The sequence below is a fragment of the Biomphalaria glabrata genome, chromosome 6, assembly GCF_947242115.1.
Source record: "Biomphalaria glabrata chromosome 6, xgBioGlab47.1, whole genome shotgun sequence".
NCBI classification, from domain to species: domain Eukaryota; kingdom Metazoa; phylum Mollusca; class Gastropoda; family Planorbidae; genus Biomphalaria; species Biomphalaria glabrata.
The window spans coordinates 34480003-34550305 of record NC_074716.1 but is presented as its reverse complement, the minus strand read 5'-3'; the positions used below and the strand labels follow the sequence as shown (position 1 = coordinate 34550305).

General features: G+C 34.9%; 2 protein-coding genes across 12 annotated transcripts; one reads left to right on the top strand and one right to left on the bottom strand.

Moving 5' to 3' along the window:
- The first annotated feature begins 18759 nt into the window (after nucleotides 1-18759).
- Nucleotides 18760-44429, top strand: LOC106067369 (monocarboxylate transporter 10-like). 6 transcript variants are annotated; one of them, XM_056031510.1, is made up of 10 exons: nucleotides 18760-18893; nucleotides 19308-19365; nucleotides 20707-20833; nucleotides 28665-28835; nucleotides 29104-29366; nucleotides 29713-30332; nucleotides 38530-38896; nucleotides 39320-39426; nucleotides 40271-40349; nucleotides 41094-44429. In XM_056031510.1, exons 5-10 carry the CDS (start codon nucleotides 29105-29107, stop codon nucleotides 41345-41347), a joined length of 1689 nt encoding a protein of 562 aa, XP_055887485.1. In that variant the 5' UTR covers nucleotides 18760-18893; nucleotides 19308-19365; nucleotides 20707-20833; nucleotides 28665-28835; nucleotide 29104; the 3' UTR covers nucleotides 41348-44429. The 6 variants fall into 6 exon arrangements, with proteins under 6 accessions (XP_055887485.1, XP_055887482.1, XP_055887486.1 ...); XM_056031507.1 differs by having other exon boundaries at nucleotides 29100-29366; XM_056031511.1 differs by lacking the exons at nucleotides 40271-40349; nucleotides 41094-44429 and adding an exon at nucleotides 39523-39626 and having other exon boundaries at nucleotides 29100-29366.
- A 4084-nt stretch (nucleotides 44430-48513) lies between these two features.
- LOC106067370 (sex comb on midleg-like protein 2) lies at nucleotides 48514-68774 on the bottom strand. 6 transcript variants are annotated; one of them, XM_056031506.1, is made up of 13 exons: nucleotides 68372-68573; nucleotides 66244-66358; nucleotides 64137-64198; nucleotides 62083-62150; nucleotides 60823-61057; nucleotides 60622-60710; nucleotides 60241-60484; nucleotides 59148-59342; nucleotides 57075-57287; nucleotides 56770-56958; nucleotides 55612-55776; nucleotides 55181-55338; nucleotides 48514-51807 (listed from the first exon to the last, which is right to left on the bottom strand). In XM_056031506.1, exons 3-13 carry the CDS (start codon nucleotides 64180-64182, stop codon nucleotides 51679-51681), a joined length of 1731 nt encoding a protein of 576 aa, XP_055887481.1. In that variant the 5' UTR covers nucleotides 64183-64198; nucleotides 66244-66358; nucleotides 68372-68573; the 3' UTR covers nucleotides 48514-51678. The 6 variants fall into 6 exon arrangements, with proteins under 6 accessions (XP_055887481.1, XP_055887480.1, XP_013081997.2 ...); XM_056031505.1 differs by having other exon boundaries at nucleotides 68391-68573; XM_013226543.2 differs by lacking the exon at nucleotides 66244-66358 and adding an exon at nucleotides 65188-65332 and having other exon boundaries at nucleotides 68391-68573.
- Nucleotides 68775-70303: the final 1529 nt, after the last annotated feature.

Genomic DNA, 70303 nt, shown 5'->3' with positions numbered 1-70303 from the left:
TATTCTGAAGATAATTATTTCAATTTACATCCAGCAGGACGACGGGGGATGGCAACGGACAGTGTTCGAACCCATCTGGCTGCATGGGCCTTATATCGAGACCACTGAATGACTGTCTGTATATAGCGCATACCATGTACAACCAGTCAGTCTCAGTCATAACATTTGTTATCAGGCTGTATATTGTTATATTTTTCCATGGAGTCATCCCTTTTTTTTTTTTTTTTTTTTGTATTACCAAGCTATAATTACATCAACTCACTCTGGTAAAAAGTTTGTAGGCTTACACGTTATTTCTACCACAGCCAAATCTCGGATCAAGCTCAAATTTCGCACAATTATTTCTTTCACCTGACAACACAAGAATCAATATAAAAAATTAACCAATTAGTTAATTAACTATTGGTAATTATTTATTTTGTTTGGTATCTCGAACAAGGGAAAGAAATTTTACTTGACTTACTAAGTGGTTTATAAGCTTTTTAAGTCGCCGTCTGAGGCTTAATATCGTGAACACAAACATGAAATAGGACAATCTTTCGTATGCTCACAAGCTCTTCTCTAGCAGAGTAGTTATTGTGTTGGCTTGATAAGACTGAGAAGGCTTTAGCCCACTAGTTCGAATTTAGGTCGTTCACCTATTTAAAAATATAAATATACTTATTAAAAAAAAAAGCGATCACCCAGATATCCCGTGCACCTCCTCCCCCAATCTTCCTTTCTTTTCCAGACAAATGATAGGATCATAACGTAGTAAGAAATTAAAGCATGAAGTAGCGCTAAACAAAAACAATAAGTCAAGATATTTCTAGTCGCACAGCGCTTTATTATTGTTAGTCTAGAGCAGGGGTCTCAAACTCATATCAGCATGTGGGCCGCAGTGGAAAGTAACAACCAGTCAGCGGTCAGAATTGTTTTTTCATTAAATTTTACGAGCACTACTGTCACTGCAGTTAAATGCTAAAATAAAGTTTTTATAGTTATTAATTACATTTAGTGTAGTTTATTACATGCACAGGCAGTTTAGTTTACTAAAATAAGTTGACGTTGTCTCTGTCACTAATAAAAAAGCAGAAACTGTAGTTCCCCCCACCAAAAAAAAAAACAAAAAAAACTAGGCCTATTGCAGAAGGCTCGTCACTCATGTTTCTGTCCACTCAGCTGAGAGCGTTTGACCAGATCATCGACGTTAGGCCTGAAGTCGCGTGTAGTGGCAAGCCTCAAGGTTGCTCTCAGATGCTCACCAGTCAGTCTTGATCGTAATGCTGTTTTGTTGATCTTCATTCTGGAGAAAACTGTTCGCAAACGTACGTACTCCCAAACATCGCTAGAATTCTAGCAGCTGCGCAGAATAAGTTTGGAAACTTCTCTCTGGGAAGAAACTGGTAGAAATATGCGTATTTTTGCTTCAGAACAGTGTCACACTGCAGGTCGAGTAGTTCCTTCTGGACTTCCTCTGAAACGTTTTTCACGTAAATGGATGGCCAGACAAACATAATAGTTTACCTGAACTCAAACAATATTTTTCACTAAGAGACATGTTAACATACGAAGACGGACTCTTGTTGAAAGGAGAACAAATAATCATACCAATATCACTTCGCAAGGAAATAGAAGAAAAACTCCATGCAGCACATCTGGGAGTAGACTAAATGGAAAGAAGAGCAAAAGAAACAGTTTTCTTGCCTGAATTATCAGCTCGAATACAGGAAATAGCCAACTCATGTTACATTTGTCAGAAAAATAAACCAGCAAATCAGAGAGAATAATTAATACAGCACGAAATAGGTTCTAATCCGTGGGACCAGATTGGAATTGATTTATTCCAAATGTGTAACCAACAATATCTAGCTATAGTGGACTATTATTCAAATTTCACAGAGGTAGAAAACATGCAGTTGACAACAACACACACAATTATAAAGAAACTGAAAGTTTTATTTGCAAGATATGGGGTGCCCAAAGTCTGTATATCTGATAGCGGACCTCAGTTCACATCGGACTATTTTTCCAAGTTTATGATGGAATGGGGAGTGACTCATTTGAAATCTTCTCCAGGACACCACCAATGCAATGGAAAGGCTGAGTCAGCAGTTAAAATTTTGAAGAACATAATGAAGAAATCTAGAGAATCAAAGTCAGATGCTTATGAAGCTCTTCTGGAATTTAGAAATACTCCAAGGCAAGACACAAATCTAAGCCCAGTTCAGATGTTTTTTTGGTCGGATGACTCGAACACTGATACCAAACAAAAGGAGTAGCATTAAGATTTCTACATGTCAAGAGAACATTATGAGAAGGAAAGAAAAACGTCAGATGAGTGTAAACACATCTTATGATAAGAGGTCAAGAAATTTAAGTCAGCTGAGAACTGGACAGATGGTCTATTTCCAATCTCCTAATGACCCTACATGGAGACGTGGAAGAATCCAGTCTCAAGTCAACCAGAGAGCTTACATTATTCGAGGTGACAATGGTGCAGTGTACCAAAGAAACAGAGTGCATATCAACCTGAACAGAGAAACAGAAGAAGATATATTCCCCGATACTGATGACAATATACAGGACAATAGAACTCATGATCAACACATTCGCCACTCATCAACTCATCATTCCCTGCGACCAAGGGATCAGTTGAAGAAACCGACAAGATTCAATGACTATGTGTCTTAATGAACAATTGAATGTTGATTTTTAAATGTGATATGTTTCATATTCATTGAAGCGTATATATGTATGTTATGTTTAGTTGTTTATGTTATGGTTTTGTTTTATTTTTTTCTATGATACTCCCCGAAATGTTTTATTTTTTTAATTTTTTTTTTAAAGAAAAGGGGATGTTGATATGGTGCGCAAAGGTGCACGCGTTCAATATAATAAAGTATCATTCTCCGCCATGACACTAATGGTTGTTGTTTGTTTATTGCTGACTGTGAACCTAGATCATAATTAACAGTTGCTGTTGAACATTTGTCGCTGCCTCGGTGATCCTGCTTGTAACTGTGTTCGCAGACAAACTTATGCCTTCGAAGAGCTTGTTTTTCTCGGGGCAGATAATTTCACACGCCTGTAGCATACACTCTATTACAAACTGGCCTTCAGTGAATGGTCGTGATGCCTTTGGTATCATCTCGCTAACAACAAAGCTTGCCTTCACAGAATCTTCGCTTGCAGTGTTGATGCGTGCAAAAAAGTTTCGGCAATATCCGCATTTAGCGTCGGTATTTACACTCCTTTAAGTCTTATCTACATCTATCTGAAACTATTGATTGTTGTGCCATGCAGTAACTGTTGGCGCAAGTCTTCTATACTGTACTCTTGTAAAGAAAAAAAACATCCAATTTTAATAATAAACATAGGCCTACCAGTACCAGTGTACCATACACACGTTCACGTGCTAATGAAATAATGCCTCAACATATAACAGAAATAAGAAAAACAAAACACAAAGTCAGATCCATAACATTTTATTAAGACATATTAATTCTTAAGAGTAAAGACAAAAAAATCATTACAAAAAAAAGTTAGATCTAGAAATAATCTACATTTGCTCTATAATTTGCACTAGATCTAGTAAATGTATGGGTTGTTTAAATAAAATACATCTACATTTTCAAACGCTATCGAACTTTATCAGAACTATATTTTATAGTTGGCAACAAAAGAGAACTCATTTTATTTTATTTTTTGGTTTGAGTGGTATATCTATTTATCGGTAACCAACCAAGCCAATCTGGCAACAGTTGCAGTTTGTAAATATTGAGGCTCATTGCGGAAATTGCCAAAGTTTCTTTGTTTGCTGAAAGATGCCTTCGATGCAATGTTTCATAATGTCTACGTACGTTGTATTCCTTGAGCACAGAGATGCACTGCAAGCAAATCATACAGCGGAGTTTCTCGCCCACTTGTGTGACAAAATATACATTTTCCCACTTCTCCTGGAACAGCCTTTTTTCATCCACAATCTTTCGCTTTTTGGACGACGATGACATTTTTAGGGCCACAACACTACTTCAGTAAAGTGGAGTAAACAATGAACACTCCTCCGCAACTGACAAACCTGATGACAAGAAACAAGAATATTATATGTATCTTTAATCACCAAGCACAACATACATGTACACTGTTCTAGCCGCCCACCTGAGCGATGCCTGCCTGACACATGTACCCCATCCCTCCTCGGCTTATATGTGGTCATTGTAAATTTTATCTAATTTTTTTGAATTCGCGGACGTGGCCGCGGGCCGCACAAAATAGTATCATGCGGCCCGCGTGTTTCAGACCCCTGGTCCTGAGTCTAGATCTATTAGGCTACAAATGTAATTACATGACTGATACAAACTAATCAATACAACTATCCTTTTTGTTTTTAAAGTTTTTTTTTTTTGCTTGTTTCTGACTAAAACAATAATAACAAGGTTACAAAGACAGTTTGTGTGTTAAGTTCATCTGTTTTTGTGGCCTACGGTTAACGTAACGGTGTCATGTAGCACAGCACAACGACCAACAGCATTTACATTTCCCCAACAAATGTTAGGTACCCATTAGAGCTGGGTGGACTCAGAGGCGCCAAGGATTCCGAAGTTGAAAATCCCAATCTTCACCAGGATTCGAACCCGGGACCCACGGTTCGGGAGCCAGGCTCTTTACCGCTCAGCTACCGCGCCTCCCCTGGACTAACTAAAGTCTCATTATTTATATGGTTGCGATGTTAATTATAGTGTTCAAGAAAATGCAGTTTATAAGATAACTATTCGTTTTAAATTAGGTCTAACTTATAATGCATACTAAATAGCTTTTTCTCTTTAAAAAACTGCTTGCATAAGTGATTTTAAAAATGAGATTTTTGGCTTTCAGAAAAAAAAAAGTAGCCGTTGCATCAGAACTTTGAATGGTCTAAAATATTGTGATGTTGGATTTTCATTATCTTTTATAGTTTACGAGATCTAAACGGGATGAACGGACAGACATTTCACACAAAACTAATAGCGTCTTTTCCCCTTTCGGGGGCCGCTAAAAAGACCTATGAGTACCCCCCCAGCTCTAATGGGTACCTAACATTAGTTACGCCCATGATAACAACTCCAGATATATATTAATTTAAAACCCCCCAACAGATGATTTTGACGATAAAACTTCACTTTTCGATATAAAATCTAAAGCAAACTACAGTCATCTAATTCCAAGAGCTTATTCAAGAGAGTTTACACATTTCTACCAGTGGCGGGGCTCCATTAATAAAGTGCAGTAAATAGTCATCTGCCGAAATTGAAAAACACTAAGTGTGGCTCAACAAAGATGGCTAAAACAGAATTTTAGGAGCCAGTTATAGAGATCGGGTCTAAATCAAGGAAATCCTATGCCGAACTGGAAGTCGACCCCTTAGTAAGATTGTGACAGAGCATCGCATGAGGTTTGCGGGGCATGTTCTCCGACAAAATGAATTACGCATAATAAAAGAGTTGCGATGATATCCTAGTACAACTTGGCGCCACACTTTCATGGAGTCCTCAGAGCAGGTGGGAAGAGGCTTCAAGCATTACCAGTGACATATTTTGTGGAAGCAGCTTGACGGCAAATGCGCTAACGGCGCGGGGGGGGGGGGGGGGGGGAGGCGGTCTAAGTCTGTAAGAATACCACATTAGGTTTTTGAAATAAAACTTTTTAATAGCAGAAAAATGCACTGTAGATACCTCAGAATATGCATTTTGTTGGCTTTCAATACCAGAAATAGTGCTTGGCTCCTAGCACTCCCCCAGACCCCCTCGATGTCAATGGCGGGGAGTCTAGAATTTTCCCACTAACTCTAGGAATAACCTAGGGCACAATAAACGTCTTCCGAAAGAATGAAGGGTCAGAATGTAATAAAGATTATATACACACACACACATAAAAAAATTTTTCGCGCGGGGGGGGGGGCGGGAGGGGGAGAAAAAATCCCCCCCCCTCCAAAAAAAAATCCTGGCTACGCCAATGATATATATATATATATATGTAAGTTACCAATCACTGATTCATTGATCACGAGATCTCTTAAACTATTGTACATATCCCCTTGAAATTTCGTACACAGGTCCCTTTAGCTCTTATATATATATATATATATATATATATATATATATATATATATATATATATATATATATTGTTATAAACTTGGTGGTGGCACAGAGAGGGGTAGTGGTGTGTGTGTGTAGTCAGCCGACGCAAATCGCCCCAGGCCAGCGCTAGACGAGCGGTCAACCGTGACGAGCTACGACGGTCAGCCGAGTCGAGTGTCGTGAACAAGAGCTCAGGAGCGTCACGAGAGTTGTAGTCATCGGACCACCTAGAAACGTCGAGCGGCGTTCTGTCCGGTTCGAGAAGGCCAGTAGGGACCCTATATAAGAGCGGAGGTGTCGCAGTCAAGACGGTTCACGGCAGGGGTTCAGAGCCCGGTTCACTACAGTCCGGTCGACTACAGCACAGTTCAGCGGTGTGGTTCTGTACGGAGCATTACGACGGTTCAGTGCGGAGTACTGTCAAGTACAGTTGAGACGGCTGGCGTCTTGATCTTGGTCTGCGATCGAGTCCGACACAACGAGCCTAGTGTGTGAAGTCAGTCCTGAACTGTTGAACCCAGTGCAAGCCCGGAACGAGACGGAGAGGCCAGTGCAAGAGTTGATACTGCGGAACGGTGTTATCGGAGAGATATTTGTACAGTGTACGTGTTGCCAATTGTACAGTATTGGCTGTTATTTATTCAACTATTAAAGTGTTACGTTACTTTGGAGCCCTGAGTTGTCAAGTTCTTTAGGTTGGTGGTGTATGGTGCAGTTTGCAGAGAGCCTGGATAGTGAGATTCGTAACAATATATATATATATAGCCTATATACGTATGTGTGTGTATATATTTATAGCCCAGATGTGTGCATACGTAATTAATCTTCATTAAATTCTGACCCTTCATTCTTTCGGCCGTTTTTTGTATCTTAGTAAAGGCTCTTCCTTTCTTCAGTTGAATGAGAGTTAAGGGGTCGGGGGAGCGGAGCGCCAAGCATTATTTCCGGTATTTAAAACTAAAACTAGGTAACAAAGACACTTTGACAGTTTTTGTGGAAACACAAACTCAAAATCGGCCTCTGAAGTGGTCCGCTCAGGCAGGCTTTAATATTTTCAGAAAGAATATCAGAAACTTATGAAGAACAAATTATCAACTACTACAACCCAATCTGCGTCGATACAAAAAGAAGAGACGTGCGCGTAACAAATTCATCTCAGTGGGAAAAAAAAATTACATAATAGTATTATTATATTATTATAATTACATATAATATGTCCAATAGTTGACTCTCTCTGTGGAAAAGGGGAGAGGACGGTAGATTGTATACAGTGAATCAGATACTGGCCTTCTCTCTATTTATATTGTTATAAACCTGGTGGTGGCACAGATGGGGGTAGTGCCCCACCGCCCCAGGCCAGCGCTAGACGAGCGGTCAACCGTGACGAGTTACGACGGTCAGCCGAGTCGAGTGTCAACATGACGGTTCGGGAAGGATCGACGTCGTGAACAGAGCTCAGGAGCGTCACGAGAGTTGTAGTCATCTGACCACCCAGAAACGTCGAGCGGCGTTCTGTCCGGTTCGAGAAGGCCAGTAGGGACCCCATATAAGAGCGGAGGTGTCGCAGTCAAGACGGTTGAGAAAAGGGGCTCAATACAGCGAGGTTCGCGACAGAAGGTTCACGACAGGGGCTCAGTCAACTACAGCACAGTTCAACGGTGTGGTTCTGTACGGAGCATTACGACGGTTCAGTGCGGAGTACTGTCAAGTACAGTTGAGACGACTGGCGTCTTGATCTTGGTCTGCGATCGAGTCCGACACAACGAGCCTAGTGTGTGAAGTCAGTCCTGAACTGTTGAACCCAGTGCTAGCCCGGTGTGACGATACGAAACTTGCATGCAAAAGTTCATTCGAGTTTTTCCCAGCAAACCGTGAGAAACTTTAATTTTTAACTTAAAACAATTATTTTCTTGTCCACCCACAGCTAATTTCTTTTAGGATTTATCTCCCCTCGCACGGTTTCTCACGGGACGAATCTCGACGTGAAACATTAACTAGCTTCTCTAGGGCTAACTTTTAATTATTGACCGCTGGACAGGTGACCAACACACAATAAGTCGCTCCGCGGCCTAATAACTTTTCACACCTACCCCCCCCCCCCCGCAGGATACACATCGCTCTAAGAATAGCATTGCACTCGGGCTGGACAGATACATATTCGCTTAAGACTTTACTCTCACGGTAGGCAACGAATATTGACCATAAATCTGACCTGACGCCTGACATCTCCGGTACATCGATACATGTGAGAAAATCAGCTAGCTTTCTTCCCCACCCGTTAAACGAAAAGTCCCATCTATATATAGAGAGAGACCCAAACATTCTAAGTTAGGCCCGCTAGGATTCATACAGTCTCCTCTGTTAGGAAGTTCAGTTGTGAGGTTTCATTAGGGACAAACGGGTAAGTGTAAACATTTTACTATGCTTATTTTATATTATAGGAATGTGTGAGTACAGATTAGTACACAACCACGTTCCCCGTCATTACATTATGACTTTATTATGTATGTATCTTGTACTATTTTATGTCAATGCTATATCTTCACATAGTATTATTAATGCCGCTATGGTTGTCTACATTTGAAACTATAGTCATTATATTTAATTTGTTATGTTTCATCCATTCCTGTATTTTAGTGATTGATGTAAACAATACCCTTTAGTGAATCTAAGTACTGTCTAAGAACTTAGATCGCAGTGCTCTAAACTTACAGAGCCCATGTGAAATTAGTTATTTCACATTTCTGTTCTATATCCCTCATACATGTTATTATGTCTCCCACCCTTGTGAACTTATAGTTCCTTGGATGAATGTAATTTTGATTAACTATATCAAACCCTTATTACTGTAGCCATATCCCTAATATTTTATTTTCATCTTATCCTTTAGTATATAATATGCTCATTCCCCATTTTACTGTAACTGATTACTTATCGTCGTAATCAAATTTAATGGATGAATCTTGACTAGTATCATCCTACATTGTATGATAACACGTTTATTGTCGTTATCTTACTTGAATTTTGTTTGTTATTGAGTTATATGGATGCTTTAAGATTTTATACTTAATTGTCTTAAATGCCTATTGGGATTGATACCAATGCCTACATCTGATTGATTGCAAGGCATATGGGAATCCCTGCTCAATGCCTTTAGGAGGTTCCTAATTGTCTGTCTTATCCCCAGCCTGGTTGCTACCCCTGATTGCTACCCCTGGTTGCTACACCCGACTGCTATAACTACCAGATCTCCATAGAAAGCTGTAACCGGAGCAGACCACACCAGATACCCCCCCCCTTCCAATTACATACCTGTTAGCAAGAAGGCATTGCCTACTGTCCTTGGCCTTAACATATTGCCCAGTGTCCACAGTGCCAAAAACTGCCCAGTATCATCTACCCAGTGCCCGGCCCAAACTGTCCACTGCCTAATAGCTATTTCCTAATGCCGACAGATCAGAGCAACCTTCGCAACAGAAGATAAACTGGTGTTGAGTAGGCACGGCTCTCTACGAGCTAGAGATCACAGCTGAGAGATCGTCCAACTTAGTCTACAGCACCAACCCTCTCTACTGCTAAACAGGCAGTGGCGTCACCCTAGAGCCAGCTTGCCTACCGCATAGAGAATACCCCGAGCCGACGTCCTAAGACAGAGCCGGATGACTCATCCTTCTGAGTGCCAGTCCTACGACCGCCAGAAGACGACCCACGGGCTAACAGCTAAGAAAAATAAGTAGCAGACATAGGAACATTCTTCTCCTCCAATCACTCAATAATTAGCAATCCATGATGAGCAGTTATTTTAGATATTAGCACCTTCATTTCATTTCTTAATTATAATTTTATTTGATCATTTATCTTGTGTAATTTTTCATTTATTAAATTATATTTATTTATAAACGTATAATATTGGTCTGTTCTTACTGTTAGTTGCGGTGTGCCTGTACAAAATCTTATATGTGAGCGGGATAAAATTAATCAAATTTCCCCTAGACCTAAACAAACAAGCCATATATTAACTAATTAACATCTCGTCACACCCGGGACGAGACGGAGAGGCCAGTGCAAGAGTTGATACGGTGGTACGGTGTTATCGGAGAGATATTTGTACAGTGTACGTGTTGCCAATTTACAGTATTGGCTGTTATTTATTCAACTATTAAAGTGTTACGGTACTTTGGAGCCCTGAGTTGTCAAGTTCTTTAAGTTGGTGGTGTATGGTGCAGTTTGCAGAGAGCTTGGATAGTGAGATTCGTAACAATATTTACTAATTACTATTTCTTTTATTTGACATTAGCATGGGAAGGGGCGCTCGATATAACAAGGTAATGCATAGCTTATATAACATAGTAGTGACAGTTTTGTTGTTTATTAAACTATGTAATTTCTTCATTAAAATACGCCATCCTCAGGCTATCGTTCCTCCTGCGGTCCAACCTGGTCACAACAAACCGACATAATATACGGGTTAAAATATTAATAAGTAGCACATTTAGATAATAAACTAATATTGTTCACAAACTATTATTTCTGCACTAAAATCAAACCGCCCCCACCCGAAGGATTAGGGACGGCAGAAGGGGGGCGGGAGATGCAATAGCCCCCCTACCCCAAAGATTCTGCCACATACTATAGGGAAGGGGGCGACATAAAAGAAATGGGTTTTGGGTGGGGGTGGTAGATGAATCGCCCCTCCCACACCTCACAGGGGGGAGCGCACAAAATATATTGAAATGAATATAAGGCATACGTAAGGAATTGAATATCAGATGTTGTATTTATTAACAGTTACAATACACACAAACATTGACTTCAACCATCAATACACAAGGGAGTCTGGTCTTTAGTTCAACCAGTCCTTTCCTAGACCTTAATACTGACCATCGACACACTTCCCAGTGTCGCTCCAGGTCCTTAATCCTGTTCTCTGGTAGCATGAAGGACGGCTATTAGTTCCAGGCAGCTTAGACTCCTATAGTCCAGTGATACCCTAAATACGGCCCGCGTGCACAATATAGCTCGCGACATGGTCCCATCCAGCCCGCCGAAACGTCAGCACAAAGTATGGAAATAGACCTCTCCACAAAATTGTTCTGCAAAGGGCCAATCTCTCTTTCAAAGCCTCAACAAATAAAACTTTCCTTAGAAAAACAACAACAACTTTCCCCTGTGGTCAAGTGTTTCAATTCTCCTTTGCACAATGTAGATGTAGACCTAGTAGAGAAATCGAAAAATAAATAGATTTAGGCTAGAGTCAAGAGTAGGCCTAGATCTGGCAAGAGTATACTGATCAATCTAATCTAGAGATAGATCTAGTGAATTTTTAAAAACTTATTCAAGTTAATTCGTGAACTAGTAGAGTTGCATTGAAATGGCTGTTTGATATCGCTTTTCCAATGCATAGGTCTATATAACAATTATTTTTCTTGCTAAAACGTTGCAAAAACTCATTATCGAAAATTGGCTATTCTCGATATTTTTATGAAAAACTCTAAATAATTGTTTAAAATCACTATTCTAGCTTATACTGCATTTAATTTTCTTGCTAAAAGGTCACAAAATCTCATTATCCTCAATATGATGTTCCGGATTTTTCAGGAAAACAAGTTAAGAAGTTATTAATTTAAAATTGAAATAACTTGTAGGCCTATTACAGGAAACACTTAATTTATTAATACAAATATTTTTATAATATTATTTAAGAAAAAAAGAACTTTTGCATAAATGTTGTAAAGTTATGCAAGTGCTTACCGGACGTTCCGACCTTATTAAAATATTATCCCCAGTTGTTTTTTTTTACTATTAATAAGAAATAGTTGTAAAAATGGTGTATTTGAAAAAATTGCATATTTAACAAGGTTACAAAAACTCAAAATCGGCCCCCAAAAAGGTTCCGATCAGGCAGTTAAAAAGGCATGATACGGAGATTGATTAATGTTATTATTATTGCGTTGTTAATATTCCTATGTATTCAATGAACTGATGGTTATGAAGATATAGTTAAATCCTAGGTGTCACAAAGAACGCGCATCACGAATAAAGAAATTAGAAACAGGATTAATACAGCAATTTAACCCCACAATGAGTTGCTAACCATTGTCAAAAAACGTAAACTCAAACTCTATAGCCACATCACAAGGTCCTCAGGGCTCGCAAGGATCTTCCTTCGGGGAACTGTACCAGGAAGAAGATGACAAAAAATCGTAGTTAGGGTGCCCTGGGCGCCACCCTAAGGAGGCGCCACGGTCAGAAAGGCGCAAAAATAAATATAAAAACAAATATGATTTTCTAGAATTTTTTTTTTAACTAACAAACATTTTTACAAAGAACTAATTACTTTTTTGCATGACTGTCTTATATATTAACGTTAGTTTTTTTTTTTTTTTTTTCAATTCTACGAGAGACTTCAACTCGCGTTAAATCTTAGGTAGGCCTATTCACCGTGTTGGATACACGGCGCTGTATTTATGACACTATGTCAATTGGCATCTACAAGGATAATCGTGTTTTCTATAGAAAAAAAAATCTGATTCTAGATTCTAATACAGTCAACAGTAGATAGTAAAGTAATTAGATAGACAACAAGCACAATATAAAAAATCCTTAAAACTATATCTACCAATAATGTACAAGCTATTTCCCTTATATGCTATATAATGCTATCAAACAAAATAATTACTAATAATTAATTGACTTATTGTTATTTTTTTGTTTATTATTCATGTTTTTTTAGCTACAATAAATAATTGTTTAAAGTCTCAACTTGATCGGAGAATGCATGAGGGAGAAATAGCGTTAACAATTATTGAAGGGGCCTAAACCAAACAAATTTAGCCATATCTGTGAATACTGGAGGAACAGTTTCCCTTGCTGCTATCAAACAAACAAAAAAAATAATTAGGCCTACATCTCTTGTCTATGCCATTGAATAATTGTGTGAAGTTTCAACTTGATTCGAGAATGGGTGTGGGAGAAATAACGTGTATACACATTTTACCAGACAGACCGTCAGAGTGAGTTGCTATAAGCTTTGTAATAAAAAGACAATTCTTTGCTACATCTAGATCAACAATGAATGTTTTTCCAGTCTAGAATATTGTTGGCTCTTTTTTTGTGAGTTGTTCTAATTCTGAGGCCAGCGTTTCTCAAACTGTGCCCCCTTCCCACCTTCTAGGGTGCTGACAAAGGGGTGTAAAGTTGGTTTTATTTTTATAAATATTTTTTCAAGAACAAACTGTTGTAGTTATAATCCAGATTTGAGTATTAGTCAAGAAAAATCATTTTTTTTTAATCAATGCTTAAAAAATTACATTAATTGAAGTCATTTCATGTACCGGAACTAATTAGGACCTTTCATACTGTTTTTGTGAGAAGCGACAGCAACAGGATCAATGCATAAAGATCTTTTAAAGAAAACGTGAGATTCTAGCGAATAGGCCAACGTTCTCAGGTGTCACTTACGTCAGGACGAATACGTTTCTTCCGAGTGATGTATCATCATTCTGTTGGCACTATTTACGCAATCAAATAGACACGACATAAGACATCTTTCTGAACACCGGTATGATCTTTCTATCCAACCCATTACGAACGTACGTCCTCTAGAATGCCTAGAATATATCTCACAATTCATTATCAACCTGCCCGTCTTTCCAAGAGTGCAGTGGGGTATAGACGAGAACATAATGAAGTTCGGAAGCTTACAATGTAGGAAAATTCTTGATCCCGATGCTTACAGACCTATTAGCTGAATAAGAGGGGAGGTGCGAGAATATTTTTTTTTAGGGTGAGGGAAGTTTGGGGAAAGTCATTATTAAAAGTATGAGAACCATTGATTTAGGTCTGTGCTCTTCTTACTTACTTTTCATAATTGTGCAGTAATTGCAAAAAATGCTTTTTTTTTTTCATTATTCTTTATTGAACGCAGGTCTGACATCAGAACGGTATCACCATACTAGTGTGATCCAGTGGCGTAGCATCAATGGCGCGAAGGGGTTCAATGAGCCCGGGCCCACGACCATCAGTGCCCCCCCCCGGTCTTTGACGTAGCAGCAGTGGTGCGAAGGGGTTCATTGCAACTTGGGCCCATGACTCAACACCAGTAGGGACCCACAAAAGAATTTGGGGGAGGACAACAAAGTGGAAAAAAAAAACGCACTTTTGTTAAAACCGATTTAAAAATATAGAATTTAAAAATATCCTCAAAATGTCCTAAATCTATTTCTGTGGCCAACGGTTAACGAGGGTGTCATGTGGCCAGCACAATGACCAACCGCCTTTACCCCATTAGTGCTGGGTGGACTGACTCAGAGGCACCCTAAAGATCTCGAAATTCTAAATTTTCAGTTTTGTAAGAAGAATTGGCTGAACGACTGCTCCAAGTAATGAATAAATCCACAATTATCCTTAAATAAACTGCGAGGCTAAAACTATGATGGTGCTTCCAATGAGTGGATATTAAAATGGCCTTCTGGTAGTGTTTCATCAAAATCAGCCGCTCGGACATTAGGTTCACTGTACTAAACGTTAAGAAATAGGCTTCGGACTCTGCTACTTAAAAGGCCAGAAAAACTTGGTGTAAATAAATGTTACATCCATTTACTGTTAAATAATTGACATAGAACTAGATACTAGTTTTTTCAGTGTTTAATAGTTTTACACCTAGAAGTATTTTGTTTTAAATTAAATTCGTATAATGCGAAATATAACTCATAAAACATTTGTCTGTTCATTTGAAACACATTTTGTCGTTTAATTCTGTTAAGAAGTTGTACAAACATTGACAATATTACTTGTATAGAGTCCTAACTAAATCAAACGTAATGGCATTATTACTTATATTGAAAAAAAAAACTCTACTTGCATTGGAATTTCTTTTGGTGAGCGGGGGGGGGGGCACCAAGATATTCTTGAACCGGGTCCACTGGTACCTTGCTACGCCACTGGTGTGATCTACAGTTTATTGTTGAAATATGATTGGAAATTACGAAGGTTTAGTGAAATACTGTTAGACATCCAGTTGCCTAGGTAGTTTTATAATGGAATGTGGATTGTTCTGGCCGAAGCCATTCTTTAGTCGTAATACAGACACCACCTTTAAGCGCTATAAAGATCAACTAAGGCACCATTTTGCTCTCACTGGCATAGAGGAAGGTAGCTGGCAGCAGATGGTCTCTGAAAGAGTTGGAAAGCTCTCACGAAAGTGCTGGAATATGCATTTAAGGCACAGAAGAAAGTCCTTGTAAAAGACTGGCGCAGATGACCTAAAGAAAACTTAAATAGCTTTGCCTGCATCAGATGCAAGAAAACGTGCAGGCTGCGACTGGGTCTTCGTAACTCTGTGAAACACTACACTCAGAATTAATCTGAAACGTAGACATTGCCATTGTGACCTTAAATTATTTTTGTCTAAAATTGAGGATACATCTTAAGCGTGTATTTCTATAAGTCCCCCAAATTGATTCCTTGATTAAAAAGCAATATCTTAAAGTTAACAACGATATAGACCTCATATCAAGTTCAATCTGAGAATATTGTACCAAAAGTTACATTGAGTTGTATTGACAAGAGAAGTTTAAGTTATTTATAGTTTCTTAATAAAAGGATATTTTTATATTTTAAATGTTTGTTATTCTTTTCAAAATTTAGAAATACTTTTCAAAGAGAAATAACTTTGTTTCTATACATTAACTTTAAATAAACGTAATGCATCCCCTTTGAATTTTATAAGGGAAGTGGTAACACGTCTTTTTTGGATCTTAATTCATCACACTCAAATAAATCATGAGTTGAAATGTAGATTACATGTAATGTTATCTTTAGGCTTATTTGTCTTGTCATTAGAATAGCTTTTTTTTCAGCTATGGGACGATTTGGTTCGGTAATGAGTTAATATAGATCTGTAAAGGTCAAGGTAATTTAGACAGAGTCGTCTGCGCTAACTTTTGTGAACGTTATTTTTCCAATACCCATTCTCGTAACAAGTTAAAACCTTACACACGTATTGTACCTAACAAAACATGAATCAGTTAAAAAATAATACTCAATTAATTATTGTTTTATACCAACACAAATATTTGGGATTTTGGCCCCTTACAAAATTTCGGTATTGAAAATGTTATTTCTCCCATACCTATTAATAATTCAAATTGAAACTCTACAGTTATTTAATGTACATAATAAAAAATGAATCATTCAAAGATGAGCAAATTTGGTTTTATATTTATTAAGGAGGATGCGAAATAATACAAATAATAAATGTATAAGCCACAGACCTATATATATTATATCTAGACTGGACATGAAGATCTTTTAAGAGTACAAACATTGTCGTGAAAAACTTTTAAAACAGATGAAACAAGGCGTTCTTTTGTAAAGTAAATAAGAAGTAAAGTTGTTTTTTTCAACCCTAAACTTTGTAACACATAATTTAATGTTTAGATCTAGATCTAGTTATTAAACATCGAAAATAAGAGCACTATCGTCTCATAATTATTATTTTGCAATGTTTAGATAAATAAAAACAAAATCAATCTATTTAAATGTTCATTAGATGACTAAAATCAATAGACGTGAATTATTTCGATCTAGGATTTCGAAACACCATCATAATGCCAATAATGGAAACTAAAAGGAAATGGATTTCTTTCATGAATTTTCGTGAATATATAGTTCAGTGATTAATACATAACAATAAATATATATATATATATATATTTATAGGTCTGTGAGTTGATCAATCGGCCTTCGTGAGTGACCTCCAGCTGTCTCGTTCTGAGGCCGCATGCAACCAGGTGCTCTCTTCCACTGGAGCAGGGCGTGCCGCAAGGGTCGGCACTCAGTTGTTCTCTCTTTCTTGTGTTCATCAACGACTTACCAGCCCTCTTACAATGCCAGAAGCTTCTGTTTGCAGACGACATCGTGTTGTGGGAGTCGGGGAGAGATCGCCAGCAGCTCAATGGCACTCTCCAGCAAGCATTGATGACGGTGTCTTGCTACCCCAGGTTGTGGGGTCTCGAGGTGAACCACTCGAAGTCGTTTTACTCGTGGTAGGGCGTGATATAGTGAAGGAACCAGTTGAGCTACAGATGGACGGCAAGATTCTGGCATGGGACAAAAGCCCAAGTACCTCGGGGTTATCCTCGATCAGAAATTGACCTTGTGCGACCATATCCAGCTTGTACGCGAAACAGCCTCCGAAAGGATGAACATCGTAAAAAAGCTAGCTGTAACGAAATGGGGAGCGAAGGCGGGTGTGCTGAGAGCACTGTACAGTTCGGTCTCATATGGATTACAGTCTACCTGTTCAGGTCTGGGCGTTGCAAGCGTCTCTAGCGAAGCTAGACGCTGTTCAGAATCAAGCCATCCGACTGTGGTACATTTCGCACAATGCCAATTGCCGCCATTAAAGTTGCGCAGAGAGCGCGCCGTCCTGTTAGCTCATGAGAGATACAGGCGGCTGGAGGAGGGATGTCCGCTCAGAAGTCTGGTCGACCTGACAAAGCTTTCGGCATGCCGACGGTACAGAAGAGCCTACTTGACCCTGAGGTGACAAAGCGGTGCGATCCTACATGGCTACTACATGCAGCCAGAGAGACTATCGCTTCGTATCCGGCTGGAGTATACACCATCTACACAGACGGTTCTGTGCAGACGCTCGGAGGCACTGTGAGAGCTGGGTATGGGGCGGTGGTCCGACTCTCTGGCAACCCCGAAAGTGTGAAGCTGAGTGGACCCTGCCATGGGAAAAGCAGCACGGAAGCTGAGCGTTGGTGGAGCGCCTTCTACAGCTCAATGTAAATAGTTTTATACAGTGGGTTCCATCCCATTGTGGTCTGGTCAGTCATCAGAGAGCTGACTTTTTTTTTAGCAAAGTCCGCTGCCGCAGCGAGCACCCTAGATGATGAAGCGTGCACTCTCGCGAGTGTACGATCCCTAGCGGACACCCGTTTGTTGGCACTTTGGTACGATAAGGGCCGAAAGCTACACAGGCAGATGAGTAGACCAGTCCAGGTTTTATTGGGTTTGATTGGGTGACTTCTAGAACATGACTTCTGTCTTCCCGAGGTTTATAGATCAATCATCGGCATACAGAAGCTCCGTTATGACCATCTCCTTTGTTTTTTGTATGAGATAGTAGACGTCAAAGATTGAACACATTGCTGTCCGAACAAAACCTGATATAAGTCTGTGCTATAAGCTTTTTTTTTTAAATTATATTTTTAATTTATAAGTTCCGGTTAATGCCCTCTAGGCAATAGAAAAGAAATATTGCCTATTGGAGCTATACAACTTATTATAATGGTTTTAATGAGTATTCCAAAATATAAATTATCAAGTAATATTAAAAAACATTATCTATTTGTATTTTTACTAATTTGACGAAACATAGCCCATAAAAGCCAATTTGAGCATATCTAACATACTAAAATCTTAAAATAAAAACTATAAATTCATCTACAAGAGTTTTAGGTTGTAATTGTAAGATGGGCTATATCGCCATTAAATTATATACCATTCATACTTCCATGAATATTTAAAATGAGGTCTTATAAATATACCTTATAAGTGACCCACTTATTACTCGACATGCGGTACACACCTTCTAGGTCTAGTGAACTATATTGTGTTGGAGGCAAAGTTCAAGATTCTAAATTGAGAAGAATACATTGCCTTCTCTTGGGTCGCTACACTTATGTACATATGCGTAGTTTTAAAGTGACTAGATCAACGGTATATAAAAATAAACCGAAACATAGCAAATAGCTGACACTCATGTGCTGGCTTTTCTGTGTAAGTCTTTTGTTGATTATTTCATCAAACTTATTTTTTAAAAGGATAAATGGTTTCAATAGTGTACTACTGTAAGCCACATCACTAGGTCTACAGTCTACATATTTGATACTGTAGGCCTAAACATCATCGTACGCCATTTGCTCTGTCATTATACTGCCTGAATTTTTGTTTCTAAGTAGCTCGTTTTAGTCAACACAGTAGACTTGAACACTTGACCCATATAAGCATTAGCAACGACGAGGAGTAGTCCTATATCTTAATCTAAGTTTATTGCAATAACAGATTAATACGTAGCAAACGAATAGGCTTTTTTTTTTTGCTTTTACATTTATTTTCAGCAGACGATATCTATCCATACTAAAGATTAGCATGTATAACAAAAAAAAAAAAGAAATCTTTATTTTCTTTCAGGTGATGCTACGTTTAAATGTAGACTTCCTCGTGGTATACTTGAGCTGCGTCGGATTAAGTAAGTAGAGGCACTGGGAGGGGGGGGGCAATAGCCCCTCTTTTACCCCACTTAACCGAGTATGCGGATGAATTTTTATAGAGAAATAAGCAATTTATGTGACAACTATTTAGTTATCTTATCATATACTAGTTGTTTAAAATTTTTTTTTTTTTACGCTAAAAATCCCCCTCTTCAATATAAAACTGAAGCAAATAAGTCACCAAATTCTATGAGCGTAGCCAAGAGGGGTTTTGAGTTAACCCCCCCCATAGGGTTTTTGACTTTAAAATCCACTCCAGCGGGTTTTACGGTTAAACCCCCCTTCTTCAATGTAAAACTAAAGCCAACAACAGTTACCAAATTGTATGAACGTAGCCAGACGGTTTTGAGTTTAAAACCCCCTCAGAGTGTTTTGAGTTTAAAACCCTTTCCAGTGGGTTTTGAGTTTAAAAACTAAAGTAAACTACAGTCGCCAAAGTCTATGAGCGTAGCCAATGGGGATTTACTCAGATGGTTTTGAGTAAAAAAAAATCCTAGCCGGTGTGTACTTGTAGTAACTTACATGATTGACAGAATTTTTTTTAAAAAAAGTGTGTAATTTTTTCGCTAAAATACAAAAGAAAAAGTATTTGCCTGTCTGGTGAGGGGGTTGGGCGATTGCATCTATCGCCCCTCCCACGGTCCCACCTGCGACCGACCACCTCCTTTTCATTTTATATTTACTAATGATTGAATTGGAGATTAGAGTGTGGTACGACTTAATATACTAATGGGCTCAAATATCTAAATGTATTATATAAATATTCTACTAATTTTGTTCACAAACTTTGATGTCTGCATGAAAATGTCACCGCCCTCCCCTCAAATGGTTAGGGTGGGGAGAGCAGTAAATGCAATCGCCCCCACCCCCACAAATTGGCCAACATACCAGAGGGGAGCGACATAATAGAAAACAAATATAGATATTCGACTAATTTTGTTCACAAACCATGAATTCTGCATAAAAACTTGGTTGGGGGGGGGGAGGGCAGCAGAATGTAATCGCCACCACCATCACCGAATCAGTCAACTTTCCTAAAAAGGGGGGTGGGTGAAGTAATAAAAAAAATGTAAAAAAAGATGTATAATATCGATAAGAATTTTTTATTATTTCTATATGTAACTTATTCTGTTAACGAACTGTGATTTCTTCGAAAACATTGGACTGCCCCCTCCCACTAGAATATTAGCGGGTAATGCTAGTCTTAGAATAATTAATGACTTTCCTTCCCCTATTTAGTTTTGTTTTGTTGTATTTGTCTCTTTTTTCCTTTTTTTAATTTTTTTTGTTAAATCCCTTCCCCATTTTTCTCTGCACAGAGTAGCGGAAGTTAAAGCGCTTCTAACAATTGAGAATGTCCAGACTCACGTTTTATGACATTGCCTCCCCATCCCAGAAGATCGCTAGCATTTGTTCTGTTTTGGAGGATTATGTTCAGCGATGCAGGTTTGAATCATGTTCACTTGTTTATTTGCATCATGACATTGATTTATAAGGAAAAATAGAAACACTGAAACAAATCAAATGTCTTTACTCTAGATCTATATAAACAATGTATCTACTGCATTTAATGGTCAAAGTTGCTCTTCCAGTTCACTTTGAAAACTTTCCAGATTCCTAAACTGTATTCTTCCAGTTCACTTTGAAAACTTTCCAGATTCCTAAACTGTATTCTTCCAGTTCACTTTGAAAACTTTCCAGATTCCTAAACTGTATTCTTCCAGTTCACTTTGAAAACTTTCCAGATTCCTAAACTGTATTCTTCCAGTTCACTTTGAAAACTTTCCAGATTCCTAAACTGTATTCTTTCAATTTGTATGCTGCTCGTTTTGTGCTGCACTATGGACCTCATTCACCAATCCTAAACAAACAACATTTAGTCACGTGATAATATTGATAAAACAACGAAAAAAACTGCCACGTGATAGCCATTGTGTATTACAAATTAGATCGTAATTTGTATAGAAGAGATAGAGAATCACGTGGCTAAATGTTTGTTTGTTTACAATTGGTGAATGAGGTCCATTAACATTAATTGTTGTATTATGAGTAACTATATATATTTAAAGTATAAATTTGTCAAATCAGAGAACTATGTTAATTTTACTACGTACAGAGTTATATAATATAATTACGTGATAAGGTTATGATCAAAACTTATTGTAAGCTGAACAGAAAAGGAGCATATCACCAAATGAATGGATTGGCTTCATTTTAATATTTGACACGTTTGATCCTTGTTATAAACATTTTTTAAAATTTTTATTTGTAATGAACATGTCTCAAATAAATAATTGGAGTACTTTTTTATATTTCATACTTGCTAAAACCGAACCATATTTTATATAGAATAATTTATTTCTAAGCAAAAAACTAACCAAAAAAAAAATCTTAATGACTCTAATGATTGAAAGGAAAAAGGGGGGGGGATGATTTGGGGCTTATCAAAGTGCCTATCTGTTATATTATATACCTTAGTCAATAAAGTGAGTTGAATTCTAACGAAGCAGGACTTTTTGGCGCAGCCGTTTTGGCGCGACCGTTTTGGGCATAGCCGTTTTGGCGCGATGGTTGTTTTGGCGCATCCGTTTTGGCTCGAAATGTTTTAATTTCATTGTTTAGTTTTTTTGTATTATTTCTTTAAACAAGAATGATACATATCTATGTTTTGTGATGTGTTTTTGTGTCTAACGTATTTGTCATGTAGAGAACATACTTTGTATGTTTTGTAAATTACGAATGTTCCTAAGAATTATGGAATATAACATCCTAACACAAAACTATCACATGAATGCGTGGGATTGTGGTGGAAGGGGTTTGAACCAGGGACTTTCGAGACCACATATTCTGAGATAATACTGCACTACTAGGTAGCCATCCATAGTTCACTTTAAATAGTGAAAGTTATTCAAACTTATTTTTCGTGAAGTGGTTAAGAGGGAGAGAATGTATAAATCATGTATAGTCAAAAATAAAGTCTACGGTGATATAGTCAAAAATAAAGTCTACGGTGATATAGTCAAAAATAAAGTCTACGGTGATATAGTCAAAAATAAAGTCTACGGTGATATAGTAAAAACAACAACTAAGTTTATAATACATTTTTATGTCAACAAATTTTTTTCCATTACATTTGGAAATAAACTATATGAATAAATATTGTTATGTCTCCTAACAACATAATTTTGTGTGGATTATAGCAATGACCATTAACCAATGTGATTATCATTTATAGCGGGTTTGTGTTTCACATTTTCTTTGGAAGAAATCACATATAATTTGGGGGGTGGGGGGAGAAGCATGTTATTATGATGGTCTCAGGTAGGGCTTAGAAATCAAAACATTTATCAAAAAAAAAATCGGTATATGGGGGGTAGAACTTTTCTTATACATACAATAATATAGTATAGTGAAATAAACTATCTTATAAAAGCTACGTGTTTCTTATATTATAATCAGAATATCTCGTGCCAAAAAAAACCCTGCGCCAAAATGTCTCGCGCCAAAACGACTACTCCAAAACGTCACGTACCGGGAATTCAAATAGCTGGTGTTGCGGCGCTGTGGCTCTAAATGCTCTTACTGATGGGCCATAGAAGTGTGTGTCTGTTAACAAGTTACTGTTCTGTTCTGACATACCTAAGTTTGTGGTGAAGTCAATGTTTTAATATGCATCTTACACATTATACATACATAAACATCTTACACATTATACATACATAAACATCTTACACATTACACATACATAAATATCTTACCCATTATACATACATAAACATCTTACACATTATACATACATAAATATCTTACCCATTATACATACATAAACATCTTATACATTACACATACATAAATATCTTACCCATTATACAGACATAAACATCTTACACATTATACATACATAAATATCTTACCCATTATACATACATAAACATCTTATACATTACACATACATAAATATCTTACCCATACATAAAAGTTCTACACACTATACATACATAAACATCTTACACATTATACATACATAAACATCGTACACATTATACACACATAAACATCGTATGCATTGCATATACATACAGATCATATACACATGACACTTCTTCGCTCTGATCTGACTAACCTTGCATGTGGGCTACCCTCGTACTATTGACGTCTTTGGCGTGAACAGATCCGCTAGTAGAAAAACGTATGATCCTAGCTCGATCAAACCCTTTCCATAAGTACATGCATTGCCGGATCTGAGGCATTATGGCAATGAGCGAAGACCACTAATTATTTTCCGAATAAAAGTTTCGTCGAGTCTTTCAAAAATGTATTGCCAACAAATATCATTATTTCAACAAAGAAAGTAGAAATGTGTTCAAGTCAAATAGAATTATTTCAACAAAGAAAGTAGAAATGTGTTCAAGTCAAATAGAATTATTTCAACAAAGAAAGTAGAAATGTGTTCAAGTCAAATAGAATTATTTCAACAAAGAAAGTAGAAATGTGTTCAAGTCAAATAGAATTATTTCAACAAAGAAAGTAGAAATGTGTTCAAGTCAAATAGAATTATTTCAACAAAGAAAGTAGAAATGTGTTCAAGTCAAATAGAATCTATTAAAAATTAATTGACCGTGTTAACGAATGAAACTTTGCAGCTTTTTCGTCGAAAATTCCTTGATGATTTCGCACAAATCTCTGTTGTGGGGGCCACTCTCGTGTAGAGTTCCGGGGCAGTAGCCCTTCTTCAAATCCGGCCCTACACTACTTGGAATGTCTCTCCCACTAAAGTAGCAGCATGTCATATTTGTTCTTCATTTTTACTTTATTTCATTTGTGCTCTTCTTATAAATAGTGCGTTGTAGACGGGAGGAGAACATTTCTAAAGGAAAACACTTGGTGCTGGGGATTCGTCTCGGGCCCCTTGAAGGAACTGATGATCTCAACATTGTTTATTTGCAAGCAGCTTTTATCGTCGAGGTTTTGTATTATAGCGCTTGGCTTGATTAGTTTTTGCGCGGATGTTTTATTTGAATTTACACTTGTGTACCAATCAATGAAAGAAGTTGATAGGCTTCTTGAATTCTAGTTAAACGAAAAAAAACAACAACAATCCAACGTTAGATTTTATAGGGATAATTATATTGGGCGGGGGGGGGGGGGTAAGTGATGTTTGGGATTACATAGTGAGCTTACCACACCGATTAATATCCACCCTAGAGACACCTATAATAACAAACATTATTAACTATGACTTCATTAGTAGTTTAGAGTAAGTCATGTGGTCGATACACATTGTGGCCATCACATTGACTCACGAGGCTGACCTATTTAGGTCATTTGACAAACTCTTCTTCTTGACACTTCATTGTTTCATTAGAGTGAGGCGGTAAGCCTGATAGACACCACTTAGACCACTAGTAACAAACCAAGGAGAGTTTATGCACTGTTTATTTAACTTGTGTGTGTGTCAAGGTTGAGCCAGTAGGAACAGATCTAGATCGAATGAAAAATGCGCTGACCAAACTACCAGCCTTGTGCTGTTGACAACGTCCCCTTCATTCTACTCATTGAGATCAAGAGTTATTTACTTTGCGGCCAGTGGCGGCGCAAGATCTAAAATTAATGTGGGCGTAGAATATCTTGCAAGCCTCCCTCCCCCACCCCAGGGCCTACTATAAAATAATGGACACGAAACAGTCAAATTTATATTTAAAAAAATGCCATTTAATAAAATTAATTTAAAAAAAAAGTCCTTTTTCTTTTTAGGCCTAACTGAAATCCTTTATTTGAGCATTGTAATTCATCTTAGAGAGATAGAGCTTGTATCGCCTTTAACGATCTGCTAAACTTTCCTGACTCACTCATATTTCTTAAATAATATTGTTTTCATTTTACTTTCGAAAAGCTCCTTTCATCGGTAGATGTAATTAACTGTTTTATTAAGAGAATTTGAAAGACGGTATAAAGTTTTGGGTAAATTTCTTCAATTTTATTTTTCTCCTATATATTAGAGTAACTGCTTAACATCCTGAATGGCATTCTGAAAAGAAGTGACAAGTCTTTGTAATTGTTCTGAAGATTCGACAGGTTGGAAGTTACTGCTCTCATCCACTTGTAGCACTAGTTCCTCTATTGAATTAATTTGAACTTGGGATTCATCTACGATATATGAACTTTAACTCCACTTTTAACGCCCACCATTTTGTCGTTTATGTGGACACAAAAGTTTTCAATATTTAACACATTTTTAAAGTGTTGTGTTCAATATTTAACACATTTTTAAAGTGTTGTGTTCAATATTTAACACATTTTTAAAGTGTTGTGTTCAATATTTAACACATTTTTAAAGTGTTGTGTTCAATATTTAACACATTTTTAAAGTGTTGTGTTCAATATTTTCCGATAAAACTTTCTAAAATCTTGTGCCGGTTGATGTTGGATAAAATCTAAGATAACTGACATCTGTTGAAATTTAGTTTCTCTTGAATTTGAGCAAAAAAGGATGGATTATATTTTGCCTCTTTTAATCACTTCATCTGTAACTGTTGTTGACATCTCTGTGGTGTGGTTAATTATTTTGAATAGAAGTTGAATTTGTGGATTAAAGTGATTATGCACTTATTTTATAATGGATAAACCTTCGAGGCGAAACTATCCTCGACCCGGTGGTCGCCCACTTCGCCAATACCTTGGCCACCTCTGTTTGTGGCATAGGCATGGAGGGTTCAAAGGGCAAATTTTTTGATGACACTTTTTTTCCTTTTAGGGTTGGGGGGTGAATCTTTCCCTCGAATAGTAAAAATGTGCAATGATATACAAAATCATCAACGATTCCTAGATTTTCATACATAGCTGAAGAAACTATAAAAAGCTTTTTCGGTGTATCCTGTGTAAACAATAAAGGAAGCGTAGATACGCTTTGTTTTTTAAAAAGTATATCATAAATTGTGTGCAGTTTAGAACTGCCCAATCTAATTGTCTAAACTCTTCTGTTTATAGCACACAATCATTTCAATCTGAAGGAAGCATTCGACTTCACTCAATGACTACAAACTTTAAAAACTATGAGCATCTAATTATCGTAATGATGGAGATTCGATAGAAAAATGAACTGACACGTATTGATAGGGTTACAAATTATAGGTCAGTTGTTTATTTGGTTGACAACAGTGAAATTCAATTATTTAGCGTCCTTAACATTGTTGAATTGTAGGGCCTAAACATCTCAAATTGAAACGGAACTAATTTGTGAGGGCGTTTCTTTAAACAAAAACAAACATGTGTGGGCGTTTCTTTTGGCAAAACAATTTTCTATGGCATTTCTATAAAGAAAACAATTTTCTATGGCATTTCTATAAAGAAAACAATTTTCTATGGGCATTTTTTATAAACAAAACAATTAGATTGGGCGCTTCTTTAAACAAACCAAAAAAAAAGATATACGCTTTTGGAAGATCGTAAATAGTCTTCACACTTATTCCGAACAGCATGAAAGCGAAGGTGAAGATCTTTTAGCTCGAAACATACAGACAGACAACACTATCATCTATTTGTATGCATTGTGGATCTCAGAATTGTGTAGAAACTTAATATGAAGCTTCCCTAGGTTTTGCACCAATGGGCTGAAAATGAGCGAAACTAATAGAATGCTATTGTTATTATCAGTTCCAGTGGTTATGGAGAGGCGAGAAAGGAGACAAGAGAGAGAGAGAGAGAGAGAGAGAGAGTGTGTGTGTACATAGATTGTGGTTCGCAGCGATCTCGAAATGTTCAAAGCTTCTCCCTGCTACATCATTGGAAATTGTTTGATATTTCAATGGACTGTGATTAGGCCAATGGACTGTGATTGTGTTTGATATTTCAATGGACTGTGATAGCTTTCTGATTGTGATTTCTGTCATAGACTCGACCTGTGGTCAGCAAACTCTTCATCCAAAAAAGTCAAATATAAAGTATACGAAATTGAAGCTATTCATTTAACCTCAAGTTTTGCTTTAGAGGAGACATTTTTATTGGAATAATTAAGACAAAAAAAAAACAACACTCTCGAGTGCTCTCTTTGTTAACGCGTGAAATATAAAAAAAATACTTTATAAAAGCTCGCTTATACTGACTGAAACTACATATATTAATTCTAAAGCTAGTGCTACTGTTTACTAATATATGATATATACATTTCTATTCCTGCTTATAAAGTATAAAATCGAGTATAATTTAGTAAATAAAACCTTAAATAATATAAACCGTATCGATAAAAAAAAATACCCCACTAATGTATCAGATTGCATATATTATTTTGAATAATTGAAATACCAGTTCATTATAGATCTATCTATATATCTGTCTTTTTGTCTGACTGGTTCTAAAAAATCAATGCAATTATTTTAGCCGAAACAGTCAGACCAGCAGGTCACGATACCTAAAAGGTCAATTAGATTAGTAATAGATGTATATCTCGTTACAGAATAGTTGATCAAAGCTAACCCACTCAAACAAATCTTTCATTGATATCAAATCGAACTGTTCGTTTGAGACAATTTAAGCAATGGGACTATGCGTGTGAACCTAGTGTCGTGAACCAGTTTATGTCAATCAGTTGTTTGTCAACTACATCTAGTAGTATGTTAACTAATTATTCGATAACATTTTGTCGGCAAACTTGTTTGCAATGACCCTATGTTAGTGTTGTTTTGTTGTTTTGTTTGGGCGAAGAGTCAATTCTGTCCTCCGTGAGAAAGTCTTTTCATTAGCTATAGGTTTTCACGGGGCCTTGCATTAGCTCCAAGTCTAAACGGAATCTCAGCTTTTAACCTGCTTTGGACTTTTGGTGTTGACCTTTGGGCTCATCTTAATCAATTAAACGGTCCGTTTAAGACCACCTAATTCAATCTAGGATAAGCTCATACGGAGAGGTTGATAACGTCAAAGATTGAGTTGTCTGGACTCAGGCACCTGGACTAACATGAGCAATGTCCACTACTCATGCTCCAATTAAGACGTTTATAGAATAATTTGATAAGAAATCTTTAAAGATAGAAAGAAAGTTCATAATGACAAATATAAACTAGTCAATAAAACATAATCTAAAAGTAAAAGAAGAGTTCTGAATGATAGTGTTAGCACTTTATTCTTGGCATCCACTTGCCGGCTATAAAACAGACTACTGGCAAACTACTTGACCAGTTGAGTGCCATCTCTCACTGACTTATTGAATACGTTAGTCAAGTTTCGACTTTATCTTTGGTATCATAACTTATTGTCTAACACGTCGTCACACTTTGTACCACAGCCTCAACAACCAATGACATTAGTGAGACCATGTTGATGTGAAACATTTATCTTACCTGTGCTAAAGATAATGTAGGAGATGAACTGCTTTGGAAGTAGGTCATCCGATAGAGAAACATAGTCTGAACATGTGAATAGACTTGAACCTTTACCAGTTTCGAATTATTACTAGGTAATATAATTATATATTTTTAATGAATTAATAATCTATAAATTGTATAAAATGCTTGAAATCTCCTTTTTGTTTCCTATTGAGAAGATAGATAGATAGATAGATAGATAGATAGATAGATAGATAGATAGATAGATAGATAGATAGATACATACATACATACATACATACATACATACACATACATACATACATACATACATACATACATTGATTGATTGATTGAGAGAGAGAGTTTAATAAATGCATCTTTCTACGCATTAGAAAGAATGTCTGCGGTAGACAAGACATTGCTTAGTGTGCCGACTCAGCAAGCTTCTGATGTCGCCAATGGCACAAAGAGAAGTGGAACAGTCTTGAAAGAATCCCAGCATCCTCTACAGCCTGATGGGGGCTGGGGCTGGGTCGTTTGCCTCACTTCCATGGCATGTAATGGAACCGTTTTTGGAATCATCAACACTTTTGGGACGCTGTATGTCGCAATGAGAGAGCACTATGCCAAGGATGATCCCAATGTGTCCTTCAAAACATGTACGTTACATTTTACTGTTCTTTCAAAACATGTAGATTTCATTTTTTCAATACTTTTTTTTTTACTGTTCTTTCAATGCATGCAACTGACGTTTTATTTGTATTTTATTGCATTAAAATAGCGTCCATTTTTTAACAACCAACTTTGTGGAACTTTTAAAATGGGTTGAATATTATGGGTGTACATCTGCTCTACTTTTTGACGAATAGAATGTCATAGCTCCAAGTGTTATACAGAATGATCATGAAGAAAGAAAGATATATATATATATATATATATATATATATATATATATATATATAATTGATTGCATTTTATAGTAGTTTATATTTTGGTTCCCCACAGCTTGGGTTGGTTCTGTCAACACTGGTATCACCTTTCTCATGTGCATGATCTCCAGTATACTCAGTGACCGAATAGGCATCAGACTGACTGGCATTATTGGAGGAGTCTTAGCTTGCATCGGACTACTGGCCAGCGCTTTTGTTGAGGAACTCATGCTCCTGTATTTAACGTATGGCATAATAACAGGCATAGGATTTGCTTGCTCGTATGCCCCTTCACTGGTTATCTTAGGCCATTACTTTAAACGACACATGGGACTTGTTAATGGCTTAGTTACGTTCGGTTCATCAGTGTTCACCATAGCTCTGGTATTTGCCTTGCCTGTTCTACTGGACGCCATTGACTTGAAATACACTCTGCTGTTTTTAGCCGGCATGGCGGTACTATTGATTCCTTACTCCTGCACATGGAAGCCAATCTTTACAAAAGACAATCTGGCCGTGTCCCAGGCTGCCATGTCGACAATGTCCATAGAAATGTTACAAAGTCAGTGCCATGAATGTTGTAAGTTCACACGAACATTTTTGAATGTTAAAATTTGGAGAAACCGAGGCTATGTGGTGTGGGCAGTTTCCTGTGGAGTCAGCTTGTTTGGATATTTTGTTCCGTTTGTTCACATTGTAAGTACTTGCGATTACTTTTATAAAAATCAATATAATTGCAAACCTTTTTTATAAGTTTTTGTACATGTTTTTTTTTTATTAGGTCTTAGCCCTTAAATATAATAAAGTTGTTATGTTCGAATATATACATCGCAAATACGTATCAAAACGTTTTAATATTATCGTTTTAAATAATAATATGAAACGAATTCCCGGATGACTTACTCGTCGTGTGGTTTGAGCTCTGGCCGTCTCGATGGTCCCTGCCTCGAACTCTGCCCGCCTAAAATGATTTTTAAAAATCCGAATCGTGTAAAATAAACAAATTCAACCTAGATTTTATTCTATGTTTGCGGACATGATTCTAAAGCAGGCATGTCAAACACGGCGTTCGGGGGCCGCATGCGACCCGCGACCACCTTGCATGCGGCCCGCTTGGCCTCCTAAAAAATTATCAAAATAATGTTAAACTATTACGCTGGAAAATAAAAGATGACAAACTACTTGAATTGAAAAATAGTATTTGTTAAACTGAACAAAGAGATTGAGTCTGCAGTGAAAGCCAGATACATTTTTCAAACTTAATAGCAAGCCATAGCAAATCATTTAGTGAAAGGGATTTTATGAAGGCGTGTATCGTTAAAGCTGCCGAAGTAATTTGTCCAGAAAAGGTGAAAGTATTCAAAGAAATAGCGTTAACTAGGAACACTGTGGCAGATAGAATAAATTACATGTCAATCACCTCGCCTGAACAATTAAAGAACAAAATAGATTTTGAATTATTTTCATTGGCTTTCGATGAGTCAGCTGATGTAACGGGCGTAGCACAATTGGCTATATTCATAAGGGCCTATAACAAGAATTTTTAGATACATGAGGAGCTACTTGTTCTATGCATAACGCCACAACAAGCTAGGATGTTTTTGAGAAATAACAGGTGATATTGCAGTACAATTTACCTTTGGTAAAGCTAGCTAGTCTAACAACGGATGGCGCACTAACCATTATGAAATGGTTTTGATTCAAAGCTATTTGCAAAAATAAGATAGACTAATGCTAATGTTAAATTTGCTCATTCTCAGTACATCATTACTAAGAAACATAACGCACAAAGCAATTACAATTTTAACATGTCATAAGACTGGTTTCAGTCAATATCAATTTTATTCGTGCCCGTGGCTTAAATCATCGCCAATTTTCAATGTTTCTGTATGACATTGGACACAAAATTAGCTGCCTCTCCTGTCATAAAGAATTGAAGAGATTTGTTGTACTGAGTGAAGAAATTGAATTTTTTTCTGAACATGAAAGGCGAACCGGTTGAACATTTCCATACTGACGAGTGGATTCAGGATTTGGCATTTGCAATTGATTTCACTTGTCACCTGCAAGACTTGAATTTGAATTAAAGTAAAGACTAAATTGTCAAAACTGCGTGTGATCATGTCAAGCAAAATTACGACTGTGGATTAACCAAATATTGAAGAGAAAATCTTGTTCACTTCTCAACGTGTCTGGAACTAAAAAGATTAAATACGGCTACAATATTTGGTAAATATGCCTTACACCTGGAATCGTTAGTAGATGCTTCCACTGGCCGCTTTCATGACTTCGTTTGATACGAGCAAGAATTTTCGTTGTTTTTATCTCCATTCTCATCTGCTCCTGGAAATGCTGCTGGTAATGTGCAACTAGAGTTGATAGAATAGCAGTCAGATTCTTTGTTGAAAGCGAAGTATAAAGAAGTGGTTGCTCCAAAATTTAGTTATTTACCTAAACCAGTGTTTCTCAAACTAGTGTGCCGCCGAAGATTTGCAGGTGTGCCGCGGGAGTTTTCAGAACGCCGCACGTGCAGGCGTTACACAGGTCTGCCTACTATTAAATTTTATTTTACGTTGCGATGACATCTCCACTTGCAATGACCAGTAGTAGTGGGTCGCTGTTATTTATTTAGGTTATGGAATTTTTTACCTATACATATATTATTATAATGACTCAAATGTAGGCCGCCTTAGCAGACGCACAGCTGTTCTTGAATTGGTAACGATAATAATAAGCGATGCGTTTCATGTAAATTTTTTAGGTGTATGCTAATAATAACAAGTTATCAATAAGCCTTATTCATTGTTATCCATGGAGAAATACGTTAGCAAGAATGAAACTACGAAAATGTTAAATGAAAAGCAAGGAACCAAACGAAGGTACAAAGAAGATTACATCGGATATGGTTTCATATCTTCGGGACCTGAAGATGTTCCATTGCCATTCTGTCTGATCTGCAATGCAATTCTGTCGAATGAGGCGCTTGTTCCAAGCAAATTGAAGAGACACTTGGAAACAAAATATCCAGCTATAAAAGCGCAACCGAAAAAATACGTTGAAAACATCAGGGCTCAACAAAATAAACAAGCAAAGAAACTTACAAAGTACCTAAAGCTGCCAGAAAAGGGATTGATTGCAAGTTATAAGGTTGCTCAGTTATTAACAAAAACGCAAGAAAGCACACACAGAGGCTGAAACAATCATTGCACCAGCTTTAGCAATAGTTGTTGAAACTATCCTTGGACCCGATGCCGCCGAAAAAGTTAAAAAAGTTCCTTTGTCAAATTATAATATCTCGCGCAGAATTGAAGACTTATCGTCAGATTTACAAGATCAAATCTGCGAACACTTCGACGTGACTGACGATGAACTGTCTCTGCTGTGGTCTCTTCAAGTTGATGAATCCACAGACGTTAGCGGCAAAGCCCAGCTGCTAGCTTTTATTCGGTTCATAAAGGATGAAAAATGTGTCAACGAATTCTTATTTTGCAAAGACTTACTAACTACGACCAATGGCGAAGATATTTTTCAGTGGTGAACGAAAACATTTTGCTTTTCAAATTACAGTGGAAAAACTGTCTCAGAGTTTGCACCGATGGCTGTCCTTCCATGCAGGGAAATAGAAAGGGATTCGTCACTCTTGTGCGTCAAGTTTTGCCGAGAAAAGCCTGGATAAATTTTGGATTTCAATCAACAAGTTATATCCTGCAATCAGTTTAAAAGCAATCAAAATAATTCTTCCATTTGCATCTTCGTGGTTTTGTGAGTTTGGATTTTCAGCACTGACTGAAATCAAATCTAAGAAAAGAGAAAGACTTCTTACAATAGACGATGAAATATGAGTTTGTTTGTCGACTCTGGAGCTTCGATTAGATCGCATTTGCTCTTTAAAAAACCAGGCAAACCCTTCAAATAAAATGTAATACTTCAAAACAGGTAAAATACTTTTTTTTCCTTTTTATTATAAAATAACTGTTGTTCATCGTGGTGTGCCGCGAAATTTTTGTAGTTTTTTTACTGTTTGAGAAACACTGACCTAAACGGTACGTTAAAATGCGGAAATTAGCAGCCAGAATTCTAGCTATGTTTGCAAGCACTGATCTCTGTGAGCAGTTCATTTCTATAATGAAAGCTACAAATCACCTCACCGTACGAGATTATCTAATCAAAGTTTGTCATCAGTGATGATAGTGTCAGTGACAAACAAACTTCCACACGATATTAATAAACTTGTATCCCAGAAAGATGTCAAGCATCAGGACAAAGAAATAAATGCGTAATCATAGTAATTTTTAATTATGAAATTGTACTACAAATTTAGCTAACTAAGGGACAGGTATGCCATTAATTATTGTATTCCATTGTATTGTTTCTAATTTACATAAAACTAGTAAGCTGTTTTGCAACTGATTTTTGGCTGCGGCCCCTCAGGCCATAGTAAGTTTTTTTTGCGGCCCATACACCTTAACGAGTTTGACCTGCCTGTTCTAAAGCCTGTTTGGACAGATGCAAGGGTTAGTTGCAAAGTAAATTTATCCATTACCTACATTTCAGAGAATGTAAACCTTGACATTAAAAGATGATTGAATAGTGCTGGACATATAGAACTATGTATTAGCCACGGCTAAGACACCTACATCTATAGGTCTATAGTTCGGCATAAACCGAGGTGAATAAAGAAAACTCTGATAGTCCTTCTTTCCTTTGCGTTTTTTTTTTTCGAGCAATGTTTTTCTTTTGTGTTTTTGACTATTTTGAAAGAGTTGCTTGTGGTAGATGTTTGGTGACGTCAGAGTTGTTCATTTAAGCTCTTCCTTTAATAGTTCTGATGTTTTGAACAGTGAAGTAATTACTGGAGTGTCTTCGTTTCGAAATTTTGAATGTAACTCTTTAAAGTGTGATATTTCATCATTGTAATGTTGAGTTTAAACAGTGTAGCAAATGATGTCTCACCATTGAAATGTGGAGTTTAATGAAAATAAATGTGAAACAAATAATGTTCCTCAGACAACCCCCTCGCCGCCTTGAACTGTTAATATAAATTGTACAGAAATTATTGTGTCTTTCCGTTGACCTGTGAACATGAACTATGACTAACTCTGTCTACCTGATGTATGTCATGAAATAGCAGTACATTAAGTTCTAAAGGTCATATATATATATATATGTATATACACGTATATATATACATATGCACATACGGGCCCGATACGGTAGAAATTATCATAAGTACGTTGTTTCTTAATAGTATTTTATCATAGCCAAAGTTTGTAATGGATTGAATTAAATCTATACATCAGCACTACTGAAGTTAACCTTGAACTCTTTGTCTTTCCTTTAACCGTAACAATACTGTAATATTCTTGTTTTAACAACTACACAGACTCAAAACAATCATGTAACAGTTAATCAGGGTTAAGGAATTAAATTACAAAGTGGAGAGGTGTATAAGCGAAAAGAAAGGGCTATTAGTAGGCTAGAAAACAATACAGCTAGACAATACTGTAGTGGGATCACGATGGGAGATCACTGCAAGGGAGGGAAACGGAAAGAATGGCATGTCGATAATGTTAAAATTATATAGATAGGATTAGGAAAGGTGGTGATGATGGATACTAAGTATTGTGCTAATACACTGAATCAATATATTTGTAATGGTTTGGATATCATTGTTTTCTATACATATATGTTAAGGCTATTTCATTATAGAGGTTTTGTAAAGGCTACATAGGAAATGTAGTAGAAAGTAGATAGGTAGATTGTGTACAATGTATTTTGTTTTGATTTTGTTGATTATTATAATCCTAGTAAAATTACATTTGTAAGAAAAATATCGAAATGGTTTAGTAGAAATTTCTAAAAGAAATGTCAAGACTAGACTCATATTATAGATCTGATGATACTAAGATGTAAATAGACATGGTGTTTAAATCTCTAGAGGGTATTAGGAGGGTGGTGAGTAGTCATATGCAGGGTTATATTGTTGATATAAGAAACAATGAGATTGAGACAAAGGTGTGTAGAAACAAATGATATATATAGAGCAAGATAGACTTGGTTGGTTAACTAGTTGATTGCGGCTGGAATGAGGCTGTTTTGTACAGACATAAGAGAAGAATGTAGATGTTGGTATAATTAATATGTACTTTGTTAAGATTCTTGTGTTTCTTAGTACATGTTATTAAATAGTTAGAATTTCCAATTGTTAACTATTATGTTTAGAAAATGGGCTGATAGAACTTGTCGAACAAAGGGAGGGGGGTTTACATGCGCATCATAGTGTGGGATGGGGCGAATGCGTGTTGAAAGAGTTAGAGAGGATTTAGAAATGGAGTCTTGTAGCCAAAGATCTAATTGATATTATTATTTGTTGCATCCAGATGAAAGTCCTCATTATATACTATATATATATATATATATAGGAGTCTGTTTGGTGTAGGATTAAGAGTCTCATCTGCTCGTAACAGGGAAGAAAGCGATATCTATGTGGATTTTACCGTAGGCCCAATCGTTTTTTAACAAAGGAGTAACTACATGAAATTAGAGCCTCCTCAAGCCAAAATCCTAAACACTCAGCTAGTGAAGCGCATATGAAAAAAAGAGGATTGTAGGTCTATAGTTATCTATTGTTTGTAGGCTATAGAGTTATTTTGAAGAGGTGACATATAAAGGGGACTAATTCATCTCAGACCACCCTTCAGTCAAGTACAATTTCTTTTTCTTGTTCGAGATACCAAACAAAATAATTAATTAGTCATTTAACTAATTGATTAATTTTCTAAGTTGATTCTTGTGTTGGGTAAAAGAAAGAGGTGTGCGAAATTTCAGCTTTATCCTAGATAGGTTGTCATAGTGTTGACGATTACAAACGTAATTTGTACCTGAGAGAGTGAGTTGATACAAGTTTTGTAAAAAAGTTTAAGGTTTCGGAAGGCTAGAAGTTATTTCTGCACTTATTTTGAGTAAAATAATGAAGATATTGAAATCAGACTTTATTTTACGTTGATCATTAGACCAGTGGCGTATCTAGGGTGGGGGAAGAGATTTTGAAAATACAGGGGCCACCAAAGAGGTCAAGCCCCCCTGGCCCCCAAATGATGGAAAATTCCTAGCTACGCCCCTGCATTAGACCTACATTTATGATGGTGCATAAAATGATCTGTCTTTAAGCTGATATAAGTGCGTATACATCTCTACCTAGCCAGCCTTTACAACTATATCGAGATCGATGAAGGTTACAGCCAAAGTGGATTTTCTAAATAATTCTTCCTTGTCCATATAAAATAAGTTTATTGCGCATATAAATAATGTATATTATAAGCGCCAAACACCGACTGACTCACTGATTTATGTTTCAAGGGATCCCATCAATGACGTACGGATTCTCATGACATTTCGTGCACAGGTCTTTCTTACCTATTAGGACACGGTTTTGACAGTTTTCAATTATTAAACCTTTGTATTTTATTTTCGGTATTTTTCCAAAAGGCTGCATTCTATATAAAAAGCATAATTACTAATGGTTAATAATAATATTTGTTATAATAATAATAATAATGGCAGGGGTTAAGTTTAGCCCCATCCATAGGGCTTTGAGTTTAAAACCCACTCTTCAATATAGAACTAAAGCAAACAACAGACACTAAATTCTATGAGCGTAACCAGAATAAGGGTTTTGAGTTTTTACCCCCCCCCTTTCCAGATGGTTTTGAGTCACCCCCCCCCCCCCCCAATAGATGGTTTTGACGATAAGAGGGGTTTTGACTTTAACCCCCCTCCAGGTCTCGAGGAGTTTAAGTTTAAAGCTCCCCTCGAGTTTAAAACACATTTTTCAATATAAAACTAAAAGTATCCTACAATCACCAAATTCAATGAGCGTAGCCAAAGGGGGGGGGGGGGTAAAAAAAATCCAGATGGTTTTGAGTTAAAATTTAAAACACCCCAACAGATGGTTTTGACGATAAAATTCCCCTTTTCGATAAAAAAGCTAAAGCAAACTAGAGTTACCTATTTCCATGAGCGTAGCCAAAAGGGGTTTTGTGGTCACCCCCCTCGAATAAAAAAAACTAAAGCAAAACTATAAATATCCATATCTACTAAATAAAGTGAAGTGAATAGCAGATTTGGTTTTTGACCTACAATTTTTTAACTAAAGTGTGTCAGGATAATGCACTGCAGATACCTCAGCATTTTTTAAAGCTTTATATATATATAATATATATATATATATATATATATATATATATATATATATATATATATATATATATATATATATTCTGTCTCGGAAGATGCACTCCGATTTGTCACTGGTTTTGGACACGGTAGAATCTGATGTGGCTAATCAAGTCAATTCTGGGGCGAGAATAAGTTTACCAGTTCGTGCATGTGTATGCATGTTTTAGGGTTAGCTGATAGGACAGCTTTCTTTTTCTTTCTCTTGACTATGGTCCTTCGTCATATATCTATCTATCTCTCTCTCTATATAATATATATATATATATATATATATCAGTTGTGAAAAAAAAAGGGGGGGGGGAGAAAAGGGTATCTTTTGAATGTTTACATTATCGTTTTTTAAATGCATTAAAATGTTTTACTCAGGGCTTAAGAGTCCTCAAGTGGACTAATTCAACTTATACCCCACTTCTGTCAAGTACGATTTCTTTCGCTTGTTCAAGATCCCAAACAAAATAATTATTTAACAATAGTTAATTAACTTAATAGTCTTTTAATTGATTAATTTTTCTTAAGAATTGTGTTGTCAGGTAAAAGAAATAACTGTGCAACTCCTGGGTGTGAAGAGTCTGTGTGTGGGAGACATTTTACTATGCATACATACAGACAGAGTTGATATAAATTTTGTAAAAATATTTTATTTTCTATTCTACAGATTAAATATGTCAATGATGCTTTCCCTGGCAACAATGGCAGTATATTGATTATGTGTATTGCAATCACATCAGGTGTAGCCAGAGTGGCTTGTGGGAAATTGGCGGATTTCAAATGTGTCAACAGAGTCCGTTTGCAGCAAGCAGCGTTTGCAATTATGGGCGTAGTGACACTGTGTATACCTTTCTCTGACAGTTTTGGTGGTCTCATTGCAATTTGCTTGATCATTGGGGTGTGTGATGGAATATTTATTTGCTTGCTTGGACCTATTGCTTTTGACCTGGTTGGGGAAAGGAGTGCTTCACAAGCTCTGGGATTTTTACTTGGTATTTTCTCAATACCAATGACAGTGGGGCCACCATTTGCAGGTAGTTCTCCTTATTTTAAATATAGACATAGATTCGTATCTGTGTAGTTTAGCTTAGTGTAGGGATGCTTTAATGCATTTTTAACTAATTAAATACAAAAGTATGTTACAACTTTTTCTTACAATGCTGGACGACTAGGGTAAAATATAAATCTTGAAGCATATTAATCTTTTTACTGTTGGAGTGAATTGTCATGATAGTCGTGATTATATTGGTTATTGTAAACTACAAGTCTATCCAACTTTGCATTACTAGATCCGTGATATCAACTATTTTGAATGGGTCTTCATTTATATTAATTAGTAAAAAAACTTTGAAAATGTTTTCTCTGTCTTTATTGTGCACTGAATCAACCCATACATTTTCTTAATTTATAACTGTAGATCAAATGTTGACATTTCAAAGGTTGTTTTTGTATTTCAGGTCTACTGTATGATCACTTAGGTTCTTACAACATAGCATTTCATATAGCAGGTTGTCCACCAATCATAGGAGCTCTCATCATGTTCTTTATACCAAGAACAAAACCAGTAAGTCTCAAAAATAAATAAAGGAGATTTCATAAATATTTATAGATTATGATTTGAAAATCTAATGAACTATTTTAAATCTTTCAAACAATTAAGACTAATGGATCATGCACACCCATATAGTACAAAGTCTGTTCTGCTGTAACTTCTTCACACCCAGGAGTTAGTAAGAAAACAGTTTCAGTCATAACTGTGCCAGGTGCTTGTCAGCATGTATAGCCACTTTTAACATTTTTCACAGTTTAATTATTTTTTACAGTTGCATTTATTTGTATATTTTGATGTTCACATTTTTTAAGTTATTATATTTATGGATCTGAATTTCTATATTCATTTAAGCAACAATTGTACATATTACCTTAACAACGAAAAAATAAGGCTTTAATTGCTTTTTCTTATGTTTGTATAGAGTAAGGTATCATTTAGGAAGTAAGACTTTTTTTTAGATAATCAAAAGACTATTAGACTAAAATATTTTTTTAAAAAGTACAGTTTATTTGTAGCAAAATAAAATTGTTGCCATTTATTTTCTGCTTGTTTATTTTCTTTAAATATTTGTTTATCTTATGACCTATTTTTAAACCAATTAAATTAAAATATACATTTGAGTAAAAAAATATTTAAATGCTACTCCATCCTCAGTAAATATTGTACAATAATTGTTTAGTATTTGCTTATAGTTTGATATTAGTTTTAATGTACGTTTCACCTTTAACCATTCGGATATTATGGCTATTATTAAGAAATCTAAGCCTTATATCAACACAGAACAGGAACTTAGATTAACTAAAATTAAGTATGTTTCATGACAAATAATTATACCAGAAACTTATGTCCATTCTAGAATGTTCCAGCTGTGACCACAATTGAGGAGTTCGCTGCAGTCTCTTGTCATGACATCTATCATAGCAAATTAGCTTTTGGTAAGTTAAAATTATTTTTAAATTACCATTATTATTATTATTATTTTTTATATATTTTTATAGATATATTTTACACACGCACACAAAAGAAAATGTTATATATTTATAAAGTTATAGTTATAATAATCAAAGGAAATATAGAACTATTATATTAACAGGTGGGTAGTTATTACGTAACTTTGAAACTAGTAAGATAGAGTAATGCTATTTTAATTGATATTGTTTATCTTAACTTTTATAGATCTAGATAGTTAAAACCTTATAACTCTGCTAAAAAAAATATTAAAGTTCCCCTTTCAGACCTGGCAATCTATAGGGCAGATACTTTGTAAAGGTACACTGTTTCTGTTGCCCATGGTTAATAATAATGTCATATTGCCAGTTCAATGACCAACTACTTTACTTTTCCCCAACTTATGTCAGGTACCCATGAGATTTGGGGGGACTCAGAGGCGCCCTAAAGATCCCAAAATTAAAAATCCCAGTCTTCACCAGGATTCAAATCCAGGACCCCTGATTCAGAAGCCAAGCGTTTTACCACTCATAAATACATTTCCATATTTAATTGTTCAAGCATTAAGGTTTGATGACAAAAATTATTTTTTTTTATTTGAGGAGATATCATACAGAAAGAATAGAGACCAAATACATTTTAAAGAAATTAATTTTGGTTCACGTTAGTTTTAAACTTAAGGAATATATAAAATGAGCTTGTGAAGTTGTTGGAATTTTTTATGTTCTCAGAACATACAGTAGAGGCTCCAAAAGTGAGTGCAGTTACTCCTGAAGTCATTGTCATTGAGGACATGGATGAGTTGGAGCAACTAAGAGCATCTGATGGAACAATTATTAATGCTAATGCAACATTACAGCTACGACTGCCTGACGAAGAAAGTAAAACACAAGATAGAAACAACTCTACAGATTCAGAAATCACATCTGAGCCTCTAGAAAATGAACCTATGTTGCCAGTTCAGGAAACTAATGCTTCTGTTTGATAGAAATCAAGTAACAAAAAAAACAACTGCTAAATGCATACGAACCTCAAGTCTTCAGAAACTAATGCTCATTTTGTGTGAATGTTTAAAGAGCTCACAGCTCAGCAGCAATAAAGCTGGCTAGAAGAAGAAGAAGAAGTGTGAATGTTTGCTCTCTAGGTGGTGTATGTCTAGTGTGAATAGTAAGGATATTGTGCCAATGGTTTTGTGGAAAGAAAAACTTCAGAGAAAAAAAAATAATGGCCTACCCACTGTATACCAAACAAAGCACTGCTCCTAATTATCAACTTTAATGCATCAATCTATCAATTTTAAAATTATTTAATCATATGTAAATTATTGTCATAATCTCTGTATATTGTTATATAAGATTATTTTTTTCATGTTAAAGGTGATGACAAACAGTGATAAATAGATGGATATAATGTGGTATACAAGCTGATATTTAAATTTGAATATAACTGAGCCTAAATACAAAAATATAAAAACAAAATATAAAAATTTCTTTGATGAAAGGATTAGACATTTAAAGAAAAATTTATGAAAAAAAAAACATTATTTTATGAAGCAAAATTTTTCTAAAGTGACTTATATTAATGAAAGCAGATATTTCCTTTCAAATAGCTTAAAAGGCATCACTATTTAGTGTGGTGATGGCAATTTTTTATGACTATGTAGTCCCAGTAGGACATTTACTAAAAACTTCATTCAGATCAGCAAGAGAAATGGCCTCCCCAATTTAAGTTTTCTAAAATATAATAGCCTACTTTTCAACATTGGGACTGAATAAATAAACATACAAAAACCTATCTAAATGTCTTAATGGTTTGAGTTCCTGAAACTATCATTACTATTGCCAAAGCAGTGGCATAGCTAGGGTTTTTTGATGCCCAGAGGGGCAGCTCCTCATGATGTCCTACAAATAAAAAGTAACGAAAAGACTTTGTTCACAAAATGATATGTATTGTAATTCGTTGTTAAAGTATTGCCTATTCATAAAAGCTAATTTTCCATTAAAAAAAAAACTAAAAATGAATCTTACTCGCTTTCTTACTGGCAAAGCTGTCAATAATTTAATGGAATAACTTGTTTTTACTAGAACTTGTTTAATTGTCAAATTTGTGGGTCTTAAATTTTGTTTGCATTCAGCCACTCTTACCGTAATTGTCAAATTTGTGGGTCTTAAATTTTGTTTGCATGCAGCCACTCTTACCGTAATTGTCAAATTTGTGGGTCTTAAATTTTGTTTGCATGCAGCCACTCTTACCGTAATTGTCAAATTTGTGGGTCTTAAATTGTGTTTGCATGCAGCCACTCTTACCGTAATTGTCAAATTTGTGGGTCTTAAATTTTGTTTGCATGCAGCCACTCTTACCGTAATTGTCAGAAATATGCTAATCAATATGACGATGTTATGGACTGAATTATCAAAGCAATATTTTTTATTATAAAACTTAAGAGTTCTGGTTTCGGAAGTTGGGAGGCTTCTGAACAAATCGTTGAAGCCTCTTTCGATCCAGATGAAAATTATTTTTGTCAATGAAGTACAATCGAGATTTATTTTGATTTAAGGATTCAATAGTTGGGAAGGCGACAAATATTCACATTTATCTGTCAAATCATGACGTTGCTCAATTGGGTGATAATTTTATTTTAACAATATTGTCCAATGAAGAATAAGTTTCCCTCCGTAGCTCTTTTCTTGTGTGTTAATACAAAATCTGCACTATTTTTGTTTGGTATCTTTTTCTAGTGACCAATAAACGTCTTTGAGGTTCTGTACAATGCACTCATCCTCAACAATTATACTATATCTATAATAGCTGCAGCATTGTCCTCACAGCTAGTAATTAAGAATATCTTTAATGTTGTCAGTTTCAGTGTGCTGTCTCGAATTGACAATCTTTTTGAAGGTAGACTTGCGCGTCGTTTATTTTAATTAATATCGAATACCAAAACCCAAGGTACGGTAGGTGAAAAAATTTAAAAGACTGCGCATGAATAGCGACTAACAATCCGGCTGCTTCAGATCTAATAGAAGAATTTTCATCTGTGCTAGTCAATGTCTCCAGAGTTTCTGTACTTTTGAAAACGTAACCCTAACTATCTTGACGGTTTCTCCTTTGGCTTTCCACCAGGTTTCAATAAAACGCTTAGGGCTACTAGTTAATGTTATTTTGATGAGGAAATCTGGACGGTTTGATGAAGTTGAGAAAGTACCGATAAATGCTGCTGAATTGATTTTAACGTTAAACTTCACCTTTCAGATAACGACAGGGGCGGACTGGTGTCAAAATCGGCCCACAAATTCTCTGTCATGTGATGGGCATCCATTTCTAGGTGTATCGGTCCTTAAAAATCATTGTTAAGTTTGATAATGTATCGATATGCATGCATACAGTGAACTCTATATATTAATAAGCAGTATAGCGTCTTTTTAAATTAGCAATTATGTAGGCCCTAAAAACAGGAAGCCTACTAGTAGAACTGTCTACATTCTACATTTTATTTTCGGAAAATGTGTTAGATTAAAATAGTAATACACTGCAATGTCTGTGAAAGATTTTTTTTTTAAACACGACGCTCAGAAGGCCTTTTATAAAAATAATAATAATAACATAAGAATATTATAAAACCTTTAACAAATTGATATGTGCCATAGTGACTTCGATCAGGCCATTTTGGTGGCCCTACCGGCCCACCGGGCATTTGCCCATATAGCCAGTCCGCCCCTGCTTAGCGATATATATGTTAGATGATGTTAAGGGCCTCTGTTTCTTTTACCTATAGTTAACTAACAGGATGTCTTGTGGCCAGCACAACCACCAACCGCCTTTACTTTCCCCAATTAAAGTCAGGTAACCATTTCAGTTGTGTGGAAATTTAAAATACCAGTCTTCACCGGCATTCAAACCCAGTACCCCGGGTTCGGAAACCACGCGCTTAATCACTGTGCCGGCAACTTTGCCAAAGTCAGAGAATGGTTCCAGCATTCAATGAATTGTGCTTTTGGATTGACTTCTAGATTACACTTGACACAATTAACAAGAAGCAGTGAACTCAAAAAAAAAAAAAACAACAAGATTACAAAGAGAGTTTGTGTTACACAAACTCAGAGGCGGCCCCCGTCGAAGTCGGATCCCTGTCGGATCTGCATATTCGCAAATAATATTCAAGAGGTGATTTAATTTTGATGGTCAAAAGTAATAATGTTTCAAAGATTCATTTGCCGTAAATTTAAATGAAATAAAAAATAGTAGATTAGTTTTAGTATATTAAAACATTATTCATGTTTTATAAAACAATATCCGGAACATTTTTACACTTAATGAAATATAAGTCAGTATACAGATTTTGATTTAGCATTAATATGCTATTTACATAAAAAACGGAACAACATATTATTGATAATGTGTTTTTGCAACGTTTAAGCATGGAAATTGAATGTAATATAACAACATATTATTGATAATGTGTTTTTGCAACGTTTAAGCATGGAAATTGAATGTAATATAAATTAGAAGAGCAAACAAACATTTGTTGGGGTTGATTAGTTTTGCACAAAAAAATCCGGAACAATCAATTTTTAGATACTTAAAACTATTGAGATGTTACGGGAGGAACATTAAAGTGTAAATCAGATTATCAATAGCTTTTAGAGTTCTAGTTTTTTTTAATCTAATCGTGACGGACAGACCGACCAACAGACAAAACGCACAAAAATAATCTTCTTTTATTCGGATGGGGGCACTAAACAAAAAATAAATCAAATCTGATTTTTAAAAAAAGTTTAAGGAATTGGTTTTGTACTTGATCATGTAGCGACGTTACGCTACTGCACGAAAATCGCTGCATAAAAAGTCCATTAAAAAAAATGTGTGTGATATTTACATACAAAATGCATTATTAGCCTTTATAAACAAACAGAAATGTTTTCTTTTAATTTTAGCGGCTAGTTGACCAGAAAAACATCTTTAACTATTATTTATACTTGTTGTAAACATTTCCTGTACATTTTTAAAATATATTTTACTTAGTGACACTGAAAATACACAGAAATTGTCCATCTGTTAGCATATTGTAACATTGCCTCCCTTTCATTTACATAATTGTTTTAGAATTGGTGTATTTTTATGAAAAAATCGCTTGCATAATTAATTTTATAAATTAAACGGTTTGCTTTTAGAAAACCAAAAGTAGCCGTTGCACCTAAACTTTTGAAGCCGCATTTAATGATGAAATAATATTTTTCATATCTCTTCTAGTTTTCGAGATCTGAGTGTGACAGACGGACATTTTGCACAAACCTAATAGCGGCTTTTTCCCCTTACGGGGGCCGCTAAAGTAAAGTAGCAATCATACATAAAACACTGAACCATAATCTTCAAATACAAAAACAAAATTTAATAAAATACTCTGAAAGACACAAAGATAAAGGCACATTCCTCGTCCCATATGCTAGGACAAATTTGTACAAATACTCCTTCTTCCCTAGTGCTATTAGAGCATGGAATGGGTTGCCTGAGCTAGCCAGGAAAACCAGTGACTTGGCAGAATTTAAGTCATTGGTTAATATGCATGACTAAATGCATGACGCGTAGGACGTAATCATCTTCTTTTTTGAAGTAACGTCTGTATTATATAAGATAAGATAAAAAAAGAATTATAATGAAATGAAAATAAATCACGTCAACTATGTAGGCTATAGGTAGCTTATAATTTATTTTTTTTAATCTATAGAGGAAATAGGCGTTCTGAGCAATCAAGTAAACAGTGTAGCATCATAACTTTGTCCCTCATATAAAACCAGTGCATTGAACAATGAATCTAAGTGACAGCATGTTATATGTGCCTCAAGAGATATGGTAGAAATGTAAAAATGCGTTATCTTTAGAGATTCAAACAAATCTAGTTATTTTGATCCAAGCTGGTTTACATCTTACAGTTAGCCTAATTTAAGAAAGCATAGGAACGTAGCTAAATAAATTAATTTTTAGTTGACATTTCAAATAGGCCTACACAAGTTTGTGTGCGTTAATGTAGGACTATAAGCAATGTGTACTTTTTATGAAAAGCACAGAGGATTAGAAACTTAATACATACGGGGGGGGGGGGGGGGAGTTTCCTGCCCTTCACTAATTTATGGCCCATTGCTAGCTAGGCGGCCTATGCCTCTGTGTCAAATTGCATTGCAATAAATGGTTAGGTTTACAGTTATCAATTAGGAATTTAAGATAAAGTAGTGGTTCTCAAGCTTTGGTCGGCGACCCCCAGGGGGACCAATGAAAGATGAAAATTGTATAACGATACATTTAATATAATTTCTTCGCCAGTTAATCCGATAAGAAAATTTAAATAATAATCAATTCACTTCTCATTACTGTCTATTACTGACGACCTAAGCAAAAGATTTGAAGACCTTCTTCACTTGGATATTCCCGACTGGGTATTGAGTCCTTTAGCAAGTAGACAGACTCAGATCCAAATCACAGATGAATTCATTCTAATACAGGAGCAGCTTATTGAAATATCCAGAAGACGGAACTTAAAACCATTGTTTGAACAAGGAGACCACAAAGTCTGGTTTCAGAATTTATTTGGAATTTTTCAATTTTAAGAGTAGGGGCCTACCGGTATATTACAATTACATACATTGTTTTTTTTTTTTTTTAAATTGCAGTTCTATTAAAATAACTAATCTTTTTTTTTTCACCCTTTTTTTTTTTGGTCATACAATTCTTTTATACATATTTTTTTCTTCAACTTTCTTGACAAATGATACATGGTAAATGATTATATGCTGGTAGAGATGGGTATATAATTAGGTCTGTGTTTGTGTTTAATTTTTGTATTGACATTTCATGCACACACAAGTATTGTCCAAAAATTGTCCACCCCTATTTTGGAAGAGCCTATGATATTTGTAAGATAACATGTATATTAAATACTGGCATGTATGTTAATTAACTGGAATGTAATAATAGAAATGTAAAAATGAACCAAAGTTGCCTAGCCTTGACCTAGAAAGATGTTATTCACCTTTTTTTTTTTTCACTCATTTGTCAGCACTACATAGACGTGCTTAGGAGTCTCCACTACTGAAGGAAAGGGCTTAAGAGAAACTCAACTAGGCAAGCAATGAGAGTTCTGGTTCCTTCCTTCTCCTTACTGACCTTACCATTACTAGTTGTGATGAATGAAAATCTGCTAGAGCTAATCATGGCAGCTACACATCAAAACCACAATTCTGCAAATACATTTCATTGGCAGTAATTTCTGGAAATGTTTACTTTACTTCAAATGACACACTTTGGAAAATGTGACACTTTATCATTAATTATTTTTCACTTCTAAGCTGCAAAATGATTTTATGAAGAAAAAAAATTAAGACTCAAAAAGTTTTGTCTGAATCTAACATTTTCACTATCACACCTTCACCTATCTTTTAGTCCGTTGGGGCACCACACAAGATTTGTCAACCGTCTTCCTCCACTCTTCTGTCTTTTGCCTTGGACAGAACCTCTTTCAATGACAGGCCAGTGAATTCTTTGATGTTGTCTTCCAATTGCTTTCTTTGTCTGCCTCTTCTTCCTTTTCCTGTTCTCTGAAGGAAGCCCCAAAGACTTGTAATATGGCCATAGAGTTTTAGTTTCCTTTTTTTTTTACACTAGTTAGCAGGTCATCATGGGGTCAAATCACTCTAGTTACCTTGTTTCTAATCTCTTCATTTGTGATGCGGTCTTTAAATGTGATACCAAGGATCCTCCTGAAGCATCTCAATTCCATTGCTAGGATCCTCCTCTCTAGGTCTGCAGTAAGCGTCCAAGACTCGCAAGCATATTAGAATGAGGCCATGACCAGGGAACGCATCAGCCTGACTTTGGTGTTTTTGTTTGTCTTTCCACATTGTTTTTACGATATATATTTTCCACTATAGATGTTATATTTATTAGCTTATTATTTTTAACATAAAAATTATGTCTTTGATTACTTCTGAAGAATCTTGAAGTTTTATTTTTTATTCTTTTTTTTTTAAATTACTGGTATTACTTATTTGAAATGAATTAGTGTTAATGGCAAAAAAAAGCATTTTAATAAACTGAAAAACGAAATTGTATAGTGTTGTTTGCTTAACATATCAACATGAATAAGAAATAACAGCTTCATTTAGTAACAATTGTTTTATTATCATCAAGAAAAACAGAACAGAAAATTCTATTTAAAAAAAATTGATTGACCCAAGAATAAAAATTGAAATTGAAGTCTATCTTCAAATACTGCAGTTTATGGAAAAAAAAAACACACCTTAAAATCAATGTCTACCAAATTGTTGTCATACCATTTGTAATGTTATGGTATCTGTAAAGCATGAATGAAATCTAGCTAAATTAAAAAATCATTTGTTGAACATCAATGTATCTACAAAGAATTGAATTAATCTCTAGTAAGTTGCTAGTAGTTTCTTAACAAAAATATTTGTGATGTAAGGAAAAGAGCCAATTTTATGGTGAGACAACTCAAATACCTTTTCAAACATTGTAGTTTCGGATGTCTGTTTCTATTTGATTTCAAACCCAAATGTCATTACTAGTTTAAGTAATTATAGTCCATTGTATGACTAAAGTTACTATGAGACAATAAAATATTTTTTTGAAAGCTGAACATTTTCACCAGTTTCAATATTGTACAAAGCAGTGAGTTGAATAATATAAAGCAGGTGACAATTGGAACAATCAAAAGTTTAAAAGTTATTTTAATGAAAAAAAAAAGGAAAATAATAAACTTTAGACAACTCCAATTTGGCATCGTTGTCATGACAAATTATTTACATACAAGATATGTTCTAATGAAGTTTAAGATTGAAACCAAGACACGAAATTTGAAAACTAAAAATACTCAGTAGTTAAGCACCCTGTTGGCTCAATTGGAGAAGGAAAACAAAAGGTTGAAATCAAAAGAGTTTTGCATAAAAAGAGGGGAAGGACTTTGGTAGGTAACAAGATATAGGAAACATTAAGTCCAGACTTCAACAGAGAATTACTTCACAACCAGAACTGGAACTAGAGTCTCACTGATGGCCACTAGTAAAACAACCAAATACTACATGGATTATATCTCTATCAGTGAGTTCAGTCAAGTCAATGGATAGATATTTGAGTTTCTTATTCAGTAAGTCAAAATTATTCCAACATTCCAGTATTATGGTAATTCTTTTATTACAGCAAGTACACTCAATTGTTTACACTAACAATGGCACACTTAGTTTTCTTGTTCTACTAAGGAGGAGCACAGACAACAGAATGGCCCTCAGCAGACAACTTGCCCAAACTAGAAAACAGAAGGCAAGAAAGACCCACAGAAGACAATAGGTGGTCTAAAATTGACCTCAGGAGATAAGACTTTATCCATGGTGAATAAAAACAAGAGGTGACTGTTGGGTGTAAATGCCAGAAATGTTTAATATTCTGTACAAATTAAGATTAGAGGTTGACTAAGTCTAGGTATAGGCAAGGATTTATTTTCTCAATAATTCTTTCTTCTCTACAACTTTCCAATATTCAAACACTACATTGTGTGTTGAAAAACTCTTTCAGGGCAAATGTTGAACCAACTAATATCAAACTCTGGCTACACAGGTTCAAATGAAGAAACATGTGCATGACAAAGGACATAGCTATGTACAATATCTGATCACATATTATAAGGCTAAATGGAAAAATCTGATGTAGAAGTTGTCAACACACAGACTAGAAGTATTAAAATAACAGACAAATTAAGAGCTAGAAAACTGATTAGATGACTATTTTTGATAATGTAACAGGTCAACAATGAATAGATCAATAGTTTGATCTACCTCCATTTGCTGAATTTCAACTGATAGAAGTAATCAGTTTACTGCTTTAGAAATAGAAAAAGTTTCCATTATTTCTACTATATACTATTGTGCAAGATCAAAGTCAAAATAGTTGAACTACAATGATCATAGTCTGGCTGGTCATTCTGAAATAAAAAAAAAAGTGATAAGAATCACTTTGTATGTCTAGCCCTGGGCAAAGAAAACTGTCTCACAATGTCTATCTTGTAATAAGGAAAAGATGAAGACAGAGACCTTTGATACATATTCCTTCAGATAGATTTAGACTAAGCATGTACATGAGAACATAATTTCAATGAAGCAGTAATATATATATATATAGATAGATATATTGATAGACAGATATATAAAGAAGAAAGACTTCAAAGTAGCCAGAAATGTTATGGAAACAAAAAACATATCTTAATCACATATTAAGATTTCTAAAATTAGAACTATCAACTCCTATGAAATACATTGTGTAATTTAAACCTTAATTTTGTATCTATCTTTACAACTTAGCAACTCAAGTGAAATTACAATGTTCAATTAAATGATATAATGACAATGGCTCTTTGATTTAAGATGTAACTAATATTTGATTTTAAAAAGACAATGTTTCAACAACTGACAAGAATTATTGGGCAAACTCTACTAGTTAAACTTAAATTTGTCCTCATTTTAAATAGTTTGATTTTATTTTGAGTTATTACAAACAAATGAGCATTGCCTCAGCTCCAGAGAAAATACTAAACTGTAAGACACGCTGAATCAATCAATCAAACAAAATGTCAGACAAAACAAAACATAAAAATAGCAAGGGAAAAAAAAGAATGTCATAGCAAAAAGCTGCAGTACTACATCACCAGGTCAGACTAATTCTATGTTACAATACATTGTTTAGTTGTTTCAACTACCTGTATAGTTTCACTCACAGCCACATTAGAGACACATTCTCTTTGGAATTGAAATTTTATAAAATAAAGAACAAAATGTATGATTTATAATTTGTGTGGAATATATCAGAATATGAAAATAAAAATCTGTAGTAAAATCTCTGAACAATGTTTTTGAAAAGAAAACAAAAAGATGTGCATATGCAGAGCACAGAAAGGCCCCAAAGTCTGTCTGTGAGTAAAGAAAGGCCCCAGAGTAGCCTGTAAGTCTAGAAAGACAAGCTTTTGTAGAGTTAACCAAAGTGGGAGAGCTACAATTTTATTTGTGTATTACTTAGTGTGAAATGAATTTAGGTCAAGGACACACGCATGATGGTGACAGTTGACATCCTAACACTTACATGACATTCAATCTAAGAACATTTGAAATTACCCGTTCAAAGTTTGTAATAGCAAATATCAACACATGGATTGACAACTTTACCAACCAAAAATTGCATAACTATATTTCAGCCACTATTCCAGTCTTGTTGAACCAATGATGTTTTCAAACTCCTCCACCTGATGGAACCACAACAGTTTTATTTGCTGCACCTTGCCTTCAATTTGTCTATAATGTTGCACAATTTGACCACTGGCCCTAGTTTCAGACCCATGTATTTCAGCATCATTTCACTTTTTAAAAGTAGAAAAGCTTTGCCATCTATTTCCTGAATAAAATAAACATAAACATTGTTTTATTTGGTAGAATTTTGATAAGACTTATGTGATAAACACCATAAAATAAACTGCAATCAACCACTTTAGATGGAGAGTATGAAATCAAACTGTATTGTAGTCAGTACTTATTAAAAATGTTTCAAACATAGTTCTAATCTTTTTTTTTCAAAAGTAACTGTAAAAGCATGTTTTTTTTTGTTATTTGATATTTAAATATGATCAATTTTTATCATTCTATTTAGTTCCCTCAGTATATTTAACATTCTATGGCTGCTTGTAGTATGCCCTTCAGAATGTTGTCCCAATGGTCCTGAGCACACTGTCAACCCTGATGTCCTGCAGGAGGTTTGGGCTAGGGTGTAATCCTCTTCATTTCTCAAGATATGTTCAAAACTTACAAATAAAGTTTTTTTTTAATATCAAATAAAATTTAACATAACAAAATAAACAAATATCTATTCAATGTTTGAACCAGAAGAAAGAAAATCACCACAGCTAGACAGTAATGTATTTAAAGGCATTTTTTAAATTTGAGTTTTTTTTAGTATCATACCAAGAACTTGTTTTCAAATTTAAGTTATTGACATATATAAATTCTGCATAACAAGCTGCAATAGCAAACATTTAACCATATTTTATTTCAATGCTTATAAACATTTATATTGAATAAATCAGACAGTCAATTGTTGACATCTAAGAAATAACAGGATTATATGAGCTTTTGTTTTTAGCTTAAGCATACATCACTTCCCTCAATAATACTGAAAGTGTAATAAGTGTATCTGGATCTAACCAATCATATTGCTTCATTCTTACAGTGGCTGTTAGGATTAGTGACAACCTAGCCCATAGTTATAATAGTCACTGGTACAGTTATATAGATCTAAAAGCATTAGGAAATAACTCGAGAAAAAAAAGTAACATTTTCATCCACACCTCTTCGTGTCTCAAAATGTAAATAGATAGCGTATCTGACTGATTCAATGAAACTGATCATTGTAGGCCTAGCTTATAAATTTAGTAGGCTACGTGTAGTTGGTCATGACAAGATGACCACATGATAGTGTTGTATCTTGAGTGATCAGGTGAGAAAATTCACACTAATAGACCTAGATCTATTTTTTTCGAAGCAGGACGTTTTGGCGCCGTCGTTTTGGCGCGAGCCGTTTTGGCGACGGGACGTTTTGGCGCCAAATACATTATGTACGTTTATTGTATTATTTCTTTTAAAAGAATTATTCATATCTATGTTTTGCATGAGTGTTTGTGTTAAGACATATTTTTCACGTACTAAATGTAAATGTGTGTTTGTTTTTCAGATCATTTTCTTTAATAAACTTTTTGGCTTGAGTATGTGTGTTTATTAAGAGGCATACTTTTATTTTCAAAAAATTTTTTTAAGATATTACAAGGAAATTAAAAACAAAAATAAAAAACAAAATGAAACGATGATAGACTAAAAATTGATGCAATTATTTGTTTACATTAACATTTGTTTATTTAATGACTGTATGGTATCTCCAGCTATACATACCAAACACTTGCTAATAATAAGTAAAAATATAATACATGTACCATGTTTCTCAAAATACTTTAAGTTAAGTATACATAGATACCATGGTTATTTGCCTAAGTCGCTGGAATTCGTCTTACGCGTGAGAGAGGGGAGGGGTGGAGGAAAGAGTATATACAAGGAGTGAAATGTGAGCAGAAGAGAGGGGGCGGGATAGGTGTCACATGTAATGACCATTCCCAAGGAGATGATCGCCAGACGCATGACGCCAATGGCCAGTGCTCGAAGCTGGTCTTGTCTTCTTTTGTTTAACTCTACCTGCGTCAATGCAAGATGTGTCACCCAAATCACCCCTACCCAATTACTCAAAATATATCTTTTCAAAGTATCTTAGTGTCGTGTATTTGTTTCTATCTATTGTCGCCCATAGTGTTTGTTTATATTTGTGGATTCACGTTAGAGTTTGTACTGACCACATTCCGTGTCTTGATCTTTACTATGTGTGGAGTTGTTGTCGTCATTCAGCGTAATAGAACTTTAGATGTTAACATGGTTTTTGTTATATTAAAGTGTGACACTTAGCTAGTTCGTATATGACACTAATGTCAAATAAAAAAAAAATCTTTTGGAAAGAAATCCAAAAATGTCATCCAGTGCGATTAGCAGAACTCACATATAGCATCTCATTACCATTCAGGAATTTGACTTATTATAGGCCTATATTCATGAAATAAGCAAAACCTTTATAATTAAAAAAAAAAAAAAAAATTTGCTGTACGGTGTTAGAATCCATACTATACATACAATATTATGGTAGAGTGAAATAAACATTGTTATAAAAGCTACGTGCTTATTAAATTATCGTCAAATGATATCTCGCGCCAAAACGTCCCGTCACCAAAACGGCGTCGCCAAAACGTCAAGTACCGATTTATTTTTTTTTAACGAGATTATAAACTTTACTGTATGGTTTTTCATTATATAGTAACTGTCATTCAATAATTTTTTTTTACAAAAAATGAAGGCAGACACTTTTCTGAAGACTTGAATGGAAGGGGGAAAACTAAACATATGTAAATACATCCTTTTTTATTGTGCAATAATGTTTGTAACCCACAACTTTTATAGATATGTGGAGCAGAAGCATACAATAGATACCATCATACTAGTCGGTACTACTGAGATCTAGCTTTACATTTACACTCATATGGATCTACTCAAAGCATTATAATAACCAACTCTTGGGTAAAAAAGCATTTTCATCCACACCCTTCCCTGCCGAAAAAGTAAATAGGCTGCGAGTCTGACTGATGTGAACAACCTGGTCAGACATAGGCCTATGTAAGCTACACATTTTGGGCATTCTGACGTCACATAGAAAGCCTGTAAAAATCTGACTGTTTTGGATATGCAGTAAAATTACGTCAGAAAAACATCAATTACTAAGGCTGTGTAGCCACGGAAAGTACTGCATTCCTCATTAAACTTCGGACTCAAAGAAAAACCTCATTATTATTATTGAAAATGAAACGAAAAGAATAACATATTCCTTATCCGTAATTGAAAACACATATTATATAAAGAATTGTCAAAACCATCGGAGTTTCCCTTAAAGAATAAGTACACACATCAAGTTTTTAGAAACTTTAACATACATTTTATACTCTACATACTTGTAGGAAATTTTGCCACTTGCCCAATGGGGTAGTTATTATTCAAAGTTATTAGCTCACAAGAATTTATTATAGAAAAGAAAGTTAGTCTAGTGAGAGGTGCATAAATTATATAGAGTCTCTTGTTGACTACACTACTGGAAAACTTGTACACATGAAACATGAAATTACTCATACATGTCTTCTAAAGTGTTCAACATAAGGCGTGAGTCCTACATCTGTTTCTTTAATATGAGACATAACTTCTTCCACACTCCATTCAGATGGATCTGTAGTACGTACAGCAGACATCAGAGGCAGAGATTGATGATTGGTTTCACCTGTAGTGGAGCTGGCTGGAATAGAAAGACCAGAGGTTTATAACACACAAAATAACATTTAACTAAAATGTAACATGTAACAAATAAAATCAAACAGTTTACCTAGGTGACATGTATCAAACAAGATCAGGTTTACCTAGGTGACATGTAACAAACAAGATCAGACAGTTTACCTAGGTGACATGTAACAAAGAAGATCAGACAGTTTACCTAGGTGACATGTAACAAACAAGATCAGACAGTTTACCTAGGTGACATGTAACAAACAAGATCAGACAGTTTGTTTACCCTGACTGTATATTTCATCAGCTTCAAAGGCTGTAGCAGTTTTGGGCATTGTAAACTTTGATATTTTGGAAGCTCCCCTTGAACTTTCTGAAGATTCAGTAGACCAACGTCTGCGATCTGACTTTGGAGCATAACTGTCATCTTCTGAATCAGGCAGCCAAGAAGCTAATTTATGATGCACAATAAATTCCTCATTATATAAATATATATATATATATCTACTTTATAAAGTAGAAAGTAAGGCGTATGTATGTATGTATGTTACGAATAGAAATAAAAACCGTTTGACCAATCTTGATAAAACTTGGCAGAAATGTTCCTTGGGTACTAACTTAGACCATAGTGTATGTATTGTAGCCCTAAAACAAACTTAAGACCCTCAAAAAAAAAGTTGACCGACTCTATTTAAGCTATAGCATTTTATGGATCTAGGCTTTGTTTACAATGTTGACATGAGAAAAGATCGAAAGGATTTAGATCTATTTTTAAGAATTACACTTTGCAGCATATAGTTTTTTACTTTGACATATGAAAATACAAAAGAAGGTCCATTGATTTCATTTTTTAATAAAATTAACCTTCAAATTTGTGTTTCAAAAGCATTTTTTACATAAATTCGTTCCTTATATCTGCGAATTAGATTTCCTCACAAACAATCTATCATTAGACAATACCATAATGTTACACATCTTTCCATTCCTAGGTCTAAAACTCTAATTCAACTTTAACATGATAAAACTTCTCTTTGCAAAGATAGTTTTATACTTGAACACATGAACATACTAATTATAGTCCATTCATTTCATATTTTAATCAAATTAACAATCAAATTTGTTTTTCTAAAGCATTTTTACATGAGTGCATCTCTTATTCTTAATATCGCTTGAATGTAGGTCAATTTTATCTCCATTCATAATATTTGTTTATTCATGAATTCATGCATTCGCTTTACTTATAACATTATTAGTTTCTTTGTTTCTAATGTTTGTTTCAGTGACTACATCAGCAATACGCAAGTTAAGACCCGCAGGCAGCGGTTAATATCTGTCTAGTATATATATCTATCTATCTATAAAACATACCAGGTAATTATAAAATTGTAATGAAACTGACATTTCTATTTTTAGCTATTAACTTTAAATGTACATATTGACTTGCCTGGTCTCTTATGGCCAGTTTTGGATCTTCCATTAACACATTTCAAACATGGCCGAATGTTTGCATTCACACTGATAAAATGTTCACAACAGCCAAGACTTTCCCTAAAGCCTTCCAGAAACTGGATAAACTCTGATGTTTTGTCATATGAAACTATTCTTTTTGTGAATGTTCTGTTATTGCAAGTTGCTGAATAGAAAAACAGAAAAACAGATTCAGTCCCAAAACAAACATAGACATTGCAGTAAGAGACAATGAAGTACTGGTTTGTCTTACTACAAAAAAGTGTTTGTTGTTTTTTTTACCAGTCACAGTAATTTTTCCAGTTCCTGGTGCTGCCATTTTCAAAAGGTCAAAAACCTGCCTCTGCTGTAAAGAGCATGCTATGCAAGCATCCACTAAGTCAATCAGTACTTTACTTATATTGCCTGGACCAAACTGATGGGGCATAACTTCATTCACACTTCGAGGAGACAACAAGCTGCCACAGTAGCAAGTATGGTTCACATAGACACAAACTAGGAAATAAAAGTCAAACTGAAAGTCACACAGGATATTTTGTGCAAAACTAAAACATAGGCATCAAATACATCTTAAATTATAAAGTAGAAAGTAAGGGGTATGTATGTATGTTACGAATAGAAATAAAACCGTTTGACCAATCTTGATAAAACTTGGCATAAATGTTCCTTGGGTACTAACAGGAACTGTGACGTATGTAATAGTACCCCTAAAACAAACTTAAGACCCTCAAAAAAACAAGTTGCCCAACTCTATGAAAGTATTAGTATTTTATGGATCTAGGACATGTTTACTATGTTTACATAAGAAAAGATCGAAAGGGTAATATGTCTAATAATAATGTAAGCTTCACACAGGCATTAAATACATGGTAATATAATAAAAGCATCACACAATCACACAGACATCAAAGAAATAGTAACTTAATGTAATCATCACATAGACATCATTTACATTTACATAGTAATTTAACCATCACGCACACATCAAGTAACTTGACAAATCCATCAAAAAGATAACAAGAACTATCTCAAGAATTTCCCCATAACACTAAGGACAGTCATTGTAAGAAAACATTTCTGAACTAATATTTCTAATTGGAGGTGACTTGTCATTTCATCCCTATCATTTCATCTTTGGTCACTTCATCCCCAATTAAATATTTTTTCTTAGTCATTATGTATTTGTTACGTCTTTGAATGTAAGTCCTCATTTCATTTAATATATTAAAAAAAAAGTAAAGTTCCCCTTTCAGACCTTGTGGTCTATAGGGCAGATGATGTAAAGGTCATCTGTTTCTGTGGCCTACAGTTAACGAGGGTGTCATGTGGCCAGCACAATGACCAAGCACCTTTACTTTTCACCAACTAATGTCAGGTACCCATTAGAGCTGGGTGGACTCAAGCTTTGTTTTAATCCCAAGTTCGAGCATACCTATGTATGTGGTCACAGACAGCGCAGCAGAGAGGATAACTATACTTCAGCTTTATTCCCTCCAAGTACATGGAATACTTGGAAATAATTGGCGGTGTTGCATGAACAAACACCGCTTTTGAGGGTTGGCATCATGCCCTCCAATCTCTATTTTCATGCCATCATCCAACAATGTAGGCATTCGTAGATGGTGTATGTAAGGATAGTCAATTTTACAAAGCATCAGCTTTACAGGCTGGCGTTGACACTGAAGAACGACCAAGGAAGAAATATGCAACATTGGCCAAGAGAATTACAAACATTGTACAGCAATACAAATCAATGGATTATCTTCTGTACCTATGATCTGTAGATTATTTATCTTATTATTGATTTAGATAAACATACAAAAACAATTTTTACATCAGCTTTACTCTATATCTATACAAGTTACATTTTATATTTTTTAATGGAATTAAATTTTATTCTTATATAATGTGCCATACTTTTTGTCATTAAAATTAAAATAAATGAAATATTGCTAATTTCATAAATTTTACAATTATTATTTGTTGGATAAAAAGACCAGGGGATGATGAAATGACTAGGGATGAAATGAGCACCAAATAAATAGGCCTATATAAACATCAAAAACATTCAGCATTCTTTGTTGTTGTTGTTTTTTTTAAGAAATGTATAATGCTGATTATTATTTTAAGAAAAAGCAAGTTTTGATAAACTATTAGAATATGCAGAGCTTGGGTTAAATAATTGAAAGTGAATAGTAAACTAAAAGTCACTGTACATGTATGTGGACTTAGGTTTCTGTTCACCTAGAAATGACATCATAAATTGATCTATCCACTATTGTTCTCAATATCTTGTCATTACAATGTTCTGAAAGAACATTTTTTAAAGAAACCTAAAGCAAGAAAACATTTTACTTTTGTCAGAATCTGATCCAGTTGTGTCAGGCTCAGAGCTAGTGACTGTACTCTCATGAGGTGAGGGCTGACTTATTTCCCCTGAGCTTGGAGTCAAAGGGCTTGCTTGTGAAGGACTGACACTGTGTCCACTGCTTACATTCACACTTAATTCATTGCTTTCCCGTGAGACTTTCAGTGACTTGTAGGAGGACGCTACCAAGCAAATGTAGAAACACAGGTTCAATAAAGTCAGGTTGATTAATAAAGGTATTTATAATAAATGACCTTGTCTTGTGAATACGTACACATTTGTTTCTGCTTGCTATGTAATGTTAGAAAATGTTAAGTTTCTTACAACTTACTTCAGTTTTGAAAATTTATATTTAAACACAATCCACACCACCCCAATGCACACACACCTAATATTGAAATCCTGTTATTACCTCAAGCTTCAATTCTAATTGGGAGCTTAGTAACGGAGTGGTAAAGCACTTGGCTTTCAAACCCAGAGTAAGAAACCTGGTCAGGATTGAGATTTTTAACTTCAAGATGTATAGAACACTTGATGGGTACCTGACATAAGTTGGGACAGTCCTTATGCTGATCACATACCAAATCTTTGAAACCTAGGGTCTTAGAAAAAGAGGAGTTCTACATCATCTGCCACATATATTATAAAGTCTTATAGGGGAATTAACTTTCTGTTACAATAAATCTGTCTGGTGGTATACTAATTATTCAATTCTAAAAGGTATGGGGAATTGAATCATTCTGTTTCTTGACTTTAATGACATTTTGGTTCAATTCTGATGTTTGGAAATGAGAGAATGTAATGAGAGTGGCAACTTCAGTTAAAAAAAAAACCTATGCAGTCGATGAGCACATATAAAATGTTTGAATGGTCATGACAATAAAACAGTAGATCTTTGCTTACCTCAAACTATCTAGACTGCTCAGCTTTAGTATCTTTTATAAGTACAATTCTATCAAACATATTACAATCGACATACTTTGTAAGCCCTTGAATTACTTATGAACATACTCAATACAAATAATAAATTGACAACTGTATTATTTCTTGTTAAAAAAACAATGCAAAACTTTTACAAACCTTTCACTCCAGGACTTTGAAGTGGATGGCCACTACTTTCACACCAGCCAACTGGAAATATATCTCTTGAATCATAACGACACCAATAGTCAAAAGCTCCACGCCAACCATCAAAGGTTACATGAATCTGGTCCTCATTGACAGCTCCAATAGTTGCAGGGCAGATTAAAGCTGGGTTTTTCCTATCTACTGCTTCCAGCTTCTGACCCACTTGAAACATGTTTCTTGTTGGAGTTGAAGGCTCCTGTATAATAAACACAGTAACACTACATGACATCTCTTAAAATAATTGTTTTATGTACATTGACAATATTGATCTTCCACTTTCTATCTAAAAAACAAAGAAAATTTCTCAAAACTTCCAAGATAGTAATTCATTACCTTTTTAAAACATTGATCGGGTGCACATGTTGCACCATTTAATGTTCTTTGCAAAAATCCTGGCCAACTTGAGGAGTTCATGCGAAACCCTTAATTGCAACCAAAAGAAATATTTTCACATTTTTTAATAAACAGAAAAACTAAAATGTTTTAATATCGTCATGCGAATAAAGGAACAATAAAGACTTATTCTTCACATACCTAAAGGAGGTTGCAGCATCCCTTTATTTTTTTCACAAAAACCAACTGGATGCAAATCTCCTGAATCAACCAAACGCCAGAAATCATTCTTATCGTCACTCCCATCAAGCCGCAGACGGAGACGTGGTCCTTGCATGTCTATCACAGTTGCAATACAACTAGAAGTGTGATTCCTTGGGTCACTAGCTTCTACTTTCATTCCTTTATTAAACTCATTAATCGGTGGTGTGGCAGCCTATAATGAAAGAAAGAGATAATAGATTAGGAAAAAAACCTTTTAAAGTATTATCTTGAAATTAGATATTTACTTCTGACATTATATACATATATTTCCTAAGACTCTTCAGACTTAAACATAATGAGTAATAGAAATAGCAATGCTCTCCATGCTGATCAAATGTCATTCCAACACAATCAGGTTCGTTAAGATTTGTCATCATTAGAGTCTACTATTAAAATTAAATTAAAAACAAGAAAAACAAAAAATACTTTAAAAAAACAACATAAAGCTTATATGAAGTGTAATTGTATCAATTAGTTTGGATCAGTCATGTCATTAAATTTTTTTTTTTTTCTTGAAGAAGCAGAGAAGACCGGGAAGAGCTGGGAAACCATAAAAAAGCTAGCAAGAGACCGTGGAGAGTGGCATGTTTTTGTCGAGGCCCTATGTTCCACGAGGAACTCAAAGGAGTGATGATGATGCAATTAAATTTGTAATAGATCTAGACCAACAATAATAAATCTGTGTGATTGATAATATTTTATTAATTGTTTTCATTTAGCGCTATTTCAAGATTTTAGCCTTCTCAATACGCTAGACTTTAGCCAGTTAGGAAAATTTAGGGGTGGAAGAAAGGGATTTTACAATAATTGTTTTTTTTTTAAAAAAAAAGAATGACCTGAATTCAAACTCGTGGCTCATGCCTCCTCGGGCCAACACACTAACCACTCTGCTAGAGAGTTCTGACTAGAGAAGATGGTATAGTAATATATACTGTTTCAATTTAGAGTGACATCACTTCAATCAAGTACTATTTCTTTCCCTTGTTTAAGATACCAAACAAAATAATTAATTACCAGTAGTTAATTAAATAAATTAACTAATTGGTAGATTTTTCTATTTGATTTGTCAGATAAAAGAAATAATTGTGTGAAAATTCAGCTTGATCCGAGATGGGTGTGGGAGAAATAACATGTACAAACTTTTTAACAGACAGAGAGAATTGATAAAAGCTTTGTAAAAAAAAAATAAAAAATAACCTGTTTAAAACATGAGGCAGGAGCAGCTTTAGCAGCATTCTCTTTCAGATATTTATCCCAGGAAAAACCTAAGGTATTAATACAAACAATTAAAATTTATAATTCAAAATGCATTTTTATTTTACATCTTAACTTTTAGAAGTAAAAGAAATATGCAAAGAAAAAACCAAAAACCTGAGAATATAGGTTTGATTTTGTAACAATTTTTTTTTATTAAAAAAGAAACTGTAGCAGATTGTATTGAAGGAAATAGTGCCCTCCCTAACCTCTAACTACATTATGCATAATGAGTATATCCAGGCCAAACAAATTGAAGCTGTTATCTACAATGTTTTTTAAACTTAATTTTTGTCATAAAACAAAAAAATATTTCTGAAAACATTAGCCCAATTAACTTATGCTCATTAAAGAACAAACAGCAAAATAAAGCACAACAATATTATTAGAAACATTTTTAACAAGAAACAGAAAAACAGGTAACTAAAGGAAGGATGCCAATATATATTCCATTGATTTCAAAGAAGTTTAAGTGAAACAAGAGGTAAAAGCAATTTCTATCAAGTGTTACATCTGCTGCAGAGGACGTCATCCTCATAATAGTGCCCTGCATGTGAAGCAACATGTGTGGCAAGAAGGGGTATTTTCAGAGATTCTGCAAGTCAAGAAATCATACATCCTTCACTCTCTCTACTTCGCAAGCTTTAGGACTAGAAAAATTTACTTTCCTTATTTTCCTTAATGATGAGCCAGGTTAAAGCTCTGACAAACACTGGAAGTTGTGAGAGTTATGTATCAACACACGTTGTCACAAATGGCCAAAAAAAACCTCAGTGGAAAGAATATATATATGGCTTCTATTCATTTTTCTCTAGTTTCATAATACTTAGAACCATATTTTTGCTAATATTAAATTCAAAGATGAAACAAATGAAAATTTTAAACTATCACTACTAGATGGCTTATGTTCAGATATAATTCTCGGCTTAGATTTCGTAAGCCTACATGACAATCTACTAATTCCTATTAATGGAAAGAGACCACCTTTGTGTGTAAGTACTCTTAAACCTGCTAACGTAGATGCACCTAGTATTTTTAGTAGCTTGTCTTTTAACTGCATTTCAGTGGCAACAAAGTTGCGCATAAACTCATTACAGGACACAAAGTTTTAGAATGTTAAGATTCAAAGACTTAAAAAGTAAAGTAGTAATTATACATAAAACACTGAACCATAATCTTCAAATACAAAAACAAATCTAATAAAATACTAAGAAAGACACAAAGATAAAGGCACATTCCTCATTCCATATGCTAGGACAAATCTGTATTATAAATGCTCCTTCTTCCCTGGTGCTTTTAGGAGCATGGAATGGGTTGCCTGAGCCAGCCAGTCAAAACCAAAGACTTGGCAGAGTTTAAGTCATTGGCTAATATGCATAACTAGATGCATGACGCGTAGGACGTAATCATCTTCTTTTTTGAAGTAACGTCTGTATTATATAAGCTAAGAAGATAAAGGCTGCTAAAAGAAGAAATTATCAAACCTTCAAAGCACAAATTCTGATAACTAAAAATGAGACACACAAGAAAAAGATGGTGATAGACTTTAGCCAGACTACCAACCTATTTAGATGCTTAGCCTATGCCTAGAATCACAGAGAAAATAGCCTAGTTCTCTGTATTCAGCACTCTAAATCTAAAGAATGGGTATCACCATATTCCCATTAAGGAGATATTTAGAGCCTTCAAGGCAAGAGGGAAACTTTATCAGTTTCATAGGATACCATTTGGTGTCACAAATGAGGTGACATGTTTCCAGGGAACTATTGATAAAACTATCAGAGAGGAGCAACTGGAAAATGCATTAGGCTTATGTGAACAAGTTGTATAACTAGGCAGTTTACGTCATTGTACAAATTTAACTTCAAAACATGTAGTTTATTTTTTATTCAAATATTTAAGTATAGCTATGATATTTCAACAAAACGTAGAACATTTATCCCCACAAAACAATGTCATTGTCCATCACCATTAAACAGTTATGTTATTACATTTACCTTGTTTTTCTTGAAGATATGACCAACCCTTTACACTTTGTGACATAGTTGAGTTTATATTCCTGCATGATTAAGAAAAGTTGTGTCAAATAAAACAATCTCAACATTTTTAACCTTTAGAATAAACTTTAGATGTGTTGACATATTCTAGCCTAACTAGATATCTAGAGAGTCTATTTAAAACATGAACATTGAACTTGTTTCTGAAATGTTGACTTAAGTATTCAATATTTCAAAGTAAAAATAAAAAAAAAATTAACTTTTAAATACACCTTTAGAATATTGGTATATAAAGCCTTTAAAAATACCTATTGAACTTATACACTGAGACTATGAACCTGTTTGATTGAAATAATTAATTGTCATACTGAGCAAAAAGAATTAAAAGAAAACAGTGTCCAGAAGTGGTTATATATAATACTAGCATTACCCACCGACTATGCCCATTGATTTGGCTATATATTGTAAATGTTCCCTTGCACTTCCTCCTTTTTTTTGTTTCTTGCTTAATACGTAGCCCGGCCCATAAATATAAGCATCACTTCCCTCCTCCCCACATTCCCTGCCTTAACAAATAGTCATATTTACACTATCTGACTATTCTTCTGCTTTTCATTATTTCAAAATATAATATATATGTATGATCTAGGCTCTATGATATTTTTTTTTACTTTTTACACCCTGCAAATTGTAATGCTCACATAATACTTAGGCAGTACCCCCTCCCCCCCCCCCTTTTTTTTTTTACCCTTTGAATAAAAATTTTCCGATTTTAGCAATACTCTTTTTTGGCCAGTGTATTCTTTGGGGGGGATGTATGTTTAATTGGAATGGCCTGCTTTTAAACATCCTCCCAAACACACTCACTTCTGACCTGTCAATTCAATATCACTTTCCTCTCCACCCAAACCCCCATTAAAAACTTGAATTGTATAATCTGATACATCAAATTGACATGACCTGCTTTATTACTTTACCCCTCCCAACCATATTCATATATATCTATATATATATATAATATACTTTTACCCATGAATTCTATTAATCTTACTTATTAAATTCTACTAAATGGCCGCAGTTTCGATCATGAAAGTGCTTAGATCTAGTTGTTACAGGCACACAGAAACTAGTAAAAGATGTAGCGATGCCAACAGTCAGTGAAATAGGGACCTCAGCAGCATTTTGCATTTATAATACTGCTTAGAATATAAAATTATATTAGATAGAGATCTAAAATTCTAGATTCTAAATCTTGAATAATTCCTAAATGTAAGTGACTAATTGAAGTAGTAGATATAGATCTAATTGCTAGTTGCTAAGGATGTGTTCATTAGTGTTCACTAAGTTACAAAGTGGGGATTGGTGTTCGTTAATATTAGCCCTTGACCGCATTGACCAGACCCTCTTTGTATATCATATTTTATTGTAACCATGCTTAGCGTAACAAAAAAACATATAATCATATATATTATCTTTTTTTTTTGACAAATGGATGACAAATTTATAAATTAAATTTTATGTTTGCAGTTTTTTCCTAGGATTAACTATTAGTAGTATTAAGAAGCAATAAAAATTCAAACGTAAAAATTGTGGTGGCACGGCTTAACCTGTTCGTTAATAGAAATAACTATACTATAGAATAGATGTAGATTTGTAGATTTAACTCTAGATGATTTTGATAGTTAAGATAGGATCTTATAGACAATATAGTGTAGAAGTTATTATAAAAATCTAGATCTATAGATCTAGCATCCTGAATCTATAGATTTATATATGGCATTGGCTAGGCTGGTATATGGATCAAGACTCAACTCTTAGCTTAGCCACTCTGGTCTATAGAGTCTAGAGACGAGTACTCTAGGTCTAGAGAAAGGGTCGGAAACCTGCGGTTCGCGAGCCACATGCGGCTCTTGGGATGTTAAACTGCGGCTATTTAGTTCCATTTGCAAATATTATGCATTCTATCCAAAAATATAATTTAAAATCTTTCTGATTCGATTCTGTCTCTCAGACACTTGTACTCGCTTTTCAGTGCACCCCTTCCCCGCGTCTTGAAATGTAACCAATTTGCAGGTGGAAGATCTTCAACTTTCTTCTGCCTTATTACTTGATATATAAATGAGTCTTGCGACATAAAAGACAAGTTGATCTTTTTGTCAGGTATTTGTCTTCCCAAGGTCCAAAAGAAAAACTTCTAGGATTGCTACCGCTCTCATGACAAACTAGAGGAAAAGATAAAGCTAATGTTTTCAAAAATACATTGAAGACAATATAATTGATAAAAGTAAAATCGTTTCAATAGCAACTGATGGAGCCAGAGGTTTTACAGGAAAAATAAAAGGGCAACTACGATTCTTTGGCGCAAAATAAACCACAAAAAATGTACATTTCACTGAATCATACACAAGGAAGCACTTTATGTACAAACATTTACGCCAAAATAACTGAAGTCATGATTTGGTATTCAAGATTTTTAACAGCATCTTGTGAAAAGCACTCTACCATCATCAGTTTAAAGAATTCTTAACGAAATGGAGATTCCGACCTCCTTCTTAACAATAAAGTGTGATGGATTTGGCATTTCACTTTGCGCCTGAAAGAATTGAATACATTTCTAAATAAAAAAGGCATTTATCACCCTGAATTAGATAACGACAAATGGTTGCAAGCATTTTACTTTATGGTGGATATAACAATAAAAATTGAATGAGCTTTAAATCTTAAACTGTAAGGAAAGGGAAACCCAGCCAATGTTATGGTAGTAGAATTGGTTTGTTTTGAAGAGAAATTTATTACTTCATTTTCAATTTATAAAGCAAAATTGCAACAAAACCAATGCAACTGTTGACACAAATTACTTAAGCACATTTATAAAGAAAAATTAAAGATGAATTTGCTAACAGATTTTAGCATTTAAAAATCAAGACAACGATTTGTAGTATTTATAAAAAATCCACATTGAGCCATATATATATATTTGGAATTGATACTGGATCTCTAGACATGCAATTGATTGATTTAAAAAGTAAATCTTTGTGGATTGAGAAATTTACTAAGTTGAAAATCAAGTTTGAAGAGTTGTAGGTCCAGAAATGTATGCAACACAACAAAAGTATGTAGCTTTCAAAGAAATAACACGAGATGAGGCACTTATATTGCTACAGTCAGGTGAAAAAAATTGGTATTTGGAAGGCTGACTATCGTTGGTTTGACCTATTCATGTGAGCAAGCATTCTCTTGCATGAATATAATTAAAAGTAAAGTAAGAAAACAATTAGCAAATGAAAATTTAGTGTTGTGATTGAAACTGAAAACAAGCTAGATGAGCCGAATGTATCCAAACTTTCTAAAACTATGCAAAGTCATAGTTACTACTGAATTTGTTTGCTCAATTGTTTGTTATTAAGAACACGTTAGTGTTGTATGTAAATGTTTAATTGTTTAAATTTTATACTTACATAGGAAGTAATTATCTAAATAGCATATAAATACCATATAAATAAATTTAATAATTGTTATTGGTTGTAAAAAACACAATTTATACAAAGATAAGTAGATATATTTTTTCTTATGAATAAATAGAAACTATAATATAATAGATATTCGTTAAGTTATTTTGTTTTTTTTAAATAACTTTATTTATGTGAGTACTATTTATTGTTTGGAAGAGAAAAAAAATGTGGCTCTTTAAAGCCATTGAAATTTTGTGAATTATAATTTTTGGCTCTTCCGACTCAAAAGGCGAAAAGGTTGCCGACCCCTGGCCTAGACTAGACACATTTTATAATTTTAGATTTAGACTCTGAAATCTAGATTTACTTTGGTTGGAATCGATATATATCTCAGATTATCATTATAGATGGTCTAATTATAATAATATATAGTAATAAAAAATATATAGGAGATCTAGACTAGATTATCATTAAAATTAATTAGATCTAGATCTAGATCATAGATCTAGTCTACTAGACTAGATCTCTTATTTCTAGTCTAAACGACAAACGTAGACTTCGACTTTTATGACAAGGTGACAAACAATTCATACCATCATTTGAATCATTGTTAATGTTAGACTAATGTCTGAATACTAATGAGTCTTAATGACTAATTATGACTAATCACTAAACTAATCTTTCAATATTTTAAACTTTTAAAAATTAATTTTAAATTTTAAGATATTTGTCATTATTTGAATATTTCTAAACTTAAACTAAACTAGAGAATGAGATCTTTACTAAGTTATTTTGAACGTACTAGTCTATCTAGATCTAGTCATAGTACTAGTAGATCCAATCTAGATAGATTTTATCTGTAGCCTAATTTTTTACTGTATAGATCTAGATCTAGAAGATCTAGATCTATTATCTAGCTAGATATTCGAGTCAACTCAGTTTGTTTACACCAAGTTAGACAACCGCCATTTTAGCGGACATTTCTTGAACATTTTCTAATGACTATAGTGATGAAACCGTTTTAATTTATTCGGAAATGATCCTATTTAAACGAAAATTCAATCTCACTAAGAAAATTGTTCTACCTATAGACAATAGATCTAGAATAATCTATATAGAGTCTAGATTCTAGATCATGGTATAGATCTAGCTCTATATGCTGCACGTTCTAATGAGCATGTTCCTTCCTATTCGTGCCAACAGACTAGCAGTACACACCGATTACGCCCGTTGATTTTCTTCCCAGGCTTTATATTGTTTAATATTCGCCGGACTTCCCCCTCCCCCCGCTTTTTAGCGGACCCCGTAAGGGGAAAAAGCCGCTATTAGGTTTGTGCAAAATGTCCGTCTGTCCGTCTGTCACACTCAGATCTCGAAAACTAGAAGAGATATAAAAAATATTATTTCATCATTAAATGCGGCTTGAAAAGTTTAGGTGCAACGGCTACTTTTGGTTTTCTAAAAGGAAACCGTTTAATTTATAAAATTAATTATGCAAGCGATTTTTTTTCATAAAAATACACCAATTCTAAAACAATTACGTAAATGTAAGGGAGGCAATGTTACAATATGCTAACAAAGATGGACAATTTTTGTGTATTTTCAGTATCACTAAGTCAAATATATTTTTAAAATGTACAGGAAATGTTTACAACAAATATAAATAATAGTTAAAGATGTTTTTTCTTGTCAACTAGCTGCTAAAATTAAAAGAAAACATCTTGGGGGAGCTACCACCTTCTACCAAGCGCGTCCCCAGGTGGCGGATAGGGGAAATACCCTTATAGATATAAGGGTTAGGGAATAGCAAATAAACAGCCGCGGACCAACGGGTTTGCAGTCATGGAGGATGAGGTGAAGTATTCCAGTGGTAAGAATATTTACTAAAAACATCTAAGAAATCCAGGGAAATGATTGCAAAAAGCGAGTATAGGGCGCTCTAACTCTAAACCCGGGTAGATGAAACCCGTTAGCTAGGGATAGCAGTTCATCTAGGAGAGAAAACTCCGAAAATAAACACCTGCTGCCTTGCAGATGATCTTGAATGATCAAAGGCTATGGGAGCACACCCAGAAAGAAAAGCAGGCTGAAGTCGGAGTCAATGGGCCTCCTAGCGCATAACACATTGACACGCAACCTCATCTATGTTGGAGTTCAGTAACGATTCTAATAGATGTGGCGTCCTGCCTGTGGAATCCCGCCGCGCAGGTAGGGGGCCGGGCTCTCCGCCTCGAAGGAGCCCACACAAGCGAGCTGGTGGTTCTTCTATCTCTGCCTGTGGAGCCAGGAGCAGGGAAAAGAAAGTAAATACTACTACTGGCCAACACTTCAAGACCAAAAGTCTAAAAATCTTACAATGGAACGCAGAGGGCATCCAAAAGAAAAAAGAAGCTCTAAAAATATTTCTGCACGAGAAAGAAATTGATGTAGCTTGCATCCAAGAAACTCATTTGAACAGTAATCTTCGTTTCTCCATTAGAGGCTACACCTGCATCAGACAAGATATAGAAATCAGACCCAAAGGAGGAATCCTCACCCTCATTAAAAATGACATCCCTACCACAGACATAACTATGCCCAACTCCTCAGAATCAGAAATAATGGGAACTAAGCTAATTCTCCCAGATGGAAATATTAATCTATTTAACTGCTACTTCCCACCTGACAAGGAAATAGAGATTGACCACATACAAATACCTGACCAAGATATGGAGA

What these genes read in the sequence shown, in the direction of transcription:
- LOC106067369 (XM_056031510.1), top strand. Translation starts at nt 29,105, where the DNA reads ATGTCTGCGGTAGACAAGACATTGCTTAGTGTGCCGACTCAGCAAGCT. An exon ending in AGTGGGGCCACCATTTGCAG is followed by an intron (nt 38,897 to 39,319) that starts GTAGTTCTCCTT and finishes TTTGTATTTCAG; the next exon opens with GTCTACTGTATGATCACTTA. An exon ending in TTATACCAAGAACAAAACCA is followed by an intron (nt 39,427 to 40,270) that starts GTAAGTCTCAAA and finishes TGTCCATTCTAG; the next exon opens with AATGTTCCAGCTGTGACCAC.
- LOC106067370 (XM_013226543.2), bottom strand. Translation starts at nt 65,324, where the DNA reads ATGCAAAATGCTGCTGAGGTCCCTATTTCACTGACTGTTGGCATCGCT. An exon ending in CTGCCTCATGTTTTAAACAG is followed by an intron (nt 61,058 to 62,082) that starts GTTATTTTTTAT and finishes CTTTCATTATAG; the next exon opens with GCTGCCACACCACCGATTAA. An exon ending in TGATGAAATATACAGTCAGG is followed by an intron (nt 55,339 to 55,611) that starts GTAAACAAACTG and finishes TTTCTATTCCAG; the next exon opens with CCAGCTCCACTACAGGTGAA.